The sequence below is a fragment of the Delphinapterus leucas genome, chromosome 3, assembly GCF_059928025.1.
Source record: "Delphinapterus leucas isolate spDelLeu-1000000601 "Yukka" chromosome 3, BTC_Dleu_Yukka2, whole genome shotgun sequence".
Taxonomy (NCBI): domain Eukaryota; kingdom Metazoa; phylum Chordata; class Mammalia; order Artiodactyla; family Monodontidae; genus Delphinapterus; species Delphinapterus leucas.
In genome coordinates, this window is record NC_143131.1 from 37,472,573 (window position 1) to 37,544,207 (window position 71,635).

General features: G+C 43.2%; 2 protein-coding genes across 9 annotated transcripts; one reads left to right on the forward strand and one right to left on the reverse strand.

Annotated features, from left to right (window-relative positions):
- The first annotated feature begins 8,474 nt into the window (after positions 1–8,474).
- NIM1K (NIM1 serine/threonine protein kinase) lies at positions 8,475–30,555 on the forward strand. Its single transcript, XM_022598095.2, has 3 exons — positions 8,475–10,056; positions 27,106–27,374; positions 29,697–30,555. The coding sequence occupies exons 1-3, from the start codon at positions 9,765–9,767 to the stop codon at positions 30,444–30,446; spliced, it is 1,311 nt and encodes a 436-aa protein (XP_022453803.1). The 5' UTR covers positions 8,475–9,764; the 3' UTR covers positions 30,447–30,555.
- A 2,011-nt stretch (positions 30,556–32,566) lies between these two features.
- Positions 32,567–55,857, reverse strand: HMGCS1 (3-hydroxy-3-methylglutaryl-CoA synthase 1). Of its 8 annotated transcripts, XM_089908829.1 has the most exons (13): positions 55,736–55,810; positions 54,577–54,603; positions 50,732–50,792; positions 45,639–46,096; positions 45,188–45,313; positions 44,498–44,662; positions 43,156–43,321; positions 42,178–42,348; positions 41,249–41,355; positions 40,275–40,400; positions 39,889–40,052; positions 38,795–38,920; positions 32,567–35,129 (listed from the first exon to the last, which is right to left on the reverse strand). In XM_089908829.1, exons 2-12 carry the CDS (start codon positions 54,599–54,601, stop codon positions 38,831–38,833), a joined length of 1,659 nt encoding a protein of 552 aa, XP_089764955.1. In that variant the 5' UTR covers positions 54,602–54,603; positions 55,736–55,810; the 3' UTR covers positions 32,567–35,129; positions 38,795–38,830. The 8 variants fall into 8 exon arrangements, with proteins under 8 accessions (XP_089764955.1, XP_022453743.1, XP_089764958.1 ...); XM_022598035.3 differs by lacking the exon at positions 54,577–54,603 and having other exon boundaries at positions 55,736–55,857; XM_089908832.1 differs by lacking the exon at positions 45,188–45,313 and having other exon boundaries at positions 55,736–55,816.
- Positions 55,858–71,635: the final 15,778 nt, after the last annotated feature.

The window sequence follows — 71,635 nt, forward strand, 5'->3', positions numbered from 1 at the left end:
ATTTACATTCCCACCAACAGTGCAGCAGGGTTCCCTTTTCTCCACACCCTCTCCAGCATTTATTGTTTGTAGATTTTTTGATCATGGCCATTCTGACTGGTGTGAGGTGATACCTCATTGTAGTTTTGATTAGCATTTCTCTAATGATTAGTGATGTTGAGCATCCTTTCATGTGTTTGTTGGCAATCTATATATCTTCTTTGGAGAAATGTCTATTTAGGTCTTCTGCCCATTTTTGGATTGGGTTGTTTCATTTTTTGATATTGAGCTGCATGAGCTGCTTGTATATATTGGACATTAATCCTTTGTCAGTTACTTCGTTTGCAAATATTTTCTCCCATTCTGAGGGTTGTCTTTTCGTTTTGTTTATAGTTTCATTTGCTGTGCAAAAGCTTTTAAGTTTCACTAGGTCCCATTTGTTTATTTTTGTTTTTATTTCCATTTCTCTAGGAGGTGGGTCAAAAAGGATCTTGCTGTGATTTATGTCATGGAATGTTCTGCCTATGTTTTCCTCTAAGAGTTTTATAGTATCTGGGCTTACATTTAGGTCTTTAATCCATTTTGAGTATAGTTTTGTGTATGGTGTTAGGGAGTGTTCTAATTTCATTCTTTTACATGTAGCTGTCCAATTTTCCCAGCACCACTTATTGAAGAGGCTGTCTTTTCTCCACTGTATATTCTTGCCTCCTTTATCAAAGATAAGGTGACTATATGTGTGTGAGTTTATCTCTGGGCTTTCTATCCTGTTCCATTGATCTATATTTCTGTTTTTGTGCCAGTACCATACTGTCTTGATTACTGTAGCTTTGTAGTATACTCTGAAGTCAGGGAGCCTGATTCCTCCAGCTCTGTTTTTGTTTCTCAAGATTGCTTTGGCTCTTCGGGGTCTTTTGTGTTTCCATACAAAGTGTGAAATTTTTTGTTCTAGTTCTGTGAAAAATGCCATTGGTAGTTTGATAGGGATTGCATTAAATCTGTAGATTGCTTTGGGTAGTATAGTCACTTCCACAATGTTGATTCTTCCAATCCAAGAACATGATATATCTCTCCATCTGTTTGTATCATATTTAATTTCTTTCATCAGTGTCTTATAGTTTTCTGAGTACAGGTCTTTTGTCTCCTTAGGTAGGTTTATTCCTAGGTATTTTATTCTTTTTGTTGCAATGGTAAATGGGAGTGTTTTCTTAATTTCACCTTCAGATTTTTCATCAATAGTGTATAGGAATGCTAGAGAGTTCTATGCATTAATTTTATATCCTGCTACTTTACCAGATTCATTGATTAGCTCTAGTACTTTTCTGGTAGCATCTTTAGGATTTTCTATGTATAGAATCATGTCATCTGCAAACAGTGACAGCTTTACTTCTTCTTTTCCGATTTGGATTCCTTTTATTTCTTTTTCTTCTCTGATTGCCGTGGCAGGGACTTCCAAAACTATGTTGAATAATAGTGGTGAGAGTGGGCAACCTTGTCTTATTCCTGATCTTAGGGGAAATGGTTTCAGTTTTTCACCATTGAGAATGATGTTGGCTGTGGGTTTGTCATATATGGCCTTTACTATGTTGAGGTAAATTCCCTCTGTGCCTACTTTCTGGAGGGTTTTTATCATAAATGGGTGTTGAATTTTGTCAAAAGCTTTTTCTGCATCTATTGAGATGATCATATGGTTTTTCTCTTTCAATTTGTTAATATGGTGTAACACATTGATTGATTTGCATATATTGAAGAATCCTTGCATTCCTGGGGGTAAACCCCACTTGATCACGGTGTATGATCCTTTTAGTGTGCTGTTGGATTCTGTTTGCTAGTATTTTGTTGAGTATTTTTGCCTCTATGTTCATCGGTGATATTGGCCTGTAGTTTTCTTTTTTTGTGGCATCTTTGTCTGGTTTTGGTATCAGGGTGATGGTGGCCTCATAGAATGAATTTGGAAGTGTTCCTCCCTCTGCTATATTTTGGAAGAGTTTGAGAAGGATAGGTGTTAGCACTTCTCTAAATGTTTGATAGAATTCACCTGTGGAGCCATCTGGTCCTGGACTTTTGTTTGTTGGAAGAATTTTTTTTTTTTTTTTTGCGGTACGCAGGCCTCTCACTGTTGTGGCCTCTCCAGTTGCAGAGCACAGGCTCCGGATGCGCAGGCTCAGTGGCCATAGCTCATGGGCCCAGCCGCTCTGCGGCATGTGGGATCTTCCCGGACTGGGGCACGAACCCATCTCCCCTGTATCGGCAGGCAGACTCTCAACCACTACACCACCAGGGAAGCCCTGTTGGAAGATTTTTAATCAGTGTTTCAATTTCAGTGTTTGTTATTGGTCTGTTTATATTTTCTATTTCTTCCTGGTTCAGTCTCGGAAGGTTGTACTTTTCTAAGAATTTGTCCATTTCTTCCAGGTTGTCCATTTTATTGGCATAAAGTTGCTTGTAGTAATCTTTCATGATCCTTTGTATTTCTGCAGTGTCAGTTGTTACTTCTCCTTTTTCATTTCTAATTCTATTGATTTGAGTCTCCTCCCTTTTTTTCTTGCTGAGTCTGGCTAATTTATCAATTTTGTTTATCTTTTTATAGAACCAGCTTTTAGTTTTATTGATCTTTGCTATCATTTCCTTCATTTCATTTTCATTTATTTCTGATCTGATCTTTATGATTTCTTTCCTTCTGCTAACCTTGGGGGTTTTTTGTTCTTCTTTCTCTGATTGCTTTAGGTATAAGTTTAGTTTGTTTATTTGAGCTGTTTCTTGTTTCTTGAGGTAGGGTTGTATTACTATAAACTTCCCTCTTAGAACTGCTTTTGTTGCATCCCATAGGTTTTGGGTCATCGTGTTTTCATTGTCATTTGTTTCTAGGTATTTTTTGATTTCCTCTTTGATTTCTTCAGTGATCTCTTGGTATTTAGTAGTGTATTCGTTACCCTCCATGTGTTTGTATTTTTTACAGATTTTTTCCTGTAATTGATATCTAGTCTCATAGCATAGTGGTCAGCTCAGATACTTGATGTAATTTCAGTTTTCTTAAACTTACCAAGGCTTGATTTGTGACCCAAGATATGATCTATCCTGAAGAATGTTCCCTGAGCACTTGAGAAGAAAGTGTAATCTGCTGTTGTTGGATGGTATGTCCTATAAATATCAATTAAGTCCATCTTCTTTAATGTATCATTTAAAGCTTCTGTTCCCTTATTTATTTTCATTTTGGATCATCTGTCCATTGGTGAAAGTGGGGTGTTAAAGTCCCCTACTATGAATGTGTTACTGTCGATTTCCCTTTTTATGGCTATTAGCATTTGCCTTATGTATTAAAGTGCTCCTATGTTGGGTGCATAAATATTTACAATTGTTATATCTTCCTCTTGGATCGACCCCTTGATCATTATGTAGTGTCCTTCTTTGTCTCTTCTAATAGTCTTTATTTTAAAGTCTATTTTGTCTGATATGAGAATTGCTACTCCAGCTTTCTTTTGATTTCCATTTGCATGGAATATCTTTTTCCATCCCCTCACTTTCAATCTGTATGTGTCCCTACGTCTGAAGTGGGTCTCTTGCAGACAGCATATATACAGGTCTTGTTTTTGTATCCATTCAGCCAGTCTGTGTCTTTTAGTTGGAGCATTTAATCCATTTACATTTAAGGTAGTTATCGATATGTATGTTCCTATTACCATTTTCTTAATTGTTTTGAGTTTGTTATTGTAAGTCTTTTCCTTCTCATGTGTTTCCTGCCTAGAGAAGTTCCTTTAGCATTTGTTGTAGAGCTGGTTTGGTGGTGCTGAATTCTCTTAGCTGTTGCTTGTCTGTAAAGGTTTTAATTTCTCCGTCGAATCTGAATGAGATCCTTGCTGGGTAGAGTAATCTTGGTTGTAAGTTTTTCTCCTTCATCACTTTAAATATGTCCTGCCTGTCCCTTCTTTCTTGCAGAGTTTCTGCTGAAAGATCAGCTGTTAACCTTATGGGGATTTCCTTGTATGTTAATTGTTGCTTCTCCCTTGCTATTTTTAATATTTTTTCTTTGTAGTTAATTTTTTCTTTTTTTTTTTTTTTGTGCAGTACGCGGGCCTCTCACTGTTGTGGCCTCTCCCATTTCGGAGCACAGGCTCCGGACGCACAGGCTCAGCGGCCATGGCTCACAGGCCCAGCTGTTCCACGGCATGTGGGATCTTCCTGGACTGGAGCACGAACCCATGTCCCCTGCATTGGCAGGCGGACTCTCAACCACTGCGCCACCAGGGAAGCCCTGTAGTTAATTTTTGATAGTTTTATTAATATGTGTCTTGGCATGTTTCTCCTTGGATATATGCTGTATGGGACTCTCTGTGCTTCCTGGACTTGACTAACTATTTCCTTACCCATATTAGGGAAGTTTTCAACTATAATCTCTTCAAATATTTTCTCAGTCCCTTTTTTTTCTCTTCTTTTTGGACCCCTATAATTTGAAATTTGGTGCATTTAATGTTGTCCCAGAAGTCTCTGAGATTGTCCTCAATTCTTTTCATTCTTTTGTCTTTATTCTGCTCTGCGGTGGTTGTTTCCACTACTTTATCTTCCAGGTCACTTATCCATTCTTCTGCCTCAGTTATTCTTCTATTGATTCCTTCTAGAGAATTTTAATTTCATCTATTGTGTTGTTCATCATTGTTTGTTTGCTCTTTAGTTCTTCTAGGTCCTTGTTAAACATTTCTTGTACTTTCTCCATTCTATTTCCAAGATTTTGGATCATCTTTACTATCATTACTTTGAATTCTTTTTCAGTTAGACTGCCTATTTCCTCTTCATTTGTTTGGTCTGGTGGGTTTTTACCTTGCTCCTTCATCTGCTATGTATTTCTCTGTGTTCTCATTTTGCTTAACTTACTGTGTTTGGGTTCTCCTTTTTGCAGGCCACAGATTTGTAGTTCCTGTTGTTTTTGGTGTCTGCTCCCAGTGGGTAAGGTTGGTTCAGTGGGTTGTGTAGGCTTCCTGGTGGAGGGGACTAGTTGCCTGTGTTCTGGTGGATGAGGCCTGATCTTGTCTTTCTGGTAGGCTGGACCGTGTCCGGTGGTGTGTTTGTGGGTGTCTGTGACCTTATGATTTTAGGCAGCTTCTCTGCTAATGGGTGGGGTTGTGTTCCTCTCTTGCTAGTTGTTTGGCATCAGGTGTCCAGCACTGTAGCTTGCTGGTCATCGAGTGGAGCTGGGTCTTAGCATTGAGAAGGAGATCTCTGGGAGAGCTTTTGCCGTTTGATATTACGTGGGGCTGGGAGGTCTCTGGTGGACCAATGTCCTGAACTCGACTCTCCCACCTCAGAGGCTCAGGCCTGACGCGTGGCCAGAGCACAAAGACCCTGTCAGCCACACGGAATCCCTGCCTCACCCCATGGGCGAGCGGCCGAGGCGGGTAGGTATGCTTTCTTCCTTTCATTGTGGAGCCTTTCCTCAGGTGTCTGGCACCTCTTGGCTGGACATTCATTCTAAGCAGAAGGCACTTAAATCTGATTGGAAGCTCCTTGCCTGCAAGTGAAACTGGCACCTGGAGGACTGCACAGTACATGGTCAGGTGGCTTTTGGGTTGGAGAACCTCCGAAGATGGGTTTCAGGAGGTCTTTTCTCTTTAACCAAAAGAGGAATCCCCTGCCTGGGGCATTATATACATGTTTCCCTTTATTCTGGAAACTCAAGGGTTTAGGGGTGCAGAGAGAAGAGGGAAACAGTGCTCCCATAACTGGATCTGAGCTAATGGACTGTCCTGTGCCTTCTGCTCCTGAGCTGGCCTGGGAGTGGGCAGAGGGAGTAGCAAACTAGCTCTGAGGAGAAAAGGGGCTGGGGCTCTCACTGCTCTACATTCAAACAATCCCCATTTTTGGTCTGCTTCAATCCTCCAAACTTTGAGGTAGTTGGTCTCTTATAGTTTGAAGTCTCTTGAGCGTTCGGAAAGGTATATCTCATTGGCGTGTCCAGTTTTGCAGTTTTCTTCACTGTCTTTGCAGAGTCATTAACTACTCCTCAATTTGCTTTCCATCTTCCCCAGATGTGTTGGTATCTTACATCTGCTATTACCTCTCTTACTCTGTTTGTCCTTATGGGTTTATGCCTTTTTCCCCTCCTATTTCTACTGTGGGGGTTTGGAAGGAAATAGAGATAAATGAAAGCATAAAATTCGTATTTAACTAGAAGTCCCTAATTATCTTTTGATTTTAAAAGCAGTCCATTAGTATTAGACAATCAGGTGTGGCAATCTCCCTGTATAACCAAAAGTAAAGCAAACTTTCTGTACACCAATTGTGTAAGATGGCAACATATTACATATTTTTAATTTTCTCTTTAAAGGTAAATACATGCACATGAAAAAAGGTGAATCATATAAAAAGAGTAAATAGTGAAAAATACACACCTTTCTCTCATTCTAGTTCCCAGTCCAACAACTCCCCTCCTCAAATGCAGTAAATATTGCCAGTTTCTCAGGTATACCCTCCTCTTTCTTATACTTCTGATATCACATTATGTAAACTCTACTGACCACTTAACAGTATATCTCGGATATCATAACTCATTCTTTTTCACAAGTACAATGAATTATTTCACAAATAATCCACTATTTTTGTATATGTATGTATTGTAACTTATTTAACTTGTCCCTACTGATGGGCATTTAATTAATTAATGTCTAGTTTTTTCCTACAGAACAATGCAGCAGTGAATATCTATCTAGCCATCTTTATATTAGAAATATGTATACCTTTGTGAATGTACGTGCAGGATAAATTCAAGTGGAATAGCTGAGGCAAAGGATACGTACACTTGTACTTTAATACCTATAGCCAATTGTTCTCCAAGCAATTGTACCAATTCATACCCTCTAACAATGAATGAGAGCTCCTGTTTCCCTCTCTAACCAGTGCATGATAATTTGAAGACTTTGGATTTCTAAGCAGTACTGTAGCGATTCTCAGTTGGATGGTGGAATTCAGACTAAGCTTTCACCTACACAAGAAGGCGGGGCCAGGAATACTATTGGCCAGTAGAAGGTAGCCCAGGCCTTGGAAATGTGGACTGAAATAAGCTTTCTGAGATAATTCAAGTAAATGTTGGGATAGTGGTATGTGTCTATAAATAAAATATTTACCTCTACTCAATAGATCATACCTGAATGTAACGATCAATCAGTTGGTAGGTTAATTCATTCCTTCTTCAACAAATGCTTATCATACAACTTCCAGGCACTGGGCTGAGCCCTGGGAGTTCGAAGAATAAGGTGCAGGTTCCTGCCCTCCAGGTGCTTATCTAGTTGGGGTTGGTAATGACAGCACCGTGGCAAGGCACTGGGAGAGAGGCAAGCCTGGAGTCCTGAGCAAGGCCCAGGAAGGACACAGAGCCAGGAAGTTCCGGAACCTGCAGGAACACGAGGCGATCGAGCACTGCATCCTGTCGAGAGGCCTTACTCTCTTTGCGTAGGTGAAGCTAAAGTTTCTTTCAGAATTCAAATTGTTACACCATTTCTTGTCTGTGTGGTCTCTTTCTGCCAGGGATCTGAGGAGATCTTTGTAGAGCTTCTTAATCTGAAGTGCAGGGATGGGTCTCAGAGGGCCTGTGAACCCCTTAAAACTGGATGCAGATTAGGTGTGCATGCTTTTTCCTGGGGATAGGGTCACAGGCTTCATCAGAATCTCAAAGGAGTGTGCAACTCCAGGAGGCTTAAGAACCAGTGGCTTAGATTTTCCTCAAGCGAATTCAGGCTCTTTCACCTTAAAATGTCTTTTAAAACACCCTACTCAGACTCTAGCCTAGAGGTGTGTGTGGTTACTAATACCTGGCCCCTTTTAAACCTCTGTCCTTTATCCTTCATCCAGCTTCCCCTCCCCCATGCAGAAATAGGCACAGTGATGGGCAGCCCCCCACCACTCCTCTTTCCTGTCCTTGTTTCTCTTTATTCAGCAACCCCATACTTAAACACAATTACAGTGTAAGCAATTCTGTACCTAACTGGAATAATGTGATATCATCAAACAGAATTGGGAATTCCCATTTCCAAGGCAGTCTCTCATGTTTTCGCTCGGGTTTTTTGGTTTGGAATGTTCAAGTCCAAAAATCGAGTTCAGCGCACATTTAGCAAACACTTTCTTTATTTAGGACATCATGCTCCATGCTGAGGGAGAGAGGAGGAAGAGCAGGATATAGAGATGAATTAAACCTGGTTCCCACCTTCAGGGAGAGGAGACCTGTCGGAAATTGTACAGAGTGCTGTGGGGATCCAGGGAGGAAGTGATTATTTCTTACTGGAGGCTGCATGGAAGAAAGTCATGAAGATATTCTAGCTGGGCAAGTATTTCTCATCACTGAGGAGGCCATAGACTTTTGCCCTGCAGTAACATTACCCTGTTTCTGAACCTTCAAAATGAGCTGCTGGGCCTGGAGGCTGACACCTGATTAGAAATACCTAGAAAATAAGCCTAGGAGAAAAATTAGCTGGTGTATGAGAACATACAGCGTAAAGGAAATATAACACATTGTTATTTGAATCAGTGTAAGAACTCTTGAAAACTGATAGGAAATCTTTGTCATTATGATGATAGTATTATCATTTTATTTCAAAATTTGACATCGTGGTCACTTTATTTTAGAAATGATGTGACCAGAAAAACTGACAGATTTTACTAAAGACATTTCTACTGTACCTACCAATTCCTTTTTTTTTTTTTTTTGGCCGTGCCACGTGGCTCGTGGGATCAAACCCTGGCCCCCGGCAGTGGAAGTGTGGAGTCCTAACCACTGGACCGGCAGGGAATTCCCTACTGTATTATTATTTTAAAAGTCTGGCTTCAAAGCAAGCCAGAAACAGAAGTAGAAAAATTATTTTGCTAGAAATATTTACAGGCTGTGAGGGCTTTTCTGAAATGTAGATCGAGGGGTGTGTGTGCGTACATTTTCTTCTTACTAAATCAAATGTGATCAAGCATTTACTACTGATATGAGTCATAACTGAAATTTGTAGAGTGCTTTTAGACTGGTGCTTACCAAGCAGTTTCACATTCATTATAAATCCCGTACTGTACATTAGCATGGGCTAATACATTTCCTTATTCTCTGTTCTTAGGATGAAGTAGCACCCACCAAATTTTTGAGACAGCTCACGGCTTAGAGGAAGGCTCATCTAAATAAAGGCGGCTAAAGTGGCATTGCAGGGATTTAATCCTCCTCTGGCTGCCCGTGTGACCAGAAGGCTGATTTGCAAGTTTCTTCTTTCCTGGGGTCCAGATTATCAGGTCTCCGGGGCCCTGCAACTTGACAGCAAAAGTGCAAAATGAAGAAGATCAGAGATACGCGCCAGCAGCGGGGACCTGAGGGCCTCTGCGGGGCTTTTACACACCAGAGCAAAAGATTCTCTGGCCATCAAAGGAAATAGCAAACTGGAGTCTTTGTTTTGGGACACAGCCACCTACCACAGAGCACCAGCACGGCCAGCCAGAAAGTTCTTGGAGCCTGATCAGGGAAGCGGCTCTGGTACCTGGACGTGTGCCTGATGGTCCAGTTAGAGCTGGGAAGTTCAGCGTGAAGGAAGGTCTCGAGTGAGGGCGGCTTCGGGCTTGGCTGGTAGGCGGTTCTGGCACTGGCCTCTGCGCTCCCCCGGCTGAAGCTGAGAAGGGGGGTTGCACATTCAGGAGTCTTTGCCCGGCTCCCAAGGACACAGGGCTCTGGCAGTCAACTCCCATCTCCCACCCGCCGGGCCCCTTCGGCCCCTCCCCAGCCTGCCCCCCATCGGTGCCTCTGCTGAGATGGAAACGTGGGCCTGCGGAGGACGATGACTGCCTTGTATGTGAATGGAGGCGGCCTGGAGAACACCCACTATGCCAGGTGGGACCGGCGAGAGAGCGTGGAGAGTGGCGGTCAGACGGAGTGCACCAAGAAGGACGGAGAGGGACAGCCTCGCCAGCTGACACCCTTCGAGAAGCTGACCCAGGACATGTCCCAAGACCAGAAGGTGGTTAGGGAGATCACTCTGGGGAAACGGATCGGCTTTTACCGCATCCGAGGGGAAATCGGAAGTGGGAACTTTTCCCAGGTCAAGCTCGGGATTCACTCCCTAACCAAAGGTAGGATCCAAACTCCACGGGTGATGCCCAGGGTGTTGGGACCTGGTTGGGGGTCGGGTTAAGAGTCCAGGGCCAAGGAGGCAGGTGAGGCGTCATCACTGAGCCCCTGCTAAGTGCAAGTCCTATGCCGGCCGCCGGCCATTGTTGCCGCAGTTCATTTTCACAGCGATGGTGTGAGCTCAGTATTTTTATTTCACTTTATAGATAAGGAAACTAAGATCCAAAGATGTCAAATGTGGCTTTAGCAGTTTAATCTTAGATGATTTTGACTCCAAAAACTCTCCCACTATAGCATGCAAGTGAACTCGCTAAAACATTGAGGGCAATCTGTCCTCTCCAGTTACACCTTGGAGAAGCGGAGGGGAGTGTGGCTTGATTCCAAGGCCACTCGTATTCCAGGTTCTTATTTGTAACTTCTGTTTGTGTTTGTTTGTCAATACCAGTGGCACAGGGGACCTCCCGGATGGTCGGTGGATAGCGGGGTCCAGCCTCTCCTCCTTACCAGAGGCTGCTGCTTCTGTTAGGTTTGGGGAAAAGGGACTTGACCTCAAGAACTTCTCTGCTTCAGTCTGCTCTGTACTAGTTCTCGTTGTTAGCTCCTTGCTTGCTACCAAATAGCCACGCTTGCTTGGTTGCTGGTCACTCTGGATTCTAGCCCAGCAGTGCCCACCACTCTGGCCTCAGAGAGGAGCTGTGTGGAGAGACCAGCAGCCGTTTGCTGCCCAACCCATGTGGGCACTTCTCCAAGTTACCTCTAATTTAGCTAACTAAGCCTGGAGATAGTCGTAACGGAGTCACAGGGCAGAGAAAGAATGCCTGCAACTCGGTATAATCTACAGACTTCCTAAAGCCCATGGGCTCTGCCCTCTCCCTGAGAGTCCCGTACTGACATTTATTCTCCTTGCACTCAGGCTGCCACCACGTCTCCAGGGCTGCGCTTTCTCATGTCAGAGTTTTGTTTTCTTTTCTTCTCCAACCCCCAGTCCCATTCCCCGCTCATCCCTGTTTGGCCCCTATGGAGAAAGTACCACAACCTCCTCTACCTACACACACACACACACACACACACACACGCACGCACATGCGTGCACACACGCCCAAGTCACTGGAGCTCCAAGTCCCCTTCTATCTTGCTCTGAGCCCAAGTGTCTGGGTTCATGCCTACTCACCTTACCTACCTGGGGACATTACAGCGCTCCTGTGAGCCCTCAGGTTCCTCGCTGACAAAATGCAGCCAGTAGCATTGATTACGTTACTCATAAAAGCAGCTCTAGGGCTGCGATTCACATCTAATTGGGAAAGATGTTGTTTTTCAATAGTCTAGAGCAAGAGTGAAAGACAACATAAAACACATAAGGAGATGAGGGGCCAGAAATTGAGAGGAAGACATGAACAGGAAGTGGAGAGAAGTTGCATAAAGGCAAACCAGGAGAGGAATTCAGAAAGGGGAGAGTGTCCGTTGTGGCAGAGAGGTCACAGGGGCTAAAGTCTGAGCAAAGCGTGTTGGAACTGCTTCCCGAGTGTAGGTTCAGATAGTAGATTCTAGTGGAGAGGATAGGATAGTGGAAAAAACATGTGCTTCAGAATCAGACAAATCTGTTCAAATCCTCGTTCAGTCACTTACTAGGTATCTGACTTCATGCATATTACTTAGCCTTTTTGGTCCTCAGTTGCATCAGCTGTAAAATAGAGACAATGATTCGTATCTTAGAATTGTTGGGGAAATTAGGAATAATATATATGAAGTACATGGCACAGAGTAGCCACTCAATAAATGGTAGCTATCATTGTGCAAGTCTATTTTTTACTTAAACCTATTTCAGAAGGAAATTTGATATTAAAGTCGTGAAAACCCATGAATAGAAGGTAGTGGTAAAAATAAATACAATGCACACAAATGTCAAAGTTCTGTTTATTTATTTTTCCAGCTTTATTGAGACGTGATTGACATATAATATCGTGTAAGTTTAAGGCGTACAATGTTCTGATTTTATATATGTATATATTATGAAATGATTACCGCAATAAGGTCATTGAACACACTCACCACCTCATATAGTTACAATTTCGTATGTGTGTGGTGAGAACTTTTAAAATCTATTCTCTTAGCAACTTGCAAAAAATGTTAAAGGGGGACTTCCCTGGCAGTCCAGTGGTTAGGACTCCACACTTCCACGGCAGGGGGCAGGGGTTTGATCCCTGGTGGGGGAATTAAGATCCCGCAAGCCACACAGCATGGCCAAAAAAATAAAATAAAATTTAAAGGAAACTTACGAAGTGACTGAAAGTAATTTAAAACATGCCAAAAACCCATCTGTGAGTTTCTCTTTACCTTACTTAGGAGAGTGAAGGGAGAACCGATACAGAAATAACATTTTTATGCTGTGTTTCGGTGCTATTTAAGGCTGTTTTCATGCACTAAAATCACTGCATGCCCCATGAGTGTTCAAGGTTCCACTTCGGGAAACACTGACCTCATCTAGCCCTCCTGAATTTTACAAATGGGGAGATGGAGGCTCAGAAGTGGCTGTCCCGAGGTCATGGCAGAGACAGGGTTAGAACCCAGCTTCCTTTTTGCTGCAAGCTACCTCGGGATTTTGGTGCAGGGTGGAGGGGGCAGCTCTTTCACATGCTGCCCTGAACAAGCCGACCACGTGGGCTACCACTGCCTTCTTCAGCCCCAGACCCCCACCAGACCCCACCCTGCTCACCAGCCATTCTCCTTCCTGGCGGCCGGACTGCCGAGGAGGGATCCTGCCCTCCAATGCCTGCAGCAGGGAAGCAGGGGACAATGCGCAAGTCATAGAGTGTATAACCAAGACTCAGAAGCAGCACCTACCTTCTGCCCGCCCTCCCTGTTCAGACAGTGTGTAAGAGAGAGCGGCACCTTGTCTTGAAGGTGGCAGAAGGTAGTGCAATATTGTGGAAAGATATCAGCTTTGGAGTCAGCCAGACCTGCGTGGAATTCCAATTCTTTTTTCCTCTAGCTGTGTGACCCCCGAACAAGTTATTTTACCATTCTGTGCCACAATTTCCTTATGTATACGTGAAGAAAATATATCAGCTGCCTAGGATTGCTAGGAGGAGCGAATTTTAAGAAGATATAATATACTGAATATTTACCATGTACCTAGACAGAGCATGTAGCAAGTATCCATTAAGTGCCAGTATTAGTCTACTTTCAAAAAAGTCCAGGTCCTTTAGGCCTGTGTGAGTCACACGTCATGCGTTTCATGGGACAGAAGCCGACTCAGATGAGCTCACGCTGACAGGGTGACTTGCGTGCAAGGGAATTTTGTGGCCGCTCAGCAGGGAGGTAGAGCCACGTTTCAAGGATGGAGGTTACCCTCTCCATCTCCCCTTTCTCTGGGATTGCGCGGCTTCTCATTTCTACTTCATACTTCTTTCTGCGGAGTGGCCTTCTCTGCTTAATTACCCAAAGGCATATGGCCAAGAATGATTGTTTCCAGTCCCATATCTACATAACCTCTCAGCTTTATCCCATCTCCATCCCACTAGTTTCATTCTATTTCAGCTCAGATTTTGAAAAGAATATAATCGCTCACTGACCAGCCGTCAATGGGCCACCGCTGAGTCAAGCGCCTGCCTATGTCAAGTCAGCTGCAGCCTTTCGGGTCACACGACCCACTGCACTGTCAGCAGGGCCCGAGGTCCAAAGAAGCGTCTCTGAGATGGGAGAGTGGAGAACACAGTAAATTGACGGACATACCATCACCGCGACAATAACCAGTTAAGCAGGGAAACCACCACAAGCCAGGAGCAGGAAAGCGTCTAATTCCTTAGACAGGCTGTTATGTGAGGAGGACAGAAGAAAGAGGAAGGACCACAACTGGTGTTTACATAGTGACTTTCTTCTTGAATGCCAAAGGCTTCTTGCCTGTCGTATTACAGAATTCACTTAATTCTAGTCCCTTGAGTTTCAGAGAATGCGGTGTTTTCCTGCTGTGTGGATGGAGGCCTCAGCGACCTCACTATCATGCTCTCCTCACTCCTAAACCACCACAGAGTAGCCCTATTGTCAAAGGCTCAATGTCAGCCTCTGCTTATGGGATGGGATGGGTGCACAAAAGGAGAGGAAGGCCAAAAGCACAGGCAGAGGAAAACTCAGTTCAACAAGCACATTTAAACAAGCCAGAAAATGTTAACAGCAGGTCATTGTGCACATTGTACTGATGCAACAGGAAAATGAATCCCAGATTTCACCTCCCAACTTGCAGACTCATCCCAGGATGGCCTCGTCCTGGTACCGTGCTCATCTCTCTTCTGGGTTCTATCAGAAGTGAGCCCAGGAAAGAGTAGGAAGGTGAGGACTAAAGGAACTGAGAGTGTGAAGGAGGGGAGACCCAGATGTGAATCGATGTGGGGATGAAGAAAGAGACGGGTGGTGTAGGTACTAGGAAGTGAGAACTCTGGGAGGATGACAGAGGCAAGACTGGAAGATTGTGACTTATGAAAAGAGGGAGGACGTTAGGCTCCCGGGAGCAGACTGGGTTGGAAAGACAGGGGGACATTCCTCTAAAATCTTTACCTCTACAATGGAAGGAGATTTATCAGGGAGTGGTTTAGCCTTGCTGGGAATTACAAATACCCTCTCCCATTACCAGGCCATGTCAGATGACATAGTCTGAAGAGCGATTTGTATAAATACGGTTCCCATGCAAAGCCAGCTTGCCAAGAATTGTCATTAGGTTTTCTAGGAAATATGGACATCCTGGATAAGATAAAGGAGGAGGTTCCCAGGGAAGCGGAGGGTTTCTGTGCCAGGGGCAGCTCCCAAGACAGTAGTTTAAAAAAAGACACCAGCTGCTCTGGATCCCTAAAGAGAAGGCTCCAGTATAGGCCCCTGCTGGCTGGAGTTTATTTTTATAGCTAATGGCTCAGATTCTCCTGGGCCTTGCAAGCTGATCGGGCAGGCTGAAGCCATCCTGAGTCCCCTTTTAGGCTGATTAGAAATTTCTCAAAAGAAATGACGCACTGGGCTTCTGAATATTTTATGTCCCATCTGTTGCCTCAGACAAAAGTAAAAGAGGCCATGGGTGCCTGTCCCTTTCTCTGTTGCTGTCCTTTCTGACCCCTTCATCCTTGGTCTTCTTCTCTGTTACTCTAGTCTCATGTTTCTAGAAGCCTTTCTTCTTCTCTCTCAATTTATTTATGCATCGGTTCATTCCTTCTTTTTTAAAAAATATAATAAACTCTCTTGTGCCTTACAGAGATGAATAAGATACAGCTCTTGCCTGATAGGAACTCGCAGTAGGTAATGGAGACAGACAGGAAACAACTGATAAGTGCTGTCACAGGGTGAGGTTACAAAGGGTGTGCTGAAATCAGGAAAGGGTCAATTGATCGGGAAGGGCTTGCGTTAGGTCTTGAGGTTTTCGGAGAAATAATGCAGGACACAGAGGAAAGGGAATTCCAGTCAGAGAGAGAGGATGTAAAGTGACTGGAGGTGTGAGCCAGGGTGCGGAGTGTTTGGAGACTTAAGAGTAATTCAATGAGGCTAGTGCATGGGATGCACCCACAGAGTAGTGGGAGATATGGTGGGTGATGTAGGCAGGGGCTAGATCATGGAGAATCTTCTTGCATATTTGGATTTTGTCATTTATGTATCAGGAAGCCATTGAAGAGCTTTGAGCAAGCAATTAATGAAATGATTATTAATTATTTCAGTGAGGAAAGGGAATTGAAGTTGGGACATGACAAGAGTCAGGCATGTCAGAATAAAATATTAGTCTAATGATCCAGATGAATGATGATGTCCACCTCAACTAAGGAAGTGACAGTGAGCATGGAGAGAAGGGGATGCATTTGAAAACTATTTTAGAGTATTGGAAAACCTGTGGTCAGCTGCATGGGGGAAAGCAGGAGAGGACAGGGAGGGGAAGAAGTAAAGATGACTCCCAGGTTTCCAGCCTTAATGACCTAGCAGTGAATAGTGAATATAGGAGAAGAAGTGGATTTGAGAGTGCAGATCTGGAAGCACTGACTTGGAGTACACGGAGGTCAAGTAAAGGAGCCCAGTGACCATCTTGGAACCCAAGAGACAGTATGCATGAGAAATAACGATTTGGGGCCTAACAGATCTGGGGTATAGTGAAAGTCTTGTATGTCCTGGTCGTAGGCTCCTTGGTGTCAGACATTGTATCATATTTGATCCTCAGACTTCCCCCACATTCATTATAACTAATAAATATTCAACAGATACTTGGTGAATTAAGTTAGTATAATAACTTCCCCGGAAAATCCAGTAGTGGTGGGAAGAGATATGGGAGGGAGCAATGCATGGCAGTACTCTCCGGTGGGTCCTTCGTGCTCTAATCTCCTAGAAGGACAGGGCTGGGGGACTCACACAGGCTCCAGTAGAGCTTAACCGAGAAGGCCCAGTGGTTTTGAAAAAGGGGTCCCTCCTCTTGAGTACATTCATTAAAACAGCAGTTTAAAATTATGTTTTCTGGATGCAACTAGAGATTATCGTACTAAGTGAAGTAAGGCAGAAGAAGAAAGACAAATACCATATGATATCACTTAGATGTGGAATCTAAAATATGCCACAAATGAACATATCTATGAAATAGAAACAGACTCACAGATGTAGAGAACAGACTTGCAGTTGCCAAGGGGGAGGGGGTATGGGGGAGGAATGGACTGGGAGTTTGGTGTTAGTAAATGCAAACTATTATATATAGAATGGATAAACAAGGTCCTACTGTATAGCACAGGAGACTATATTCAATATCCTGGGATAAACCATAATGGAAAAGAATATAAAAAAGACTTTGCTATACAGCAGAAATTAATGCAATATTATAAATCAACTATACTTCAATAAAAAAGTAAATTGAAAATAAATAAAATTATGTTTTCTTACTTTAAGAATGGTTAGTTATTGGCTTTGGTGAATCCATCCTAAAAATAACTTCAGTATTACTATAACAAAAAGAAGTTCCCTATTTATAATGCAAAGGACTCAAAATAATTTATATGCTCCAATGATGCAGGAAAGCTCGAGGATATTAAAGCATATGCACTTGGATGGAAGTCACACAGCCATTAAAAATCACAATTGTGGAGAATCTGTAGTAACGTGGAGGATGCGTGGACACGATAATAAATGAAAAAGCAAGGCGCAAACTTGAGTTACACTGCAGTGGGGATACTTATCCTGGGCTCTTGTGAGCGTTAAGTGAGATCATTTATTCAACAAATATTTGTTGATCACCTCCCCTGTAACAGGCACTGTTCTAGGGACTGGAGATACAGAAGTGAACAAAATAGACAACAATCTGTCCTGTGGAGCTTATGTTCTAGCAGGGAGAGACAGACAAAAGTAAGCCAGTAAAATATTCATTATGCTACGTAGTGATAAGGGACAGGAAGGAAGATAGAGCAGAGGGGAGGGGAGGGAGCACTGGGGGCTGCAGTTTTAGACAAAATGGCCAGGGACAGCCTCCCTGAGGAGGTGATCATTGAACTGAAGGGAATAAGGAAACTGGCCTTGGAGTCCATGGGGAAACGTGGTCAGGCAGAGGGGAGAGCAAGCAGAAGAGCGCCAAGGTGGGAGAGTGCCTGTAAAACTCTAGGAACGGCTGAGGCGTGTGACAGCAGAGGGTGGCAGGGACCAGACCACATAGGGTTAATACGCAGTATGGCAAAGTCAGGACTTCGGCTTTTCCTGTGAGGGAAACGTGAGCCCTCTGAGGCAGCAGAGAAGTGACAGCGCGACCTGGCTTAACGCTTAATAGGATCACCTTGGCTGCTCTGTTGAAAATAGGCTGCAAGGGGTCAAAGGCAGAAAAGGAGAGATCAGCTAGGAGCCTATCGGAATAATCCAGGCGAGACAGAATGGTGACTTGGACCAGGAAGGGAGCAGTGAAAGGCTGAGAAGTGGCTGGATTCTGGCTGTATTTAGAAGTAGAGATAACAGGATTTGCTGACAGATTGGAAGTGGAGTGTAAAAGAGAAGAGTCAAACACTCAAGGTTTTTGTCCTGGATGACTGCAAGAATAGTTTCCATTTACTGAAACTGGGAAGACTGTAGAAGGAACAGGTTTGGGGCGGGGGAGATCAGTATTGGACATGTTATGCTGGGCGTGCCTGTTACACATGCACAGCGGAGGCTGTTGGTGCCTCACCCGTGTCTCCTTGGGCCTTACCATTTCAGTGCATGCAGGCCAGACCTTCAAATGCCAGTCTCTCCATCTCTTTGCCTCTGGGCTTTCTCTAGCTGCTGGAGCTGCTGTTCCTGCATGCGTGGGAAATAGAGGGGAATTAATGTCTGCCAGGAACAGCCAACGACTAGGTACTGGCAGTAGTTGATGTACAAATACCCCAGCTCTCTCACTCGTCTCATGATAAAACTCAAACGATAACTCGCAGCAGGATCGTTGGAAGACGGAGGGAACAAAAGATGCCCATCGAGCTGAGAAGTCATCTTGAGACTGAAAAGTGAGGCAGGCAGCTCCATATACTCAATGGATCAGTTTGTTGTAGGGTACCTTACAAGGTGGGTTCAGGATCGGGCCGACAAAGATCTGGAAGCATTCGCAGCTATCCTCTGCACCGCCCGAAGGGCCACTGGGGCAATTTTATAGCTAACCTAGGGTATGGGAGTACCCTTGAAAACAGGAAGTACATTCCTAAGTCAAGATGATTGATTGGGTAACTAGTCTCGTGGGTACCAGGAAAATGTCAGGGAAGGTCTTCATCATTATTTGGGAACTAACAGAGCATAAAGGCCACCTGGACCTACCGATCATTAAACAATATCTGTTAACTACAAAGCCCTTGACAGAGAAGTGATTTGCCACATAGTGCAGTCCTGGGTAGGGTCAGTGGAAGGACAGGAGGAATTGTATGAGCCCGAGATGATGTCAGTTATGCTAACAGCCATGCAGGATTAACTGGTAACTCGCTTAGTAACACATCCTTAATTGGCTGCCTTTCCTCATTCTTCTACCAGTGTTTCCTGGGTACCACCTCCTTCATCAACTACTTGCACCTGAATCACTGCCTCATGATCTGCTTCTGTAAGAAGCCAAACTGAGACAACCAGGTGGAGGGGTCTTGTAGGCAGGTGTATTTATGCATCTGGAATTGTTGAGCAAATTGTAGGGATGTCCAAGGACTAAGCCTTCAGGTGCCGAACATTTAGAGGCTGGGCAGATGAAAAGAACACAGCAAAGGAGCCTTAGAAGAAGTGGCAAGAGGTAGGAGAAAAACCAGGAGCGTGTGTTTTCCTAGAAACCAAGTGACAATGGTGTTTCTAGGAGGAAGGATGAAATCTGAAAACTGGCCATTGGTTTTAGCAACTTGGAGGTCACCGGTGACCCTGAGAGGAGCTTTTCTGGTAGCAATATCTCTTAGGTTCAAGACATAATGAGGGGAGGACTGGAGACAGTGACGTAGAACCAGCTCTTTAAGAGAGTTTTGCTACAAAGAGAATGAGAAGAAGAGTCTGATGCTAGAGGGGGAAGTGGGGTCAAGAGAGGCTTTTTTGTGGTTTCTCAAAAACTTTTTTTAATGTTTAATATGCATAAATACAAAAAGAAGTATGAAAATCACAAATATGCAGTTAAATGACTTTTCCAAACTAAAAAGACCCATATAACCACCACCAAATTCAAAAAAGAGAACATTCCCAGTACTTTAGAGGCTCCCCTATCCCCCCCTTCTATTTACTACATCCCCAAGTATAACCACTACCCTGACTTCTAACACCACAGATTGTGTTTACCTGTAAAATTTATATAAATGGCATCATACAATTTGTCTTCTTTTGTCTTATTTCATTTGCTCAATATTAAACTTGTGAAAGCTGGGGACTTCCCTGGTGGTCCAGTGGTTAGGACTTAGCTCTCTCACTGCTGGAGCCCCGAGTTCGATCTCTCGTGCAAGCCGCAAAGCACAGCCAAAAAAAAAAAAAAAAAAAAAGTGGGAAAACCATCCGTATTATTTTATGTAGTTTAGATGCTTCATTCTTATTGCTACATAGCAGCCCATTGTACAAATATACTACAGTTTGTTTATCCATTCTACTGTTGATGAACGTGAGGATGGTTTCCAATTTGGGGCTATTATGAATAACGTTACTATGAACATTCTAGTACAAGTCTTTTGGTAACATGTATGCATTTTTGTGGGGAAGACTTTTTTTTTTTTTAGATGGGTAAATAGCACGAATGTATGCAGATGGAAAAGATTCAGTAGAAAGGTTAAAACTTATGACGCAGGAGAGAAGGAAGAAATTTTGGATGCCTGTTCTTGAGTAGAGGAGAGTAGATGGAATCTATTCAACATGTAGAGGGGTCTTAGCTAGGCCTTAGATAGGAGCAGGGACCATTTACCCAGAGAAACAGGAAGACAGAGTTTATGGGCACAGATTCAGGTAGGCTGGAAGAAGTGGCAGAAGGAACTTGAAGAAATTCTCTTCTATGGCTTTCTTTACTCAATAAAACAGAAATCTAAGTCATCAGCTATGAGTGAGGAGAGAGAGAAGGTATTAGAGATTTGATGGGAGAAGAGAAGCCATGAAAGCATCATCTAAAAGTGTAGGGGCACTATTGGACCAGGGAAATATAGTGTGTCTGCCAGGAGCAATAAAGACGCACCTGAGGTTATAGATCATGAATTCAAAGTGAGACAAGCCGTCATGGTCACTGCATGGGTGTAGGCAGAGAGTAGGTGGGAGGTTGGATTTAACCAGGGTGTGGTTCAGCTGAGAAAACACGATGAGAGAGACCAGAGATGTTGAGGGAGTACACAGAGCCATGACAACAACAATAAAGATGCTCCTCCAGGACTTCCCTGGTGGTGCAGTGGTTAAGAATCCACCTGCCAATGCAGGGGACACGGGTTCGAGCCCTGGTCCTGGAAGATCCCACATGCCATGGAGCAACTAAGCCCGTGAGCCACAACTACTGAGCCTGCACTCTAGAGCCCACGAGCCACAACTATTGAGCCTGCGTGCCACAACTACTGAAGCCCTCACACCTAGAGCCCATGCTCTGCAACAAGAGAAGCCACCACAGTGAGAAGCCCACACACTGCAATGAAGAGTAGCCCCCTGCTCGCCGCAACTAGAGAAAGCCCGTGCACAACAATGAAGACCAAACACAACCAAAAATAAATAAATAAATTTTAAAGAAAAGGAAAAAAGATGCCCCTCCAGCGCACACCACCAATCCTCCCCATTCCTCAACCCAGAAACCTTTACCTCTTCTTCAACCCTAACCCTTGGCTGAACCCCAAGTGCTATTGATGCTCCCTTCTAAATATCTCACCCTTTCCTAGTTGGATTAAATTGCTGTAATCTGTCTCCCTCATCCATATTTATGTCATCCTCTGCACTGCAGCCAGAAGCGGTCTTTTAGAAAATGCAAGGCTGGTCATATAGCTCGCTCTCTGCTTGAAACTTTCTAGTGGTTTCTCTTGGTTACCAGAGGGGAAGGGTGCAGGCAAGGGATAGTTAGCGAGTTTGGGATTGATATATACACACTGCTATATTCAAAATGGATAAGCAACAAGGACCTGCTGTATAGCACAGGGAACTCCACTCAATATTATGTAACAACCTAAACGGGAAAAGAATTTGAAAAAGAATGCATACATGTATATGTATAACTGAATCACTTTGCTGTCCACCTGAAACTAACACAACATTGTTAATCAACTATACCCCAATATAAAAGAAAAGAAAAGAAAAGAAAAACTCTCCAGTGGTTTCTCAATGCCCTTAATCTGAGGTCCAGAATATGACTCACGGACTTTGGCCCTGGCTGACTCTCCAGCCTCGTCTTGGCCTATCTTTTCCTTCATTCCCCATGTGCCAGCTCCACTCTCTTCTTTCAATCCCTCAAAGGCAGTGGTCTCCAAAGTAGGGTGCACATACCCATGGGGTTGCCTACTGGGATGAGGGAAGAAAATATTAGAACTTCTTTTCTATATTTATTTGTTATTACATGTTTTTAATTTCCATGATTACATACATTTAAAATGTGTATATTAGTAGTACATGCATATAATTTATAAACATACACAGAGAGCAATGCTCAAAAATGTTTATTAGTAAAGGAAGCTAATCAAAAAAGTGTATAGACCATTACCCTAAGGTATTAGGGTCTTTCCTGCCTCAAGATCTTCTCTCCTATACAACCTTACTATTAGAATCTCCCCTTATTGCTTCTCCCCTACTTTCCTCTAGTTAACATTTAGAGTCCAGGGAAAGTGTTAAAAATCTTCCCTGACCCTCTGACTCGGGGTACATCCCCTTGTTTTTGCTCCACTGCATCCCGCTCTCTTACCCTCCTAGCCCACTGTGCTGGACATCTTCCACCTGCTTCCCCAGATCCATTTTGCTCTCTGTCCCAGACTTCATCACGTCTCTTTAGTCCTATGGGTTCCAGTTGGCTTTGGCTTGTAGGGAGCCCTTGAACTGGATCAAAGGAAGGAGAGGGAGAGCCTGAGATCTGTTCCCCCAGCCTGACTATGAGGTTGATTCAGGCCAGCTGTACTTCTGGAAGGACGTCTCAGCTCCCCTCAAGGTAGCTTTCTCTACACAACACTCTCTAGGTTCTAATATCTGCTCCCTCCCCCTGTCCCTTTGGTCCCAAAGACAGATTTTGCTTGGTCCACTCTAGGTTTGAAAGTTTGAATTAGTTGCTGACACTTAATGATTAGAATGACTGCATTACAATACAGATGTCTCTTGAAAAAAATTAGATTTGATAACACTGAGTCTACATCCCAAACAGTAACAATTGTCTGGAGTTGAGTAGCAGCTGCCCCTTTGCTCTGGGGCATGTACTTCTCAGGACTCCACAGTCCCCACTACTCCCTGTTGCCTTACAATAAGCTTTCCACCCTATTTCCACCCTGGCCTCTAGAGACATTTGAGTTTGCAAGTCCTGGTTTAAGGAAATGTGTCAGTCTCTTCCACAAATTTGGAGAAAGGGGAGGTTTACCTCTCGAATTTCTCTACTTCTCTCTCTCTCCTCTCCGTCACTACCGAGAGAGTCCTCTCCCTGCGGTTGCTATCATCACCTCCAAAACCACCACCCTGCCCTCAGGTGTGCTCTGCTCCTATCCCTTTCCCACACTGCAGCCAGAGTACCCATTCTAAAGTGGATATCTGGTTATGACAATCCCTTAAAACCTTGTAGTGTCTTCCTACTGCCCTAAAAATAAAGGCTACTTAAAAAAAAAATTGAAGTATGATTAACTTACAATACTATATCACTTTCAGGTGTGCAACATAGTGATCCAATCTTCTTATACATTACAAAATGATCGCCATGGTAAGCCATCTGTCACCATACAGAGTTATTACAATATTACTGACTATATTCCCTGAACTATACATTACATCCCTGTGACTTATTTTATAACTGGAAGTTTGTACCTCAATCTCCATCACCATGTCAACTGAAAAAAAAATACACAACCTAAAAGTTGAGAATTATCTTTTATTCAGCAGACAAACTGAGGACTTAAGCTGGGGACACAGTCTCTCAGATGGCTCTAAAGAGGTGAGGGGGGAGCCAGGGTATATAGGAGCTTTTGCAACAAAGACCAGGTAGTCAGAACTTCAAAAGATTACTGTTAATTAAAGAAAACCGGATATTGCAAGTTAAGGAATTCAGCACTTCTCTGTGTATGGGAAGATGCAAAAGTCGGGGCTCATTGAAATCATTCCTTTGATGTGCACCTCAGCTATCTGGGGCCAGTATCCTGTGCTTTCTCATTCTGAGTCTCCCCAGGGTGCAGGGGGGGTCGGGTGGCTGCAGGGCTGACTGCTCGATGGCTGGCATCCCGTTTCTATCCTGAGTTCCCTCAGGCCTCACCTTCAGCGGCTGTAATGTGAAGGCTTAATGGCTGCAACATCCTTTTGTTTACTGATATGTCCGGCAAAGTTTTTTTTTCTCTGAGAGTGTATTTCTTCGTCTTCCCACCCCCAAGACTACATTTCTTGAAATAATTTCCAGGTCTCTGGGTAATGTGACGCCTGCCTACGCTGCAGGCTGGTTTGGGACCCCTTTCCCCCAGCCTGCCAATTCTCCATGCCCAGCGGAGTGGGCTCCTCTTAGATCCTCAAACACAAACGTGACATCTCGCCCAGACCTGGCACACTGTCCCCTTCCCACGGCCAAGTATTGGGCCTCCCTCCTCACCTCCTGTTCACAAGGCAAGTGTCATTTCTCGGGGGTCTCTCTGTTCTCCTATGTGCGCCCCTTCCTAACACGTGCCACGCTTGTAATGAGGGTTTTTTCAAAGTCTCACTGGGCTGTAGGAACATGTCTGTCTTTTTCAGTCTGGGGCAGAGTAGGTTTTGCCTGAACATTGTTGAAAGGGTGGGACTTAGAGACCTAGTTCTTCACGAGCCGGCAGCTTCTACCACGTAGTGACAATTCAGAACACCGGGGCTTTTTCAGACGTTTCAGATGGTTGTACATGTGCGTTATGCGGCATGACTATAATCTGATTTAACACAAAGCGAAGGAAACAGGCTGGGACTAGAGTGAGCCGTCGGACGCCTAAGGGCGCAGAATGTCAGAACGCATTTCCTCTCGCAAACATTCTCCTGCCTCACTCTGGTCCCGGCCGTGGGAGGGCAGCCTTTCCTAAGAACCGCTCAAATATAAAACTGAACATCTAGAACTAGGATTGTCCTAAAGGGAGGTTTGAGACAGCGGCCTGGACGCACACCCCAACCGGATTCTTGGGCGGTCGCAGGGTGAGCAGCGCGCGTGCAGCTGCGGCGGCCGAGGGGGCGGCAGAGAGGGACCCGCACCTAAGCAGAAGCCTGGCCTGCGCTGGGGAGGACCGGCCGCAGTAGCGGCCCCTTCCGCAGGCAGGCTGCCAGGCTGAAGGACGGAATTCATTATTCTAGCCCTTGGGATAACAGCTCGCCTACCAGGCTACACAAAACCAGAGTTTCTGTTTCAGGTAAAGAGCGGCGGGGAATCTTAATCCTAAAGCCTCAACAGCACAAAGGACGCGAGCAGCGGGGCGAGAACGCCCCGGGGACCGGCCGTGGCGGTCCATCCGTCTGCCGGGAGGATTGCCTGCGGAGGTCGCGGGAGCCCTGAGGGTCCTGCCCCGTGTAGCTTCCCTCCTTCCCCACCCGAGCAAGCGCGGCCACCTCAGGCACCAGCGAGCCCTGCCTCTTCGTCTTCCAGGAGTCCTAATGGACCTACTTTAACAAACCGATAACACTCCTGTTTTAAACTAGCAGCTTCTATTTTCATGACCATAACCACTGTGCCAAAAGTTCCTCAAACCAGTTGTTTTGCAAGTAGGTCAAACAGGCGCCCTGCCATCCCGTTCTCCCCGTTTATTCGCCTGGAAAATTCTTTCTTATCTAATAGAAAGTCTGGTCCAGTTTGAACCAAATAATGAATGAAGTGTTACTTCGGAGTAGCGATTCATTCATTTTCAAACATTAACCATTTTTATTACACAATCTATGTTAATTGTATAATTAATTGTAGGAAAATTAGAAAACACAGATAAGTAAAAAAAAAAAGAAAAATTAAAGGGAAACCATCCATTAGCGGGGGATAAACTGGGAGATTGGGACTGACATATATACATGACTATAAAATAGATTAATAATAACCTGCTGTACAGCACAGGGAACTCTACTCAATACTCTGTAATGGTCTACATGGGAAAAGAATCTTAAAAAAAAAAAGAGTGGATATATATACGTATAACTGATTCACTTTGCTGTACACCTGAAACTAACACAACATTGTAGATCAACTATACTACTCCAATAAAAGTTTTAAAAAGAGAAAACCATCCATGATCCCCCCTATTAATAAAATAACTATTCTAAACATTTTGGTGTATATCTTGCCAGATTTTTTCCTATGCGAATGCACATTTGTGTTTTTCCTCACTTGTTCTATACTGAGCAACTTTCCATGTTCATAAATAAAGATCAACGTGATTATTTTGATAGCTGCATGTTGTACCATTAGAGAGATAGATGAACCACACTTTAACCATCTTTCTTGCTGGACACTTAAGCTGTTCCCAGTGTTAGAGAAGTCTTCTTACACAAGCAATCTTGTACATGTGTCAGATTATTTCTTTAAGATTAATTGCCACAAGTAAAAAGGGTGGGTCAAAGGGTGTGACCATTTTAAAGACTCTTAAGACGTAATACCAAACTACAGTCCAGAACCATGTTACCAACTAGTCCTCCCACCAGTAGCACCTTGCAGTGCCCGACTCTTCATGGCTTTCCAACAATCCAGACACACCGAGCACTGGTGTTTCCTGTACTGGTACATGGTGTGCCAGGCACTGACAAAGTCAAATCAGATCAAACAGCCCACGCAAGGAAGGGGGTAGGAGGAAGAAAAAGATGAGGAGTCAATATTTACAGGTAAATGTGCTGAGATTATAGTACAGAGAATACACAGAAACTGGATGTCATCATCCTGGGACAGGTGTCATAGAAGGCTTCCTGGAAGAGGTTGGTTCTGAGGCTGGCCTTGAAGACCCATCCGGCATTAACTGAGTAAAGAACAGGAAGGAGTGATGAGTCAGAGAGAGGAAATAATCCAGGTAGATCCAGGAAGACGAAAGATCCCAGGCATGAATGTCCTGTACCTTTTCAGTGAACACGTTAGACTACAGGGTGCATGGGGAGGTGGTTAGGAGCGGTGGGCCATGAGGCTGAAGAGGTAGCTTGGGCCTGATCAAGAGGGGCTCTGTCGGCTAAATAAAGGTGCTTTAACTTTATCCAGAAAACTGGATAAAGCTCACCAAACTGAAACCTCCTTGGGAGGCAGGAGTTGGCATTAAAACCTGTACATGGTAGAGTCACACTGATCTAAGGGACCAGCATAGATGTTGAACTCAAAAACTTTTGTTTGTCATTACTGCTGAGGAGCTTTCTGAGCTGGAAATAGCCACTTAACCTCTGTGTCTAGTGAAATAGAGGGACTAGGTTCCTTCCAGTTCTAAATAGCTATGAACTCAGGCACATCCTTTGACTTTTTCTTTTTTTTTTTTTTGTTCCAGAAAAGGTGGCCATTAAGATCCTGGACAAGACCAAGTTGGACCAGAAAACCCAAAGGCTCCTATCCCGCGAAATCTCCAGCATGGAAAAACTGCACCATCCCAACATCATCCGCCTGTATGAAGTCGTGGAGACTCTATCCAAGCTCCACCTGGTGATGGAGTATGCAGCGGGTGGGGAGCTCTTTGGGAAAATCAGCACTGAAGGGAAGTTCTCAGAACCAGAGAGCAAGCTCATCTTCTCCCAGATTGTGTCTGCCGTGAAGCACATGGTGAGCGGGGCGAGGAGGGAGAGTCCTGATCCCATTCTACCCACAGTGGGAGCATGGGGCTTTAGTTTACCATCATCTAAGCATCCCCGAAGGCTTTAGTCCTACAAGCGCAGACAGCAGTCCCTTCTGTGAGAGTCAGATGTCTGGCTGGGATTGTGCTCCCTGCCTCCGAAGCAATGCCCAGGGATCTCCAGTTCCACGGCAGCCTCCTGGCCTCTGTGGAAGTTGGCAGGACTCGCTCTGAGCAGCCGGATGACCATCACCCCCTCCTTGGCCACATGCATTCCTCCAGCCCCGTCTTCCACTACTCGGAGAGCTGGCTTCTCACTGCTTCTTGGCCTTGCCTCCCTAATTCTGTGTCTAGGATGCCCTCTCCCCTCTTTTCACATCTCACATCCTCAATCCCATCCACACTTCGTGACCCAGCTCAGTTCTGTGTCTCTCTGTGAAACTTTCTTCAATCTTGGGTCAGCCCGCGCTGATCTTCACGCCTTTGGTGAACCCCACTAGCTCTTTTTTTGTTTGTTTGTTTGCTTGCGGTACGCGGGCCTCTCACTGTTGTGGCCTCTCCCGTTGCGGAGCACAGGCTCAGGACGCGCAGGCTCAGCGGCCATGGCTCACGGGCCCAGCCGTTCCATGGCATGTGGGATCTTCCCGGACCGGGGCACGAACCCGTGTCCCCTGCATCGGCAGGCGGACTCTCAACCACTGCGCCACCAGGGAAGCCCCCCACTAGTTCTTGCTGCCTCTGTGCTCAACACATTAACACTTGCTTGTGTCATTCTTATTTTAGTTCTCTGATTATGTCTTTAGATAAACCTGGACTCCATAAGCATACTCCCCAGTTCCTCCATGAACTGGTTCTCCTGTGCCCTCCCTATTGTTGGTTGTCCCGCTGGGCACACAGGAGGAATCTGACTTGCAGACCTGATGACCACTTGTACCACTCTGTTAGTGCAAAGGTTTTCTGCCCTCTTTGCCAAGCTCTCAGTCCAATTGGCAGGAAGAGACACTTGTCTGGTGTCTATATTAGTTGAGAGGCTGTTTCTAGTTTGCTCCTCTGTTCGGATGTCATGAGACAAGAACTCGGATCAGTGAGCTCCTGGCCAAATTATTAACAGGTTACTAGTGACCTAAGGGGCCCAAGATGGCAGCTGGGAGGGAGAGGGGGAGGAAAAAGAAGTGAGCAGGGAGAACCTGAGTGTGATGGTAGTGGCTGTTTCAGACCTGTGGTTGTCATCTAAGTGGCCCTGTGCTGGGGTGAACTTTCCCTGGGCCAGGGAATAAGCCAGACCCTTACCAAGCAATGGAGCAGATGGGCAGTGTCTTGCACATTCTACTTGGAAAAGAGATCTGGTGAGAGAGCAGAAGAGGATCCAGCAGTAGAGGATGCAGACTGAGTCCTCTGAGGCTCTACACCCTGACCTTTCTCCTAGCTCTCTGGTCTCCAAAAAGAGGAAGGGTGAATGATAGACATAGATTCAAATTTTATCAGGTTTGTTTGCTATGTGCCAGGACCATGCTGAATGCTATAGATACAGCATCACATACAGTTCTCACAACAGCCTCATGAGGCGGTTCTCAGTGTCCCATTTTACAAAGAAGGAAGGCGACACTCACATACACAGCTGGTATAGTTGAATCTAGAATTAACCAAGATGTCAGGCTCCAAAGCCTGGATTCTTGACACAGGAGATCCAGCCGGAAAAGTGACATTAAACCATTTCCCAAGAGCCCTTGGCATTAAACTGGTCAAGGGTCTTCAAGGTTGTCTGGATCCAGAATTCAAGGGTAGGGATTGGATCTGCTGCCAGAACCTTGCCCAACATAGTATCTTCCCTTCTATTGAATTCCATAGCGATAAAGGAGCCCACCCAAAGGAGCAGGGGTGTGGGCTTGGGAGAGGACTCCTCACCTTCTTGGGGTTGGCCCTACTCAAGAGATTGCTCAGCCGGAAAAACACATACAGGGTCTCAGAAACGAAAGATTACTGTTTCACTGTTTCACAAGATCTGGGTCTTACTTCTGGCCCTAATTCCTAAGTCCACGTGTGTGGGACAGACTCCAACACTCACCCCACAGAACAGAACCTTTGGTCTGCTTGGAGGGTGTGGGCTTTACCCTAGGCTAACGGTTATGACAGGGCAGCTCTCAAGATCTGAGGTCTGACATGACTTAAGTTGATCTCCATTGAATTTCTGTTGTTATACCATTAGCAAATTCTGTTGTTACACCATTGTTTCAGAGCAACTGATGCATCTTTAATGTTGGTATATTACTTTGAAAATGATGACTTTTTCCCCCTTTGTCTTCTTTCCACAGCATGAAAACCAGATTATTCACAGAGATCTGAAAGCAGAAAATGTGTTCTATACCAATAATACTTGTGTGAAGGTGGGGGACTTTGGGTTCAGCACAGTAAGTAAGAAAGGTGAAATGCTGAACACTTTCTGTGGGTCTCCTCCCTACGCGGCGCCCGAACTTTTTCGAGACGAGCACTACGTTGGCGTTTATGTGGATATCTGGGCCTTGGGGGTGCTTCTGTACTTCATGGTGACGGGCACCATGCCGTTTCGGGCAGAGACCGTGGCCAAACTGAAGAAGAGCATCCTGGAGGGAACGTACAGTGAGCCTCCGCACGTGTCAGAGCCCTGCCTCCGGCTCATCCGGGGAGTCCTCCAGCAGGTACCCGCCGAGAGGTACGGAATCGACTCCATCATGAACAATGAGTGGATGCAAGGAGTGCCGTACCCCACCCCTCTGGAGCCTTTCCAACTGGATCCGAAACATTTGTCAGAAACCAGCACCCTCAAAGAAGAAGAAAATGAGGTTAAAAGCACTTTAGAACACTTGGGCATTACGGAAGAGCATATTCGAAATAACCAAGGGAGAGATGCCCGAAGCTCCATCACAGGCGTCTATCGAATCATTTTGCATAGAGTCCAAAAGAAAAAGGCTTTGGAAAGTGTCCCAATAATGATACTACCAGACCCTAAAGAGAGGGACCTAAAGAAGGGGTCCCGTGTCTACAGAGGCATAAGACACACATCCAAATTTTGTTCAATTTTATAAATTGCATTAGACTGCTGGTAATTAAGCAAGATCATTGTTGCTGCTTTCACATTTTTTCACCAACTTGAGTGGAGACTTTTTTGTAATTTTTAAATAAATTTAAATTTAAGATATGCATTTCCCCTCCGCCCACCCCCACCCCCCAAAAAAAGTCTATTAGCTCAGATTCTGGCTTGGTCTGCAACCTCATCTTGTTTTCAAACTCTAGCATTCACTCAGTTAATCGAGAAATACTTACGCAGTGCCTACCATGTGCCAGGCGCTGTTTAAGGTGCTGCAAAATAAAATATAGGCCAGGTCCTTCCTCTCCTGTGCGGGATAGTCTAGTCATTACTGCAGTTTGTCCTGAGGCTGTAACCGGACTCATACCTTCCTTCCTCCATCAACCATTGTAAATTTCCCTCACCTTTGGCCGGCATTCCGGCTGGCCTAGATTGGGTGGTATGACCCAGACCTTTATCATCAGAGGATCTGAACCCTTAGATGCCTTGCTCTTGTTGGCTCATGGTTGCTGCAATTGCCTCTTCACCATTATTATGAGGCTCTAAAGTAACACTCTTGGGTTCAGACATACTCCTCTTTAGCTCCTTATGAAAATCAGGGTCCGTAATTCCCACCACTATAATACCTCCTTTCTTTGCCGGCTTGTCACCTGGCATGGGGATCCCAAAGTGACCATGTGGTAGCCATAGATCTCAATTCACTGGACCCCTACCGGGTCTCCCGGTAGAAGCATCCCCCTGCCCCCAGGATCGAAAACCTCTACTCTAGCCAAGCCGAGACTGTAGGAAAAAGAAGTACAAATTCTTCAAGTGGGTCCCTGATTGTGATGGTAAGAAAGTCAATCATGCTTCTACCCAGTGGTTCCCAGACCTGTGTATTTTAACAGCAGGAGATACATATCTATGAGCCATTGTTAAATCATGTATACTGAATCCTGAGGGATAGCACCCCAGCCCTGCAGGGTGCTGCCCTATAACTGGTGCCTTAGCTGAGCCACTCCATCCATCTATGCTGGCTGCTTCTGGTGTTGAGGTATATAGTAAGAGGGGTACATCCCATGGTCATGTGCCCATTGCCCACACGGCTCTTACCAAAACTGTGGTCCTTGAGGCAATGTTATGTAATATATATGATAATGGACCAGCTATTCTCTAGGACCTAGCATGATTGTATTGGAGGATTCACTGAAGGCAGGAAAGGTGAAACCATATCCTGAGTAGATATCAATTCCATAAGGATGAATCACTGCTGTGTTCATCTGAATTTATGACTCTGTGGATCTGATAATGCCCAGCTCAGGAGGAGACAGCTCCATTTGCTTGGTCCCTCAGTGACCCATAATCAGGTGCTCAGTCTCTCCTAGAGCCTAGAAACACACCAAGATCCTGAGTATTTCTCTGCTGCAGAAAGCATGGCCTCACTCCAGGACCCTGCAGGGCTGTGCTGTAACCTTATACAGCGGTTGCCAAAAAGACTCCACACCATATTCTTAAGCACCACGTAGACAGTCAGAGTAGCAATGCAGTTTGCACCGAAGCCTGAAACTGCTGTCGATTTTTTTTCTGTGGCATCCACTTGAAACCAGCAGTCCCGACAAATGGGTTAGAGGAATATGCCAAGTATATAATACATGTGCTTCCAAAACCCAGATAGGCCTACTAAACCCTGTGCCTCTATCTCAGCGCTAAGGGGTACAAGGTGCAACATATGTGGGCATGCCTCAGGTCATTGGTCCTCTAAACACTTCATCAGTGTGACCAGACACCTGAATCTTCATGGGTCTGCCCACCAGCTTGCCTCTTTTCTTTCTTTCTTTTGGCTATACAAGTAACAGTCTAGCGAACTGTCCCTCAGGACTCTGTGATCTCTTAGCCACTGTCACAAAGCCCTGCAAATCAAGGCACCCTGACTCCCGCTCCAGCCTTACCGTCCATTATATTATGTCCACCTCGCCTCTGACAATTAAGTAACGACACATGGCCTCTGCCACTCTGGAACCCCATTATCCCTGCATGCCCAGTTCCATGACTGGCATTTCCTACTGTCACCCCTTGCCTGCAGAGGGCAGGAGTCACTGATCTTGTTGGAGATGCTGGCGCCCCCTCCCCAGTGCAGTCTTTTTTTTTTTTTTTTTTAATATAAATTTATTTATTTATTTTTGGCTGCATTGGGTCTTCATTGCTGCACGCGGGCTTTATCTAGTTGTGGCGAGCGGGGGCTACTCTTTGTTGTGCTGCACAGGCTTCTCATTGCGGTGGCTTCTCTTGTTGCGGAGCATGGGCTCTAGGTGCACGGGCTTCAGTAGTTGTGGCACGTGGGTTCAGTAGTTGTGGCTCACGGGCTGTAGAGCACAGGCTCAGTAGCTGTGGTGCACGGGCTTAGTTGCTCCGCGGCATGTGGGATCTTCCCAGACCAGGGCTCGAACCCGTGTCCCATGCATTGGCAGGCAGATTCCTAACCACTGCGCCACCAGGGAAGCCCCACCAGTGCAGTCTTTATTACCTGTGTGAAGGCAGTGTCCTCCTGGGAACTTAGGTGGTTCTTTAGACTCACATAATGAATCCATTCTAACATTCACACCTCCTGGAATTTTCTGACCCTTTCCTTAATCCTGGCACAGCAGTTCCCCATCTCCACCTCATTTGTATGTCAGACTCATGTCCAAACCTCAGTAGCTATCTCAGCAGTAATATTAGGACCAGCTTCAGGTGTCCTTCACTCCACCTCATTTGTATGTCAGACCTCATTTGTATGTCAGACTCATGTCCAAACCTCAGTAGCTATCTCAGCAGTAATATTAGGACCAGCTTCAGGTGTCCTTCACTCCAAGTCACGGGTAAATGCTCCCATGATAATAAACTCTCCGTTATCCTGCCTTATAGCCTTTCCTCAACCTCCATCCCTGGCTCACTACCCTCAAGAGCCACTCACACGTTTCCCCCAGTTCCTGACGGTAGCATATTAGACAGGTTCTGCAATTACTTCAGTGTCTGAGTATTTCCTCCCTGACAGCAGTTGTAGTTCTCTGCTCAGGCTGTGCTGAGGCGTGACTGGTTCCTGGCTTGGAGAATAAGGGTGTTAGAAGCGCATCTTGAGGAGCTCAAGCATCCTCCTCCTCGGGCATCTGCCTCACCAGAGGCCTTGGCAGGCTCTTCAGGAAAGGAAGTACGAGCTGCCCCTGCCAGCCCCACACTCGCGGAATCCTGGTGTTCAGCATTTGCAGGCTCCTCCACCCTGTTTACGCTGCCGTGTCCCACTCTCTTGCTGTTGAGGCCCTGACTTTAATAAAGGAGAATTGTCAAGACTGAATATTTTATCTCCTTTGCAGCTCAGCCAGCCTTACAATGAGATCCTGCGCCTGTTTTAGGTAGTTTTCTCTCTGCTGCAGGAGAGCGGCCTTTCCTTAACTGTTACTACAAAGGCCCTTGGGCTTTCGGTGTGCCTTGAGCTGATAGTTGGCCGACTTAAACCTGTCATTTTTCCCCCTCAGGCTTCCAAAACACTTAACAAAAGCTAGCCAAATCCAGAGGCTTTATCTTTTTTTTTTTTGCGGGTACGCAGGCCTCTCACTGTTGTGGCCTCTCCCGTTGCGGAGCACAGGCTCCGGATGCACAGGCTCAGCGGCCATGGCTCACGGGCTTGGTTGCTCCACAGCATGTGGGATCTTCCCGGACCGGGGCACGAATCCGTGTCCCCTGCGTCGGCAGGTGTACTCTCAACCACTGCGCCACCAGGGAAGCAGTGGTGCCGCGTGGTCCAGTATTTCTCCCGTTCAGGTGCCGCAGGTGCTGCATGGTCCAGTATCTCATCTTCCCCCCCACCCCCATACCTCTAGATGACAGCCTCGGTAGTAACTGTGCTGCTCCTGCAAGCCAGGGGCTGTCTGCACCCTCTTACCAACAGCACATTAGTGTTCTACTGATGTCTTAACAAATTACCACAAATGTAGTGCCTTAAAACAACACAGATTTATTATCTGACAGTTCTGTGAGACAGAGGTCCGTCGTGGGTCTCACTGGGCCAAAATCTAGGTGTTATCAGGGCTGGGTTCCTTTCTGGAGACTAGGGGAGAACCCATTTCCTTGCTTGTACCTGCTTCTAGAGGTGGCCCAGATTCCTTGGCTCGTGGCCCCCTTCCTCCATCTTCAAAGCCAGCAATGGGCCATCTCTTTGCTCACCCTTGTATAGTGACATCTCCCTCTGACCACAGCTCAGAAAGGCTCTCTGCTTTTAAGAGCTCCTGTGATTAGGTTGGGCCTATCCAATCTCCCCATCTCAAGGTCCTCAAGCTTAATCACATCTGTTTTTGCCATGTAACATAACATATTCACAGGTCCCAGAGTTGGAGATCAGAGGTGGGAATCATTCTGCCTACTACCAACAGCAATGGGGTTTTTGCCGTGACTGGTCAGTAAACCCGCTCCAACCACCTATCCTGAGGGTCTGCTTTATAGGGGTGTTCTGGGTACCAATCGTATTAGCCTGGATTCTCCAAAAGAACAGAGCCTGAGACAAGAGCTTGCATGTAAGTCATTTATTTAGGAAATGATCCCACGACGCAGGAGTGAAAAATAAGAGGCAAGCCAATATAAGGATGTGTTGCCCAACTGGCTGTAGGCAACTGGTAGCTGATTCAGCAGGATCTTCTGAGGCACCTTCTGGAATGCTTCTCAGAACTATCTGCCCAGGGGAATGAAAGGAGGAAGCATTTATCTAACCAGCAAGTAAGGGTCCACTATTGTTAAGGGTGGCCCCATGGGAACTTAACTTTCTCTGCACTCCTGGGCCATATTATGAGTTCCGAATGACTTCTATGAGCACCCCGCAACACAGAGACCGAAATGGGAGGCGTGTAGCAGGAATCTGGAGGGAGGTACTATCATATTCTCTGAGATCCTGGTCAAAGACTGCATGGAAGCAATTGCCCCAAATGTGGCTAGAGGAGAAGGCAGGGCAAAGAAGGCCTCAAGTGGGCCCAAGGTTTCTGATGCATAGCTCAAAGGCTCTAAGGCTGGAATAAACTTGGCATGTTTGAGGAACGGAGAAGGCAGGGTGGATGAAAACATAGTAGGCCTTGGTGGGTGTGGTACTGAGTTGAAGTAGGCAGGGGCCAGATCCCTCAGGACTTTGCAAGCTTGAATAAGGAATTTGATACATAGGGTGAGAAGTGCTTACTACGAAGGTAGTCCAGGCAGCCTTCCGGGAGGAAGCAGATCTTGAGCTGAGACCCCCCCAAAGATCAACAAGGTTTTGCTAAGATGGGTCGGAGGTGCTAGTTTAATAGCATGTAAAAAAACCTGGAGGCAAAGGGAAGCTTTTGCAAAATTAGATCAAAACTTTCATTATTTTTACTGTAGATGCCTGCACAGTGATGATATAAGACAAAAAAAAAGGTGAATTCCTTGTTTTTCACTTCTAAACATTTAAAATGAAAATGCATTTTTTATAATTATAAGCTAGAACCCCGACATATAAACTTCCTGAGGATTGGTATTCATAATCTTCATCTCCACAGTACCACGCTTGTAATAGTTTGAGGAGAAAAAAAAAAAAAAAAAAAAATCACAGGTCAACTATTTCCCTCCACCACCAATTAGGAAAAAAATAGGAACCTATGATTTAATTAAGAACAGTTGCTAGAAATTTTAAAGAAAGTGTTCACTTTTATGTCAAGATTACATAGCTGTGAATTGTTTAAAGACCCTGTTACGTTCCTTGCTCTCTTCACTTCCACTTTAGTGTGCCAGGACATTTCGAACAGCAGACAAGAGATAAAGTGTTTCAACTAAGCCACAGGAGGGCCAAAAGGAGCTGTTGCATCTGTTTGAGTTGTCAGCCTTAATCTGAAACATACTCGTCACTGTTCATGAAGTAAACAAAACCCAGAAGCTGAAAAATAAAAGTGCACAAATTCCAAAAAGGAGGAGGGGAAGGATAGAATTCTTAAGGCCATATTAATCAGGATCCTAGAATTTGTAGAATTAGAGAACATTGGCCAAATCTTCTAAATGACCCAGAGATATTGGAGACTGGCCCAGAAAATAAAAGAAATTATTACTAAATATTGAATCTAGACATGACAGCATTATAAAATAGCTGATCAGTACTAGAAAATAATCTGGTTTAATTCCCAATTCATACAGTCCTAAGAGTTCACAGGGATTGAGATTATCTAGTCCAATATTACTGCCAATGCAGAAATTCTCTCTGTAAAACCTCTGGGAGCACCAGCAACCTAAGACCCTCAGGCTGGAGGCTCTAGATGGCAGCTCTATACTGGCTGTAAAATGTGCTTTTAGTGTTTAATTGCCAACCCTTAATCTTACGTTGCTTTTAGGAAAACACAATAACTCTCTTCATAAATATTTATAGCAAAATTCACACATGCTTAGCACCCAATTTGGGAGTTAATTTCTTTGTTTGAAGTATGAGAATGATAAACCATCAGTATAAATTCCTCCATACTAGACAAATAGCTCCTTGAAGGCAAGACCATATATCTTGTAAATCTTTATTTCTGATGGAAGCAGAGTACCTTGCTTATATCAGGTCTGCACATTTTTTGAATAATGAATTAATGAGTTAGTGAATTAATGGACTGAAATGAAATGAATGACTGTATTTTAAAATAGCATATTAGCTGATTTCTTGCCTCAACTGTTAGTTCAGGAGGGAAAAAAGAATACTCAAATATCTGAAATATTTCTCTAAAACTTTATTCAAAGTTACTCACCTCACTGTTAATAAGGTGTACAGTTTATGCTCTGTGCCAGTATTAGTAGACCTGCCCATTGCCGGCAATGGACTTTGAGAAAACCCATTTCCTGACACCCCAAAAGTTAAATTACTCTTTTCAAAACATACCGAACTCCCAATACTTGCAGAAGTATTACATGCACCATTTTCCCACCAATCTTTAAATCTGAACTTAAGTTATTAATCTACATCCGTGGATGTTAAAATGAAGTCATTTTAACAAATTATGACTGTACAAATCAAAACACCGCTAGTTAATATTAGACAAAGAGTATTTTACAAACACTACATTACATATTACCTTGCAATCTGAAACTTACATTTTATATTTGTGTAAGTTTATTTTAGATAACTGAAACGTCACAGAATTCAATGGCAAATTTTAAAAAATTTAGTTCTGTACATTAGTTCCAACTATCTCTATTTTACAATCTATAAGGCTCATGTCATAGTTCAGCACCAAAAAGATCTACAAAACTGTCTAACCAGTCTTCTTATTTATTCCATATGATGGTTTTTGTTGGTTTTTTTCTTTTTTCTTTTTTAAGGTGAAAGTCTGAAAAAATGCTTTATATATCCTACTTCCAGACCTTGAGAAGTGGGATACTTTTTGGCTGGTCATACTATGTAAAAACTTCGGTTGTACCTTTTAATTTTCATTGAACAGATACAAAAACCAAAAAGGATACTTACAACATGAGTTTCGGTTGTCAGTCTTTAAGTTGAATTTATAACACTGAAGCATCAGAAATAACCTAATAATAATGCCCTGCCCCTATCCTTCCTTTTTGTTTTAAATTTTTAAAAGGCAGACATAAAAATGTTTTATTTATTCTTCAAAATAAGGTGCAAAGAAGGATTGCAACCACCAACTTCCTCATACACAACTCCAATAACATCTCAATGTTGTTCCGCAAAATACACCTTGAACTGAGTCAGGAGCAGACCGAGAGTTACATCCATGTTTTCTATGCCAGACGTCTGCTCAATGCCAGCATCTCTCTGTTCACAGAGGTCATTACAGTAACGCATCACTGCTGGCCTGGATTTAAAGCAACGGTTTTTAGAACTAGTGTAGCTGTCCCAACTCTTCTCCTTCTTTAGGATTCATAAATTCTAGAAAAAGAGTATGTCTGTCTTGCCATTTTTAAACAGGGTTTGTGCATATCTCATTAAGACCACATTCCCTAAACCAGAAACTTTTTTCAAAAACCACAGGAACTTTCAGTAATCTTGTTTGTCCAAAGTATAAAATTCTTACGTGTTTAAAAAAATTAAAATTGGAGACTAGTACCGTGGCTTTCTTTGCCAGAAGTGCACAATTCATCACACTACATTTAAAAACTAAGCTTCATGCATACAAATGGCCAGAGGGGTATGAAGTTTTACAGAGCCCTTAACATCATTCGAGTACATTAAGCATTGGCTAAACCACAACAGGAAGCATGTTAGGAAACTGAGCAAAGAGACTTTCCCAAGAACACGATAATTTTCCAGGCTCCATGTCAGTCACATAAAAATTTAAGCAACATGTAATCCTTTAAAATTGTCCCCAGACAACCCATTCCCCCAACCGTTCCCATACATACCCCCCGCCCCGAAGTCCTCCACCTCACAGAAGTATCTTAGTGCTCCCCGTTACTGATGACAGCTGCTTCAGGTTCTGCTGCTGTTGCAGGGAGTCTTGGCACTTTCTTAGCAGGGCTCGGAATATGCTAAAATCAAAAGAAAAAAGTTGTTGCCTCTTAGCGTTTTTTTTAAGGAAGAGTCAAGTTGCTAATTAAAGTTCTAATAGGAAAACTGACAGAGGGCAACTTTGGAGAGGCTTATGCTCAATACATATTCTATATAACTTTTCACGGAGGGAGCTAAATATCTCTTCTTTACTTTATGGTGAATTTATTATACAATTATCCGTGTAGCAAGTGAGAGGAAGGACACGGAGATCCACCATACCCAGTATTTCACTTGTCACATCTTGTGTTTGCAACTCAAACACTTGTGGCTTGACTTGCTACCTCAAGGAGCAAGACTATGCATTTAGCAAATTTGTGATGAGTGGATAAGATTAATAACTTCAAAGTTTTTAAAGTCCTCAGTTTGAAGGCTGGCTCTGATCCTGGTTAAGTCATTTAACTTTTTTCAGCCTCATCTCTAAAATGGGCACAGTATCATTTAAGTCAAGGGGGTTCTTTTAAGGATTAAATTTAAAAATTAAATTAAATTAATTAGAAAATGAAAAAAGTGGCTAGCATGTAATAGGAATTCAAATCATAGCTATTTCTGTTCCTTCTTGACAACTGGAGACAGATTAGACAGTAGGCTGAGAGAAGGGATGTGAGGGGCTCAACACCCTGCCCCTACTTCATCTCTCACCAAGACACACACCACAGGTGAGCCTTCTCTCTAGATCAGTTTTCCTTTAAATTCTGGTATTGTTAACAAAACCTCGTATTTAGTGTGCACTTAAAAATGCTAATAATTTAACTGCAAAGCACTTTATACAACTGGAAAATGGCACAGCTAGAATCCAATACCAGAGCCCTGGCTCTGAATCACGCTGCTTTATTGACATTCCTTTAAGTTGCTAAATCTCAGTTAGATCCCCTAAGCCCTAAGATCTGGGGATAGAAATTTCTTACCCTGTCAAAGCCCAGAAGCAAACACAATGAGCTTTCTTTACCTCAGTTGCTGTGCTTGAATGCACAAGCCCTACGCCTTCATCCAAAGTGTCATCATTTGGAGAGGGGCGCCGAGCGTAAGTTCTTCTGTGCTTCTCATCTACTCGAACTAGATACCATGTTCCTTCAAAGAGTGAGTCTATTGAACTCTGGGGAATATAGCTGACTAAAGGAAAGGCGGAGAATGTGAAAAATTAGTTATGACATACAGCTCATCTGGTAATAAAACTAAAGATAAAATTTGCTATTTCCCCATAATTTTCACCAACATCAGGTATGTACCAAATACCGCCTAGATATCTGGACTAATCTGATACATCACATGTTGAATGCTATTAGAGCCCTCCAATAGGCTTCTGGGTATGTATTAACAATTTAATATTTTTACCCAAGTGATGAGTGTCCTCTCGGAGCTTCATGTTTTCAGCAAAGACATCTGGTGCCACGCAAGTTCTTGAGTCAAGCCTTGATTTAAGATCACACAAGCTTGCTATTATTTTATCAAGAGCAGACCCTAAAATAGCAAATAATTCCAACATTGAAAGACTAAAAATAGCATGCCCCAAAGCCTGAACAAAATGTTGCCAAACGAAAAAAACAACTTTGCATTTTTTCAGAACTACTGGCTATTGTTTAGTTAAAAGATAAGCTTTTATTTGGCACAGCTTCCGTTGACCTCTCACTAAACGTTTGTTCCGTATCAGCCAGTAGACAAGCTAGGAAATAGGTGGGATTGAAACTATAAATAACTTGTCTACAGTCAACCTACGGTACAGTTTTAGAGTAACGCCAAGTCTTCCATCAGTTTTTCTCCATATTTTTGCTCCTCCCTGCTCAGGGAAGGCACAAAAGTGTCCTTAAATACAGCTAAGACCATACCCTTATAAACATTAGACAACTCAGTAAACCAACCAAGAAGAAATGACCTGGTATTATGCACTCATATGATCAGACTCAATCATTGGTGTGAAGACTCAAAAGCCACCTGCCTTAAATAGGTATGCTTCCCTTTCTCTACCTACGTCTTCTGGCTACATATCCTTTAAAAATGAGATAAAAGAGAAAATAAAGTTACTTGCCAAAGAAGGAAAAGTCACACTACGCCATTAGAATAAAAAAGTTTCAGCTGATTATACATTTTTTTCTGACTCGGAAGGAAGGAAAGATATTCTGACTCAGACATAATCCTGCCCTTTACCCAGTTAAGGCAGATTTTCGGAGAGTATGTTGAAAGAAGTAATGAAGATTAAAGTGTCATAATGATCTATGGGACAGATTCAAGCACTCACTTGAGAAGCCTGCTAAGTCAACCTTACCACAGTAGGTTCTCAAGACATTCTTGTTGAAAGACTCAGCATTTACCTGGTGTGGCATCTTGTGTAACTTTGAGGGAGTACAGAGTGGCAGCTAAACCAGAACCATAAGAGAACACACCAATCCTCTTTCCTGCCAGCTGCTGAGGTGAGTACCTGTGTAGGAGGGAAAAAAACATTAAAAAGTTTAATTGATCCAACTACAATGGGTGGAAAACCACGAGTTGGAATAAAATTCATCCTAAGCCCAGGGATCTAACCTAAAGCTTTACTATTACAGTAAGCAGACCGAAAACAAGAATTCTCATCTCTCTGGGAATGATGGGGTTTTTGAAAGTTATCATGTCCTAATATAAGTTATTTGCCAACTGGGGTTCAACTGTAGGTCAAGAATAATAAAACCAGGACTCCCCTGGTGGTGCAGTGGTTAAGAATTCACCTGCCAATGCAGGGGACACGGGTTCAAGCCCTGGTCTGGGAAGATCCCACATGCTGCAGAGCAACTAAGCTCATGCGCCACCACTACTGAGACTGTGCTCTAGAGCCCGCGAGCCACAACTACTGAGCCCACGTGCCACAACTACTAAAGCCTCTGCAACAAGAGAAGCCACCGCAATGAGAAGCCTGCGCACTGCAACAAAAAGTAGCCCCCACTCACCGCAACTAGAGAAAGCCTGCATGCAGCAACAAAGGCCCAACACAGCCAAAAAATAATAATAAATAAATAAATTTATTAAAAACAAAAAGAATAATAAGGCCATGAGAACAATAGTCAGGAAAGCAAGTATGAAATTAAATACTCTGGAATAATTGTACCCTCATCCCATATCTCCTTCAAGTCAATGGACAATAGGCTAGAGAGCCTGGAAATAAAATACCATTCTGCGACCTGCCACCAACATGCCTGACACCAGATCTGGTCTTAGAAATCTAACATCTCCGAACGAGGGGAGTGAATCAGCGGAAATTTATACTTACTGTGCAAGAACGGAAGCAAGGGAGCCATACACTGAGGATGTGTACATATTTCCATTTTGATTTGACACAAGCAAAGATGCCTTTGTTTTCTGATTGAAGAGTTCTGAACTAGCCTTCATAAATGCCTTTTCCACATCTCTATCGAAGTAGGTATCTTCTAACTTAACATCCCTGAAAGATTTAGAAAAAAGAAAATCTTACGTTATTCAAAGACTGTATTTTTATTATATTACTTAGTGGACCTAACTATAAGTGTGTATGATTCTGATTTCCCATTTATTAAAAACCAAGTAGCAGTATGCTAATTGCTAGGTAAGATATAACAGTTGTACATATATGGTCCTTTTTCTGAAAGGTTTTTTAATCAAATTAAAACAACATGATTCTAATGGGTTAATAACCCACTAAAGCTGTCATCACCAAACAGAATATACTACTATTTCAAGTCCATAATAATGTCCATTTAGTTAGAAAAGTCACATTATAGGAGCCAAGTCTTAAAAAGTTGAATAGAATTTTATCAGAAGGAGAAGAGACACAGGAAAGGAGAAACAGAATGAGTTTAACAGGTATAGCATACTAGGAGGCCCTAGAAGTGGGGAAAACGTGGAAGGAGTATGAAAGCAGACGTCAGCAGTGGCTATGTGCAGGATGGATATGGGCACAGGGGCTCGGGAGAGGCAGGGAGAAGAGTTAAGAGGCTGCTGTATAAATACAGACACTTGTGGGGCTACATTATTATGGTGACAATGGCAACAGATCTAAAAAGAGGAAATCAGAAAATCTGAGTAGAAATGACTAAAGAATTCATGTAGGTAAGCGACCACCTCTCTGGGACTCAGCTTCTTCGGTGATTACATAAATAGGTTAGACAAGATGACTTCTTTTGACTAAAATTTTCATGTCTGTACAAATACTGGTTTCACAGATATAAAAAATACTCTCACATAGAAGGGAAAAAATCATAATTCCTCTTACCCAAAGGCTTCCAGGCCACTATAGATACTATTTTTATCTCTGTTCTGGTCATTAAGGAAGTCATTCAGCAACATCCGAGCTACAGATTTCTGAACCAGTTTACAATAGGGTGAGTGGAAGATCATGAAACCAAAATCATTCAAGGTGAAATCTCTATCATTTCCCTCTGAAAGAGAAATCCAAAGAAATTATGAAATTCATTTAAGCCACTAACTTTTGAAGTTTGATTTTAGAACAGGGCTGGGATGTTTTTATATCTTTAAGCAGCAACCAAAAATACACTGTATAATGAAATATCTCTATAGTTTAAAATGTTTATCAAAAAGACATCTAGAAATAGAACACTATACACTACTGTATTACTGGTTTTCAAACTGAACTATCACAACCCATTAGTGGGTTGTGTAATCAATTTAGTGGGTCAGGGCCAGTATATATTTTTTTAACCTTAATAATTAAGAGGTTTTTGTTTGTTTGTTTGTTTGTGTTTTGTTTTTAATGAAACAGACTAGAGTAGAAAATAGCAAACTGTATAACCCGCAGCATGGGCAGGAAATTTCATGACACTTTAGTTTCCATTTAACTGCACATACAATGTAAAGGATACGTTTTACTGTGGGTCCTAGTAAAAAGTTAGAAAATCACTGTATCGTTAAATACTGGCAAACAGTATGATATTTTACATACTTCAAGAATGCTTCTTATGCAAAGCCACTATGTTACCTAATATCTGTTATTGAATATTATTTTTACCCCTCTCTCACAAACCCTATAAAGCAAAGTTGGACTATGGAAAAAGCATACTTTATATGCTATGGTGTGTTTTAATAGCACTAATTCGAATACTGTCCTTCTCAGTACCTCAAGAACTTTCTCAGGGTTAAAGATGGAGATTGATGATGACACTAAAAAAGCAAGTATGACTTCACAGGTCAAGTGCAAAAAGACTATGTGGGCAGGGGGATCACTTCGGTATAATATATTTTCATTAGAGTTTTCTTCGGATCACAGTTGCAAACTAAAACCTTGCGAGAATACCTCTCTCAGAATGTGTACAAGATTCAAGTTACTTTCTTTTACCCTACTTTTGATTTTCTTACTGGGGGTAAGTCATCCTAAGTATTTTTATAGAAATACACTACATTTGGAAAGTTTACCTGTTCTCTTAAATTACACATTCCCAGAAACTATGGGAAAACTATGTTATTTGGTGGGTGAGAAAAAAATGGTTTAAGGAGACACTAATGAAGGATGCCCAAGATGTAGTTTCTCACTAAAGACAGTCGGCACATTATACTGCCCTCAACAGATACCAAAACAGAGGAAAATAGATAAAGCCCACCTTTCTGCCACTGGGCATAGATCTTCTTGCGGTAGACAGAATAGCAGCGGTCTAATGCACTGAGGTAGCACTGAATGGACAGTTTTCCATCTACTATAGGATATTCAGAAAGCATATCAGGCTTGTAAAAGTCATAGGCATGTTGCATATGTGTCCCACGGAGTCCTATTAGAACGAAAAAGAAAGAGGTCCATGTATCTCTGCTTTCTGATGTATGTTAGTAAGCATATTGCATCACCTGGCAACTTCCCTTTAATCTAGTCAACTCACTACTCACAGAATAGAAGTCACAAGGTGAAACCAACATGTAATTCAAATGAAGCATAACAATATCCATGGACAGGCCTAAGACTCTTTTGATATACAACATTTTATGCAAGTTTCATATACCTAACCAGGAGATCATAACTGCTCTACTGAACTGAAAACAAATTATTGTATGACTATGGCTAAGTTATGTCTCCCAGTTATTACTTAAACCCAACTTAAACCCATTTTACTCCTCTGTAAAGTGGGGATGACATCACTTACCTCATACAATTGCTATGAAGACTAAATATGATAATACACATAAAACACTTAGCAGGTAGTGCCTGCATTTAATGAACACCAAGTACTAGCTTCTATTTTTATTTTCGAATTTCTCAGCATATTGTACAAACTAAACAAAATGCTTTCCCAGACACTCACCTCGTTCAAAAATTAAAGGAGCATTAGGCCCAATTAGCATAGCAACGGCTCCAACTCCACCTGTAGGTCGAGCATTTCCTGTGGCGTATACAGCAATATCCCCTGCAACTACCATGGCATACCGTCCTGAAAAATATTTTGTATTATATACAAGAATGTGATCAACACTCTAAATATCATACATATAAACTGAATCTGTTATATTTTCCCAGAATATCCTTTCCCCATCTTTGGTAAAGAAAAAAAAAATTCTGACTAAATTTTGGTAGATAATTTTGTCCTACATGATAAAGATAACCAATTCATAATTCAGATAAGCTGAAAGTCATAGCTATCTTTCTGAACACGTTCAAACAAGCATAACTGGTAAGTGTGCATATGGCATTAATTAAAGGTCATTTGGGCGTTTTCACCTTCAAGGAGAGTTTCTTTGGAATAATATGTAACATACCATCCCAAGAGCTGGACTCAATCCAGTTAACAGCATTGAAGACAGCAGCTGTGCCTCCATAGCACGCATTAGTTGTGTCTATCCCTTCTATATCTGTATTCCCAGACTCTTCAAAGAGCTGCATCAAATTCGTCTTCACTGACTTTGATTTGTCGATGATTGTCTCTGTTCCAACTTCTAGCCGCCCAATGCAATCATAAGAAAGGCTATTTCTCTCCATAAGATTCTGGACCACAGTCATGCAAAGAGAGTTGATATCTTCCCTATCTGTGCAGAAGCCCATCTTGGCCTGGCCCAGGCCAATAGTATACTTTCCAGCATCTACACCATCATATTTTTCCAACTCTGCTTGATCAACATATTGAGAAGGAAAATAGATCTCAAGGGCAACAATCCCCACATCTTTTGGCCAGCAGGCTTCTGTGTTCAAAGGAAGTGACCCAGGCATGGTGAAAGGACTTTAGAAAGAAAAACAGAAAAAACATTGTTGTAGATTACAGGTTGCAGACTGTCAAGTTCAAACTTAAGAAATCAACATTGAGACTTTCATTATCACCTAAAATATTAATTTCTAAGTTTAATTTACTTAGGGGGTCAATTTTAATATGTGAAAGTAGTAATTATAGTATGACTGGAGTTATTATTAACTCCATTATTATTTAAAATTATCATCTTTTAGGGACTTCCCTGGTGGTCCAGTGGTTAAGACTCCGCGCTTCCACCGCAGGGGGCACAGGTTCAATCCCTGGTCGGGGAACTAAGATCCTGCATGCCCCAGGGCAAGGCCAAACAAAACAAAAAAATTATCATCTTTTAGAAAGGCTTGCACTTTATTCAGAGCTGGATATATTTAGATTTAAAATATGATTATTAGAGGTAAAGAAAACTCAAATAAGATTCTTCTATGTTGTAAAGAACTGTAAGATAAAATACAATGACAATTTAGTAATAAGGCCCACAAATCAGAAGTCAAGTATCTGATCTATTCCTGGCCCCTCAAAAAGTTTTTAAAAAGTCATTCATTCATTTATCATAGGTATATTGATTATTCATAGCTATTGACTTTATGGGACTTTAAAACTGTTAGATCAAACAATATTGCAGTCTTTATTGATCTAAACAATACCAGTAAGTAGAAAAGCCACACTGTCAAGTCTACCATAGCAATCTACTCAAGGCCCCTGCTATTTTAATCCCAGCTTTCCAAAGAAGCCTCCACCCAGAACCCAAATGATTAAAATTTAAAGCAAAGACAAGTTTCTGGACCCATAACAGTCAAAAGTCAATATTCTATACTTTCTACAGCTGGTGTATAGGCAATAAATGATGATAAAATCACAAGGTTATCACTTAGCTTCTAAATCAGGCAAAAAAAACCCAAAACAGATTCAAATTTGAAAACTGAAAATCCACACATTATTTGTGTGGCATCTTAGATAACACCTCTTAAAACAACCCTTTCTGTTTTAAAAAGGGCCTTAAAAAGTTGGACTGTTGCCACACTGTAAACTAGTGTCTAGATTTATTTACCAACAGTAAAAAGAAAATGTGCTAGCCACTCAAGAGTGTTGCTATGGCCTATGGGTAAGTCACATAACCTATCAGAGCCTCAATTTCTTTAGAGGTTGTATCAATCAGAAAAAGAGAAATTATTCTAGATATTTCTAACAGAGGAGGATTTAATACAGGGAAATGGTTACCAACTTGTTGGCTGGGCCAGAGGAGCAAAGGGGAGGAAGGTGGTTACTATTCAGACCCCATGAGCTCACATTCCTACTGAGGCTGCCAGAGCTCCTGGTCCCAGCACCTCTGCTGCTGAGTTACAGCCAAAGCCCCACACTCTTGCTGCTGCTGCCACTGACAAAAGGCAAATCCTGTATCTATGTCATTTGTCCTCTGCCACTCTGCCAACTCAGGTGTAGCATTAGGGATAATGAAATTACAGACTATTGCCATAGTGCGTTGCTAATTATTGAAATCTTGAGAAAATATCTAAAGCAGAGAAGCTGTCCTTAAATCATGAGATCTACCCTTAGCCCATAGGTTATCAAGGTATGAGTATATTAAAACCTGAAAAATAAGCACCTGGAAATATAATCACAAGATCTAAGTCAAAGGTCTTAAGAAAATCTTCCTTCTAAATACAAGAATTTTTCATGAAAATTTTGTCTCAATTATTCACACATATCCTGGGTTGCAATTGTGGATTCCTTACTGAGGGTCACCGTCAGAAAAGTTTGAGAGTCACCATTTTACACAGTCACTGGTGCTCTGTGGAGAATGGATCTGAGTTAGGAAGCTGATACAGAAGCCCCATGAGATGTAGGTCATTAACTAGATCAATTACTACATGAAGAGTAAAGGAACAGCTTCAAAAAAATATGGAAGCAGAAAATTGGCAGAAATTGTGACTGACTAGATAGTAGGAAAAGGATGAAGTACTGAGGATGACTTCAGATTTCTAGCCTCCACTGTTTTATTTCTTGACAGAATCACTCACTGTCAGATACACAAGTGAACAGAGAAGCACCTCTCCACTTTGTCCTATCTTTCCCCTGTTCCATGCAAACCCATCAATTTTATGATAATCTAAACTCTGCTACACTGAAGTTGAAATGAAGACATAAAGGGACTATCTAATATGTCATAAGGCAGATTCTAAGTTTATAGTAAAATAGGTTAAAGTCCTCTGCATAGTCCACAGAAAAAAACTCAACTAGTGTTAAAAACAAAAACAGTCCACATACTTATAGAAGAACCCCTCCTATATGCTACCCTTTAAGTCACCAAAGCAGAGGCAGTAGGATTAACTACCTTCCCAGCCTTTCCCACAAGGTTAACCTTTAGATTCTTTTCAACTCTTCAAACCGCTCTAAACATGCTGAGGACAGTATAATTTTCCCTGCCTGGCCCAACAGCTTGCAGCGCTGTTGGAAATAAAATGGACAAATATATATATAATCTTCTGAAGATATAAACCAGTTTATGAAAAGCCAGAAAGAAGGCTTTAATTCCAGAATTACTCCATATTTACCATAATCTAACTAGCTCTGATCAGTCACTGGTACTTACTAAATAAGGTGTAACTCTATTTTTAAGCCTCCTAGAGTTAAATAAGTGACTTGTTTCATTTGAGGGGAAAAAAAGGTAGCTAAACTACCCATCAAAGCGACTCATGAAAGCGAATCATGCCTCTGATCTTGATGTGGAAAAAATTTTTACATTGTCTAACTCAGTCAATATTGCTCGTTCTCTGAGGATTTTTGACAGCCAAGGTGTTTGCATTACATTCCTGGTAAAACACCATCTAATTTGAAATATTTACCTTTTGGTTGAAATTGAGGGAGAGTGAGAAAAGTAGAAAAAAAGCGAGAAATTAATACAGGGAGTAACTGCCTTCATGGCATTTTTTTTTTTTCTTCATGGCATTTTGAACAACAAAAAGATTGATATAGTTTAGGGTCTATAATCTTTACTTTTAACTATCCTGTTGTGTGCTCTTATGTTGTGCTCTCAAATGCTCTCTGAAGTAGGCCAGAAAAATTAGAAAAAGAGAAAAAAAAAGAAAAAAAGGCCAGCTAAAGACCTGGTATGTTCACATTATAGCATTAACTTTAGTCAAAGAATGGGATATTCTGGTTAATTCACTATTCTAAATATCACAAAAGTTTTCTAAATAGAATACAGTTTAAACATCTGACAGTTTAAAAAATTACCTGCATGTATTCTTAATCTTTTGCTGATAAAAAAGGTACTTCATGATTTTTCAGAGCATTGTGTTCACAATTTAAAAAAAAAATCTAAGCAGGATAATGGGGATTCTGTATTTCCAATAAAAAGATGTAAATATTCTTTTTAAATTTCATCTTTAAAAAGGAGAAGAAAGGTACACTTTTACCACAGAACTCTGTAAACCTTCCAAAGCTATCTTCCAACAAGTACCAACAGAAGACTCCCAAGTCTGTTCTCCTAAAGTGAAGGCTCACCCCCATTGGTGGACAAAAGAAGCTCCAGGTCCTACTTCCAGAGTTGGCAAAGCAAGATAATATAGAAGCCTTGCCTTGTTAACAATTTCTGAATGCTTCCTGCATAGGAGGACACAAAAGGGACCAATATGATCCCCTGAGAATCTTTTGAATCTGTGAATGAAAGACAACTGGAAAAGGAAAAGGATAAAGAGAAAAAAAAAGGCAAAAAAGCAGAGAAATCAGCTGAGGATGCCGATGCAAGGGCAGCCCTTACCTAGCTCCGCAGGGCTCGTCAGGGAGGGACTTCGGCATCAGTCCCCAGAGCCGCCTAACTGAGCTCTCTGCCTCCATCTCTCCCCTGTCCTACGCTAACCTTTCTAAAATGCACATCCGAGCTTTGATAAGATGCTATTTAAAACTATTCCAAGTTTATCCGCTATTATTTAAAGTCAGCCTCCTCGCACTAGAAAGGCGCTTCTAGAAAACAAGAAATGTACCCATTCGTCTTTGTGTCCCTAGTACCCAGCCCAATGCTTGGCATATGATGGAAGCTGGATGTTGAATAAATGAGACCCTACTAGCCTTCTAATCTAAAATTACTAACAACCATAGGAAATCATAAAACTGAAACATGAAAAAAGCAGACTCATAAGAGGAGCTCCACGGTAATACAAGAAAGCAATAGCTGCAAATAATTAGGTTATTGATTCAAACACATTTGTAACCACTGTCCAATCTTACATAAACATTCAATCTACAGCCCTGATGGATATCTTTCGAGGCTGTAATTCAGAAAAAACTATTGGCACACATGCTTACCTGTGATTGTTTCTGACTAAGCAGTTTATACGGTTACATTTTATTATCTAGATTTTTTTCTCTTATGAGTGAACGCTTATTTTCAAGATTAGTTTCTAGATTTTAAACATTAGTCTCATAAACACAAAATCAGTCTCCTGAAGCATTATGGCATTAACTAATGTTTAAAGACAAGGTGTAATCCTAGCATGGGTTTTAAGAATGTGTGGTGTACACAAATGGTTATTTGTCTTAGGATAAAAATTAAATTTCCCCCTTCCATTAGAAAGGAGCACTTTCCATTAGCAGCATGACAGGATGCCATACCTGTGTGAGGGATAAAGAACAGCAGTCTCCAGGTCTGTCACTCTGTTTCCTCCTTCAGGCACTAGGAATTTCAAATAAGAACCTCTTTTAAAGTCATAAATCACCACACAAATTCAAATAATGACTCCAATTCAAAGTGAGTTCAAAGAAACATTTCCTTGTCCAATTACATTATGTAGAACAGAGTTTGACTTTGCTTAGAAAAAATGGTACTTAAGGCTTATAAAACATTTTTCTCATCTTATTAGCTCTTACAGTGGTAGGTTTGGTCCTGGTAATGAACTGACTGAGTAGTTCTATCACTGATTCAGGCTTTAAACCAAATATGATGCTGGGAGAGTTGTAGTCTTCTTTACTAAATCAGGGTTTTCAAGAATTGGGGGAAAGGAATATAAATGAGTTGTACTAGGCTAATAAATTTCTGGAGTAAAGAGGCTTACACATCCAAGAGCTTGCTCTGCACTTGGGAATTTGTGACTTGAACAATTTGTGCCTCTCTGAGCTTCAATTTCCTCATCTGTAAAATGGAGCTAATACCTGCCCTCCCAGTTCATTGTGAAGGATGGTTGAGAAGATAAAATATGTGAATAATATAAAGCATTTACTATTATCCTAGCTCTCAGTATTTTTCAAACAAAATATGTATCTTTCTAGCAAGACCTAATTATCTTTATTTATTTAATCTTACGCTCCTAGTTTTCAACATGGTCACTTTCACCTGCCCCAACCATTTAGAAAGTGATTTTCCCCTTAGTGCTTGGTTAAAAAGGTAGTTTTTTGATATCAAGACCAAGGAGCATTAAGCTTTATCATCATTTAAATTATGTGGAAACAAAATGCTTTGGAGCATTTTCCTCAGTCCACCTGTTTTGAAGGGTTGTTACTTGAGACAACAGTTCCTGTTTAACGCAAACAATTAATTACCTTTGCTCTCTATTTAATTGTTGGTGAATATAGCATCCGCCCTTGCCTGATTAACTGGAGACTACCCTCAGCTGCTGTTTAGTAAAGCTTTACTTCTTTTACACGATTAGATCATTTAAGAGCTTAGAGACTTAGTTCCTTTCCCTTCATTAAGTTCACCACCCCCATCCCATAAATCGATCCTGAGGTTTGTGGGAAAAGACTTCTATATTCCAAAAAACCTCTGATTCCAGGATGATATATACATTTTGAGAAAATAACTTTTTGTTCCTTATTCTCTCAAATTATCCCTTTGTAATCTGCAAATTAAGCATTCCATGGGGACTAGTTCTCAATGGTGGAGGGGGGCGGGGACATGATTCCTTCTTAAGTGTTGAGACTATTTAATAACTTAATAATATTTCTTCTTGAAACCACATTTGCATATGCATTTGACACTATTTTCATCAAGGACATTTCTCTTGAACTGCCAATATTCCCTCTTTCAATTTTGATTATTTAAACTGGGGAGGGAGGTTAGGTGGGAAGGCAGAGAGAGCAGGAGGGAGAAGGGAGAAAGAGAACTCCAGCGCACAAAAGAAAGCAAAGAAAGGCAGAAGAAGAAAGAAGATTCACAGAGGACTGCCATGCTACTTAAGCTCTCAGGAGAAAGAGAGGCCTGGAGTCCAGGAAAGGAAATGGAGCAATCAATGCCACTTTGGGGAAGAGTCAATCAGAAAGGGATTAGGCTTTCCATTCTCTTCTGCAATTGCTAGGAGCGTTCTCTATCCTGACTAAAACAGCAGTGCCAAAGTCTCAAGCAGGTCATCAGCTTATTTCTAACAGAAGGTCTTTTCAGAGCAAGTGATAGAGGGAAGCAGTGTGGCTCAGAGAGCAGTTTATGAATCACAAGCGACTGGGCAGGTTATCACAAAGCATGTTTGGAGGAGACTCCTGAGCTGAAATATAGGCATTTCGAGTTTGGCAAAGATTAAAACTGAAGAATGATAAGACCGCCTAGGGCCAACCAACTTTCTCCTGGGGTTTATTCAGTGTTCTGAATTCCTCCTTCTGGCTCCCTCGTTAGCCTTGATTCAAACAAATGGTCGGAGAAGTTCACCCAGTACACATTTTGGTACACGATAAACCACAAGCAGTTACCTGCTGATCTTTTTCACTGTTACAGGAGAGAAATCCAGGAATCCTTTTTAACTGAGAATGAGCCTTTCCTCCTTAGGAGCAAGCAAGCAAAACTACTGTTAGGAAAGCCTTGCCCACACCTGTACAACTCTGGTCTAGTTCCCTAAGTAAAAATCACAGACACCCTGCCTCCCCCCAGAGGGACTGGTCTGCTTATCAGAGATTCTACTCATATTTCAAGGTCCTGTTTTAAGCTCCCTCTTCCAGGAAGGTTTCCTAGAGCTTTCTAATCAGGGCCCTGCACTCCTACAGCAGGTATGTCATTCACACCTACACTGAAGCCTTCATATTCTACTCTCAATGGAAAACTAGTTATTGGCAGTCTTCTTAAGAATACTGGATACTTAGACTCCTATTGGGAGAAGGGCTATATTTTGATTCTTTTGAAATCCCTTTTAGACCTTGGAGTAAAGGGCACACAGAATTGCTATTTTTTGAGGGGCTGAATTTGGAGTTATAATTAGAGGAAAAATCTTTTAGATTCAAGTACTCAATAGCAGCAGCCCTCATTAGTGAGTTCTTTTCACTATCACTTTTAAGATGAGCTGCAGCACCAAACAGTGTCCAGGAGTTTAAGAAAATTGGCTTTCTACTGCTGCTGTTCAAAGCAAATGGTAGGTTTCAATTATTCCTTGAAAAATGTAAGGAGTTCAAATGGAATCAGAAGAGAACATTTGTCGGTCTTACAATCATTCCCAAATGCACACACCCCCAACCACGAACCCTGCAAAGATGAAGCCTGTGAGCTTTGGAAGATTAGCTTCTCCTCTACTGCTCTTACTACACTCAGTTAACAGCAAGTGGACATCACCACAAGCTAAGGGTTGACTAAATTATTAGGAATTGAGTCCTACCACCCTCCCATTAGATTGGGTAACATGTTTTTAATCTAACATTTTTTTATCTATATGTCTTGAGAAACAAAAATATCACACCCTTCTATGATATTTGGTTTTTTTTAATAACCCAGCATAAAATTATGGCTCTATATTCCTTTCCAAATGAAACTAAATAGAGATTCTGAAATATAGCCCATCAAGCTCCTCCATCCACAACCCCAGTGCATCTCCCTGCACTCAGTTCCACTGACTTACTACTGTTTTAAATAATGCTAGGGTACCCAGGAAACATACATTACACCAATGTCAGGGTTTTGCATTTCCTGTGAGAAAAGCTATCTAAAATCTCAATAAAAAAAAATCTCAAAATCAATCCCACAGTTAAGAGAAACAGATGTAAAAGCACCCTGGAGGAATATTTAAGAAAAAAACAAAATGAAAAACAAGGCCCAGGATTAGTCTAACAGATGACGTGGCCTTCTATGGCCCTAAACATAATACCATTTAGCTCTCCCCGTCGGAAACACCTTCTGAGAACTAGGGTTACTGACTAAACTAGAATTGAACTGAACTAAACTCGAACTGATTTACGGGCAAACTTACAAACTTAGGAGAGAGACCTACAAAGTTGAGACACACAGAAAAGAAAGTCTTTCTCCTTTCCCATAAGATATGCTATCCCTGCCCTCCGTATCCACAGAAAAATAACTGAAATTTTAAACATAAAGAACACAAAGTGCTTAGATGTCTCGAGCTGCAAAGAACCATTTGGCAAAGATACAGGTTAAGGACTTTCAATTAGCCTTCTAACAAATCTGTGCAATAAAAGTCCAAACTCCACCTCAGAAGGAAATATCTGCTAACTATACAGGCACTTCCATTTGTCTCAATCTTGTCATTTACCTTGCCATTGTTTTTCATGATTCATCCCTGAAACAGAGCAAATGTTACTCAGCAGCAGCCAGAACACATCATCCACTGCAGCAGTTTGGCAAGAGCATCAGCAGGAGGGCAGAGTTGCAGCAGAGGTGAGCAAAGAAGCCTGTGATGCCCTAAACCAAGGCCACGGGGCGAGCATGACCAGCCGGGCCAGCCTCACTTTACCTGTTGTCCAAATCTCTCTCTCCTCCAGGGTGGGTCAGAGTGATTCTTTCTCTACCACTGGTCAGGGCAGGACACACGTTTTTCAAAGACTCCATATACCAAGCTTTGAAATGTCCTTGGTTCAACCCAAACCTATTGTGGTTGAAGACCTGTGCTTGCCTGCCCATTACATCATCATAGCAAGTCTGGTTGGTCCTGAGGCTACCGGCAGGAGGGAGATACGGAATTTCAAAACACCGAGGAAACCTATATATATATATCTTAATGGGCATTAAAAATATGGAGGCGGGAAGGTGGGAAGCAGGAATCTGTGATACCTGAAGCAAGCACAGACCGAAGCAGTCAAGAATTCAAAGTACTCAACCAGGTTAAACCACGGTTGTGATGCTTTCTCGCACCTGAGCTAGGGACGAAGAGTAATGCTGCCCACTTCCCTTTCTCCCAGCAACTCTCTATCTGTGGCAGGAGGACACACCCCCTGCCAACCTACAAGCCTCCAGCTAAGCGTGATCTTCCCCATCCTTCGGCGTCCACCCCTAAGCCAAGGCTCCGGGAACACCCTGACAGTCCAATTCCTTTCTCGTCCCCCTCATGTGGGCCCCCCCATCCCCTCAAGGCGGTCACAGCCACTCCCCTGGCACCTCCATCTCCTATGTCATTAGAAGCCTAGCCCTCAATGCCCTCTCCCCTTCTCCCCTCTGCGACTCGCCTGCCCACATCAGTGGCCCCGGCCCCTCCTAGGACCCACCGCGGTCGGCCCCAGGTCCCTGACAGGGGACGCCCTGCACGGCCCCCGCTCACGGTGCCCCATCCTCCCGGGCTAGGTCCACGCCTCAGCCCAGACCCTGACGGAGCCGGAGCTCCTTCAGGCCTAGTCAAGGACACGGATCCGCTGGGCCCTCACCCTGCTCGCAGGGCCTCAGCAGCCCAGGTTTCTTCCTCCACTCGGGACACTCACCGAAATGTGAGCGGGCAGTGGCCGTGGAAAAGGAACGACCAACGAAGATGCAATCCGCGGCGCCTCCCCTCCACCACCAGCTTTATAGCCGCCGACCCACCAGACTCCGGCACGGCCCGGAGTCGGTGGGAGGCGGGACCATGGACCTAGCAGCCAATCGTGGCCGGCATAGTAGGCCGGTAGCGCCCGCCTCCCTGTCCGGTTTCAACCAATCCGAAGGAAACTAGAGGCGGGCACTCGCTGGGGTGTTCCCTCGTGGCTGGAAGGGCGGGGGAAGGGGCGGGGTCAAAGCCGGAGGGCCGAGGAAATGGGGTGAGAGAATGACGTGTGGTGGCCCGAGAGCCGGCCTACCAATGACAGAGCAGCAAGAGACGGCGAGAGCCAACGGGAGCGGAGTGAGAGGTTCTCCGGCCAATTGGAACCCAGTGAGAGGAGATGTGAGCCAATGAGGCCTCCACGTCCCACCACTGGGGAGAGATGGTCAAGTGTGGAAGGCAAGTTGGTCCCTGCTGAAGAGGCTGTCAGGTTGCCTAGCAACCAGAGCTAGGCTTCACCTGTAAAATTTCTGAAATACTTGATTTGAATTCAATCTTAACGTTTTCTAGTTTCCCAGAGCATCCAAGTGTGCCTGCATGACAAATTGGAGCAGAATACGTCACCAAGAATTTGTAATTTTGTAAATATTCTAAATACCAGATTTGCAGATACTCAATATTGTCACCTCTGTACAAACTAACTAAACCTAAAACAGGATGGTTTGGGATTAGACACCAATGAGGAGGGTAAAGGGCCTTGCCTAAGCAGGGAGTTGGTCCTGATTCTAGGATTTTTGCTAGCCCATATATTCTGAAGGAAGGGGCTCCATTTGGCCCATTCCCCACTGTATTTTCTGAGCTTAATATGCGGTAGTTGTCTAATTAAAGGTTGTTGAAAGAAGGAAGGGGTCGCATAATTCTCAGTATAGCAAATCCACAGTATAAGCACTGCCTAGTTCCCCCAGAAGATAGAGAGGAGCAATTCAAGCTGGAGGAAATCACTGACACACTGTTTGGGAGAATCCAAAGGAGGATAATTATGGCCTTAAATTAGACTCTGCGTCATCTTCTCAAATAGAGAAACTGTAGCACTTAGCTTTGGTAGGAGATCATGACAGGTTCAGAGTTGTTTGTATCTCTCTCCCCCTCGGTTTCGTTATGACCCAGGAACACTATTGATAAGAGGTCACTGATGATTCTATGCATCACAGAATTACTTTTATGTGAAATTCATTATCCACTATAGATACTAACCTAGTTAGAGACATTCTCAGCTGCGAAGTGGCCAATCCTATTGGCAATGGAACCACTGTGAAGTGGTGGCATAAGTTACTTGGGAGAGAGGACTACTCAATAATGGTTATACTCCACAATGTAGCTGATGACATTCATTCTGTTCCAGAATCAATGTCATTTATACCTTCATAAAGTAACTAGGTGACAAAGAGAAAGAGACACTGCTTGATTGTGACCAACAGCAATTTTGAGGGGGTTTTAAACATTCTTGGCATACTAGATTGCATTGAAAGGCAGTAAGGATAAACACAAGAAAGAAGATATAGCTTTGTCCTTAGAAAAAGATAGCAAATAGTTCCAACTCCACACAATAGGAAATATTTAGCTAGATAGTCTTGAGGAAGTTCATTTTGCACAACAGGAAATTCCCACAAGGTGCAGACTGTCTTTTTGATCAAATTAATCTCCAATTAAGCAAAGTGAGCATGGTTATTGGGAAGTCAAGCAACAGACAATGAAGTGGGTTAGTAATAAATATAGAACATCTCAACTGAATTTTAAAAAACAAGCCTCTGTGATTCTGTGAAATATAATGGTAGATTATACCAGGCTACACATATATGAGCTCTCCATGCAATTGAGGACAAAATACATATATTTATTTTGGTAGAGGCTGCAAGCATTTTTGAGCTACAACGTGACATAAGCATGTTATACTTGAATGTATATATATTTTTTTCTTTTTTTGCAGTACGCGGGCCTCTCACTGTTGTGGCCTCTCCCGTTGCGGAGCACAGGCTCCGGACGCACAGGCTCAGTGGCCATGGCTCACGGGCCCAGCCGCTCCGCGGCATGTGGGATCTTCCCGGACCGGGGCACGAACCCGTGTCCCCCGCATCGGCAGGCGGACTCTCAACCACTGCACCACCAGGGAAGCCCCTAATGTGCATTTTTAAGACATGTTAATATATATGTTTTATTACATTGTTTCTAAATGTAATTCCAATAGTATTAGTAAAGTACTGTAGATGCTGTACATCAAAGGGAAAGTATAATTTATTGTTATGCCCTACTTGGAAAGGAGCAAAAGTTTCTTAAGAAGCAGGAAGATGTAATGATAACATTTGGTATTATAAATTCATCCATTGAACAACCGTCTTCTTTTTACTCTGTGACAGGGATTGTGCTAGACCTACGCTGTCCAATAAGGCAAGTGCTAGGCAAGGCAATGGCTCTTGAGCACCTGAAGGGTAACTAGTCCAAAGTGAGCTATACCGTAAGTGTAAAATACACACCAAGTTTTAAAGACAGTATAAAAAAGGAACTATCTCGTTAATAATTTTTTATTGATTACTTGTTGTAACAATAATATTTTAGTTATATTGGGTTAAATAAAATATATTATTAAATTAACTTCACCTGTTCCTTTGTAGTTCTTAGTGTGGCTGCTAGAAAATGTAAAGCTACATATGCAGCTCCCATTTGTGGCTCCCACTTGAGCTAGACAGTAGGAAGACACAGTTGAAAGACAGACTCTGTCCTTAAAGAGTTCATAGTCTAAAGAGTGGAGGAGAGAAAAATGAATATAGCAAAGGGCTGGCTTTCCAGCCACTATCTCACTAGAAAAAGGGTAGGAGAGGGTGAGGTAGGAGGAACCTTCAAATTTGTCAGTTAAAGGTATTTCTATCTCTTCAGGTTTAAACAGCTTTATTTTGCTTAAATATTCTGTCCGTTCAAAGTTTAGTTCCGTATCAGAGCTATTTCTCCTGAAGCCCTTTTTCATGGCAAGATGGCAATGGGCAGAGCATACTGGGTTGTGGTTACGTCTGAAGAGGGGCCTCAGCCCTAGTTGTGGGGTCTTGTACTGGCCTCCCTTTGCTGACTAGGATTTGGCCTTGGCCTTGGTGCTCTCTTGTGCTGCAGAATCCCAAAGCTTACTTTCATTTGATGTCCTATCCAGTAGTCTCCACTCAGCAGCCCAACAGCAGCCCACTATTAGGCTCACTCAGCCCCTTTTGCAGCAAAACCCTTCCATGCGGCCATCCAGAGTTTCAGCTGTCTTCCTTCCTCTGCATGACATAAGGAACTCCTGTATGACTTCCCTGGTGGTGCAGTGGTGAAGAATCTGCCTGCCAGTGCAGGCGACACGTGTTCAATCCCTGGTCCGGGAAGATCCCACGTCGACGGAGCAACTAAGCCCGTGTGCCACAGCTACTGAGCCCGTGTGCTGCAACTACTGAAGCCCGTGTGCTTAGAGCCTGTGCTTTGCAACAAGAGAAGCCACTGCACTGAGAAGCCCGTGCACTGTAGCCCCTGCTTGCCACAACTAGAGAAAGCCCACGCACAACAACGAAGACCCAACACAGCCAAAAAATAAAAATAAATACATAAATTCTCTACATAGAATCTAAAAAAAAAAAAAAAGGAAATTGAGGGAGGCTCAGGGCCCAGTCCCTACCTGACTGCAGACTGATGCTAGTAAAACTGTACTGCTACACCCTAAAGTAGGTCTGTGGTTTCCAGGGAGAGACTCTCCTCTCTCCAGAACCACTTTACCACCGCTAATGAGAACTTGATTGAAAACCCTACTGATTTAGTTCTCCCACCCCAACAAGCCACCATTGTTTCCAACACTACTTCCCTCTAGGGTTTTACCTCTTACCCTTCTCACCCCTGAAAGGGTCACTACCATTTGAGGATACGTGAAAGGTATTTTAAAAAATAGCACAATTAACGATTACAATACAGTTCAAGGGCTACATAAAGAAGCATGCCCAAAAGACGATGGAAGTTCGAAGGAGGAGTATCTAGTCCATCCTGATGGTTAAAGCAGGCTTTCCAGAGCAGGTGATATTCATTCATTTATCACATTCAGGAGTCTTTACTGAGCACTACTGTGTGCCAGACACTGTTCTAGGCTCAGGGGGGTTCTGTGTGGTAAACAAGACAGACACAATTTCTGATCCAGTCAAACTAGTTGGTGAAGACTAAACATTATGTAAGAAAATAAGTTGAGGTATCTTCAGGTAGTGATAATACTACAAAGAAGATAATGCAGAGTAATGAGACAGACACTTACTGTGGGATGGGTAAGTACTCGAGGTGGTTAGGAAAGGTCTCTCTGAAACAGTGACACTTGAAGGATGAGAAGGATCCAGTCTATGAGGCTCTGGGGGCAGAGTGATGCAGGGGGAGGAACAGGCCTCAAAACAGGAAACAAGGGCTTCCCTGGTGGCGCAGTGGTTGAGAGTCCGCCTGCTGATGCAGGGGACACGGGTTCGTGCCCCGGTCCGGGGAGATCTCACATGCCGCGGAGCGGCTAGGCTCGTGAGCCATGGCCGCTGAGCCTGCGCGTCCGGAGCCTGTGCTCCGCAACGGGAGAGGCCACAGCGGTGAGAGGCCCGCGTACCGCAAAAAAAAAAAAAAATCAGGAAACAAAAGGCCCATATGTCCAAGCTGAGTTTTGAAGGACTAAGAAGTTATCTGGGTTGTGGACCAGAGGGCAGGAAGAAGAGGAGGGGGACGGGGAGTCATTTCAGGAAAAGGGATCCATCAACTGTATATGTGGGAACTGCAGCCTTAATCAAGAATGATAAAATAAGTTCAGATTACGGTAACAGTGAAATCTCCTTTGTGCTAGGTTTTTCAGGTAAAAGGAATGTTAATGGAGCAGGGTGCAAGATTTTCTCTGTAATATTGAGGGGAAAAGGAATGGGTTCAATGGAATGTCCTTCCCAAAATGTGATCCAGAGAGCAATCTATGGCTCACCTGTCAACATTTGTAAAGAGTTTACTGAGCACCTACTATCAGTATTTTCAGGAATTCTAATAAGTGTCTTATACACATTATCCCTCCAGTTAACCCCACTGGATAAACCCCAATTTACAAATTTGGAAACTGAGGCACTGAGAGGTTAAGTAACTTGTTCCAAGTTAATTACAAAGTAGCAAAGCTGGGATAAAACCTCAGGTCTAGGGCTTCCCTGGTGGCACAGTGGTTGAGAGTTCGCCTGCCAATGCAGGGGACACGGGTTCGTGCCCCGGTCCGGGAACATCCCACGTGCCGCGGAGCGGCTGGGCCCATGAGCCATGGCCACTGAGCCTGCGCGTCCGGAGCCTGTGCTGCGCAACGGGAGAGGCCACAACAGTGAGAGGCCCGCATACCGAAAAAAAAAAAAACAACAACTCAGGTCTACCGATGTCAAAACTCATATTCCTTCCACTATTCTATATAGAGAAACATAGTTGTGCTCAAAGATAGGGTGGACTGGAGTGAGGTGGTAGATGTCAAATAAGGGAAGGTAGGTAGCTTCTCCCAAGCAGCCTCAGAGGATAGCACTTATTACCCTTGGGGGATCTAACCATAGAACAGGTTTTGTGCTTGGCTCATGGGCTCAGCAGACCTCTTTTATCAACTTGCTCATAGCAAGTCCATCTCTGAGGGGTGCAATACATTAATCAAGTTTATGATGCATAAAATCAGAATGCCAGCTTACTATTTATAAAACCAAAGGGACCACAACCCTCAAAGTCTACACGACTCAACCTCTAGATTAACTACACAGGAAATCAAGTCATCCTCAGAACATTGATTGGTAAACATGGAATTGGGAAGACATTGGAAAGACAGCTCTTTCATGCTATTGCGTTAAGGTAACATGATGTATCCATTTCTCAATAGGATGGTCTTCCCAATAGGAGTGGAGATATGCCAAGGCCATAAGCCATCGATTGCCTTCACCCAGGCCCCTTTAAGACCGGCTTCGCTAATGAGACTAGAATACTTGAAATTTACTCCTAAGCTCTCTTATTCTGTGGACTGTGCTTAATTGGACACTGTTTGCATTTGTATCTAGGAATCCCCTTTTCATGAGTCCATGGCTCACCATCTCCACTTCCAGTGCTCAATTCTCTAAACAAATCAGCATAATCAGTCAGGTTAATGTCTAGTCTTGATTGCCTGAGTGACATTTGGTTTCTTTCAAGTAACTTTTTCTATCTCTGCTCCAGCATGTGTCAGTTTCTTAGGGCTTATTCCTCAGCAGATGATCTTGTTTCCATATCCTTAGAGGGCACCGCACAGTAGACTCCACCTACTGAGAGCCCACACTGCCCTCACTCTCCCTCACAGTGGGGTATGGAAGGAATGTATTAAGACAGTGTCCAGACCACAAACAGCCTGAATTATGCAATGTGGTTACAAGTGAGTCACCCTAGATTGGAGCACACAGGCAAGCATGAACATAGAGGCCCAAAGCCGAGATACAAGATATGAGGTATTAAATACCTTACAGTCTGAAAAGAATGGTGCTGGGGCCAGATACATTCCTACAAAATAAATTTATTTATTTATTTATTTTTGGCTGCATTGGGTCTTCATTGCTGCTCACGGGCTTTCTCTAGTTGCGGCGAGTGGGGGCTACTCTTCGTTGCCGTGCGTGGGCTTCTCACTGCGGTGGCTTCTCTTGTGGAGCACAGGCTCCACGCATGTGGGCTTCAGTAGTCCTACAAAGGGCTTTTGAATTGGTGAAAGAAAAATCTTTCTAAAATCAACCACCACTTGCTCTACCTTCACAACCTAAAAGAAGGTGCGATGGTGAGGGTAGGAAGAGAGGGAGGTCAAGAGTCATCAGCCCTGGGAGGAGTCCAGTATTTTGGGGAGAGGGTAATTTCTTCCCGCCCTGTGGAAGAAGGGAGGGTAGTTCTTCCTCTATTCCTCTCCCCCAGGTTAAATCCAGGTTTGGGGCTGTTGACAAGAATCAAGCATTATGGGGGAATATAATTATCATAATTAGTTTTAGCCTTCCCTGAAAAATATTTGGATTCTGTTCCTAAGGGGGATGGAGCAAAGGGCTGAAGATAGGCAGGAACTGTATCTGCCATGCTGGGGAGTCTCCAGCTGGGAGCTGTTCCACTTGAGCAGCCCACTTCCTATGTGTGGGTGTGGGTGTCTAAGGGCTGCGTGGAGGCCAAGCAATCACAGGACTCTGCCAGCCAGGCTTGCGGTTTTATGACGGTTCACTCCTTTTAAGCCCTAATTGGATGCTGGTTGATCTAATTTGGAGATTCCATTTGTTGGTGTGTTAGTCACTGTTCTGGTTGCAAAGAACAGAAACTAACACATACTAACCTAATCAATTGGATCACATAACAAAAAATGCAGGCGGTTGGTTTTGTCTCGAGGATAATTGGATCCAAGAAGTCAGTTGATGTCTTTTACTATTGTTGTGGTCTCCATCTTTCAAGAATGATTTCCTTGGTATTGGCATTTTTCTCTGAAAGTCTCCTTCCTTGCCCAAGATCTCCATCCTATAAGGTTAGCAGTTGGAAACAAGACAGGACAAAGTCTAGTTCCTGGAGGGCTTACTTTCTAGTGGAGTAGTCTAAGGAAAACACACACTGTGCATCTCCTCCACTCTCAATGCTCTGCTACAACATGGCTTCACTTCTGAAAGCAGACCTGGATTTTGTACACATCAAGCAAGTCTTCGACACCAGCTGGGTGTCCTACAATTTAACTCAATTCTACAGGTTAAGGGCCCAGTCCCATAAGGCTGCTCCCCAACCCAACCCAGTTCAGACACCAATCACATGTTTAGGGTGTTACCTGCACTTCTGACCACCAGCTATAAATCAGAAATTCCCATACCCCCCTCCTCGGATTCAGTTAATTTGCTAGAGCGGCTCACAGAGCTCAGGAGAACAATTTACTTACTAGATTACTAGCTTATTACCAAGGTTAGTAAAGGATACGAACCAATAGCCAGGTGAAGAAATGCATAGGGCGAGGTCCAGAAGGGTCTCAAATACAGAAGCATCTGTCTCCATGGAGTTTGGAGTGTGCCACCCTCCCAGCACGTGGACGTGTTCTTGTTCAGCAGTCTAGAAGCCCTCCAAACCCTGTCCTTTTGGGTCTTTGTGGAGACTTCATTTTTTAGGCATGGTTGATTAAATCACTGGCCACTAGTAATTGAATTCAATATCCAGCCCCTCTCCCCTCCCCAGAGGTGTTAAGGGTGAGTACTGAAAGTTCCAACCTTCTAATCACCTGGTTGGTTCCCTTGGCAACCAGCCCCTATCCTTAGGTGCTTTTTAAAATTCACCTTATTAACATAAACTCAGGTATGGTTGAAACTCAGTTTGTTACTGAATAACGAGATACCTCTATCACTTTTATGACTTAGGACATTCCAAGGGTTTTAGGAACTCTGTACCAGAAGCAGAATGAAGATCAAAAATATATTTCTAATTATAAATCACAATATCGAAGGTGGGGAGGGGCCAGAGAAATATATAAACAAATATATAAATAAATCCATAAATAAGATGAAAATTTCCATATTGAATATTATTAAGAAAATAAATAAGATAGAATATGACTGGCTGGGATGAAGATGGTGATACATGAGGTGGTTAGAAAAAAATTAATTTCTGTGACAGTTGAGTCAAGAAATCAGTGATGAGAAGAAGCCAGCTATATGAGGCTCTGGGTGTTGCAAGAAGAACAGCAGGTACAAAGGTTCTGAGATAGAAATAAACTCTGCCTGTTTGAAGAATGGACAAAAGGCAAGTGTGACTGAGTTGAGTTTTGAAGAACTAAAAGGAGTTAGTCAGACTTGGAGATGGAACCATACCTTCAACCAAAAGAGAAAAATTTATCTTAAAAGTAACAATGGACCATGAGAATAAGGGGAAATATGGAAGTTATAGTCAGTAGCATAAAAATCCTTCCGTGTGCTGGGTTTTTCTTCTGTTCCAGTCTGGGCAAAAATAGTGAGTTCAGTGGCATACTCCTTCCTCACTGTGATTCTAGGAGTTACCTGCTAATCGCTTGAAAATGTTTTAATACTAGATACCATTTATTGAGCAACTACTATTTTCTAGGCATTGTAATAGGCAGCTTAGGTACATTATCCTACCCACCAAGCTATAAGTAGATATTATTCCCAATGTACAAGTGAAGAATTGAGCTGCAGACCATTTAAGTAGTTTGCCCACAGTAAATGAAAAAGTTGGGATTCAAATCCAGGTCTTCTGTGCCAAAACTCATGTTCTTTCCACTATTCTGTGTACCCCTCAAAATCACAGTTGTGTCCAAGGACAGAGGTGGTAGACATTGGAAAGAAGGAAGGTGGGTCTCTTCTCCAGATAGGCCACTCAGGCCAGTTCTCATTTCTTTGAGGAACTGAACATGCTCAAGGATTTGGCACTTGGCCCTGTGGGCTCAGAAGTCAGCTTTTAGTAAAAGGCACAAAAGTAAACTCATATCAACCAAATTTATGGTGTATATTATAATTAGAATGCCAGTTTCAGAGATAGTTGCCTGGAAAAGCACAGACAAAATATGTAATCAAGAATATGAAATGTCAGTTAACAAATGTTTAAAAAAACACTTTTTTGAAAGTATCTTTTTTTTTTTTTTTTTTTTGCGGTACGCAGGCCTCTCACCGCTGTGGCCTCTCCCGTTGCGGAGCACAGGCCCCAGACGTGCAGGCTCAGCGGCCATGGCCCATGGGCCCAGCTGTTCCGCAGCATGCGGGATCCTCCCGGACCGGGGCATGAACCCATGTCCCCTGCATCGGCAGGCGGACTCTCAACCACTGCGCCACCAGGGAACCCTGAAAGTATCTTTGATGCATGCAGGTGTGTCCTGTCCAGGATGGATGTGTTTCCTTTCTGTGGGAAAAGTTCGGGGAGCTCTAAACTCTCATGGCTTCCAACCTAGCAAATGAAATGTTACTCTGCAAAAGTTATTTTCAAATACTATTTATATTCCCTTATAACCTTACTCTGAAAATGAGAATCCCAAATTGTAGCAACTGTTAGGATAATTGGGATAATTAAGGAATATGCCCAGAACAGTTATCAACATAATTACCAAATCTGAATACTTAAGAAAAAGACAGGAAGGGGAAAAAATGAGAGTTTGGTTGCCAGTTTTGAATACTGGCTTGAGGCTCACTTTCTGAAATGAGAAAAGGATGTTAAAGCACTGTCCCCACATACTGAATGCTTGCAGTTTAAAAACTAATAAAAACATATGATATAATAAACATAGAACTATTAATATTTCTTGGTTTACATATTTTCTTGATTCCTAGTTGGAATGAAGATAAACATTTATTGCTGTATTACTTTTTTGTCTTATGGACTTTAATTCTTTAAAAGTCACACTTTGTGGGAGTTCCCTGGCAGTCCAGTGGTTAGGACTCGGTGCGTTCACTGCTGTGGCCCTGAGTTCAGTCCCTGGTTGGGGAACTAAGATCCCGCAAGCCTCAGGCCAAAAATAAATATAAATAAATAAATAAACAAACAAACAAATAAATAAAATAAAATTCACTGTGTATTTCTTTTTTTTTTAAGTCACACTTTGTATTTCATCTCTCTGGTGATCATAAAGGTACTACAGAATACAAAGTTGTGGGTTTAAGCATGACCTATTTTAATTCATGCAAACATTTGGTTATTTGCACTGATGCCAAAAATGACAATGCCCATTTGTCATTCTTTTCTCTTTGCTTCTTAGCATGTGGACCTTGTTCCTATATTTGGGGGAATTCCCCATGAATGTCCCTTTATGTCTTCCTAAAGATGAGAGCAGCAGATAATCACTTTCCCAGAACACCTAAGAGCTAGGGAGAAAGCAATCTGTCAGATGTATCCACCTGGGACTTTGAAGCTAGTGTGGCAAAGAAGCAAGGAAGTGGAGAAATCATTTTGATAGTGGCTGCACCATCCATTTTCCAAGGGCAAAATCCAAAAGTGTGTTCACAATCACTTCCTGACTGGCGTGACTCCGGCTGCTGTGCCGACTGGCTGGCCTCCCTTCGTTTTTGCCCATCTTCCAATCCTGGTTTTAAGGAATTTCTCTGAAATTCCCCAAGATGCCCAATACCATTTCAGTAAATCCCTTTTCTGTTTAAATCAGCCGGAATTGGTGTGTGATACAATGGCTAACTTTCTATGTTTGCACCTTGCTGAAGTTATTATACTGAATTTTATGATTTAAAAAAAGAACCCTGAATTTACTTCATTCTCCATATTGGTATTGGGAGATTATGAACATGGGATTTTAGCTGATATGTGTTATAATCCAATGGTGCCTGTGTCTTTCTTAAATTGGTCCTTGTGAAACCCAGAAAAATAACATAAAAATGGCATAGACCTTGTTGGGGTGGTGAGGGGGAAGCATGTGGAGGGTATGACTGTATAATCCTACTGGCCTCTCCATACCACTGACTCCCCCCTGCCCTGGGAAGAAGGAGCAATTTACCTAATTAGAGGCTTTGGAAGAAGACACCAGGTGTTGGGAGTGGTTGGTTGACCTGCAGAGAGGGGATGCCCTCAGTTGCTGTCTACCTTGCCATATCAGCCTGGCCCTTCCGAAGGAGGCCTGCCCTCATCCACCACTACCTATGCCTGGGAAGGTGAGTCTATGATTCTGGGGCACAGTATTGGGAAGCCCATAGACACCACACACCTAGACCACATCCCTTACCTTGGCTTTCATCAGTAATAAAGGCAATACTTAAATCTCAACCACAGTTGTTTCAGAACTTGACAATTCTGAAAGAGAGTCCAGAAGAGGACTGCTTTTATTTAAACCCCCTGAGATTCTAAGAGGTCTATACAAATTGTTCTATGTATACTTTCAGAGTAAACATTTTTTTGGGGGGGGGGCCTCGCCACTCAGCATGGGGCTTCCTAGTTTCCTGACCGGGGATCGAACACATGCCCCCTGCATTGGAAGTGCAGAGTCTTAACCACTGGACAGACAGGGAAGTCCCTGAGTAAACTTTTAAAAGTTTAATATTTGTCTATTTTTCCCTCTGACATCAGTCTGGATCCAGTCAGGAAAGAGAAAATGCACAATAGTTTAAACAGGAACATTTTAATACAAAGAATTATTACTAAATGATATGATTGGTCTAAGAGGGATCGGCTAGTCCAGAAGTAAAGGGAACTCTAAAGCATACAGGAATAGCAGAGAGGAGGAGAAGCCAGCAGCCCCAGGGCTGAGAGAGAGCACAGAAGGGAAGCGCTGCGCCACCAGGCTGAGATCCACGCTTTGTTGGCGAGAGCTTAGCTGTGGTTCGTGGAACGGCAGAAAAGTCACTTTATAATTTGCTGGAAATTTGCCCTCTGGGGTGCTGGGGAAGTAGCTGGGGCTCACCAGAGGCACTGGGCTACAAAACTGCTGAGGATCAGGGAGCAAGTATAGGGGAGGGGGACAGCTGCTGGCCTCTGGGTGCCACCCACCCCTACCACCCCAGGCACCGAGTCCTGCAGGAGCCTTTTTCCTCCTACAGTGTCTTTGTAGCAGCCCCTCTACCGCCAAAGCTCAACACCATGCCAGCCGGCAAAGGAAAAATATTTAAAGGTACCAGAACTGTTTTCACAGAGCAGGCAAAAATGGTGAATTTGGAGCTAAGAAGCAGCAAATCCATAACCAGTACACCTAGATATGGATTTGATTGTATTTTGTAGTGGCATCAAGTCAATTGTATTTTCTGACACTCTTAACTGCTTTTTAAAACTCGGGGTAACCCAATACTAAAGTAATAAATAATCTGTGTTTATCCGAAGGCATCTGAGAATTTGGAGTTAAGCATTTGCATTCTCTGGTGTTCCTTGTAAAGGAACACTGAGAATTTTTCTTCTCTTCCAATAGCTGGTTATGTGTTCAGATGATACTGATAGCTTTTGTTGTTTTTTGTTTGTTCGTTGTAACCCCTGCTTTACTTCCTTCCCAACTAAAGTTTGTTCCTGTTGCTTCTTTTTCTAAGCTTCCTACCTTTTTAGATGTATGGCTTTATAGTAAATCCGTGTATGATCACTTTAGTCAGTTTTCACTGGAAGCTAATGTCAATGTGTGTTTAATTCATGTCTTCACTTGGAAGTCTCCGTCCTGGTTTTAGTAGCTCCTTGGCTGAAGGACTGAGCCCACCAACTCTGATCCTCAGCGTGCTGTCCCACGCTTCAGGGAACACATGTCAAACTCTCAGTGGTCCCCTCGAAGCCCCACCTAACTTGAGGAGATCAAAGCACACCTCCCTCCAAAGAAATTCTCCTCACTGTATTGTCTCTTAAGCTATCCTCTGTCAACTCTTCAATACCCTTTGTATCAGTCAGCATTCAACCAGAGATACAGAGCTAATAGGAGATGTATATTAAGAGATTTATTGCAAGGAATTAACTTATGTGATTGTGGAAGCAAATCCATAAGGCAGGCCTTCCCAGAGGACAGGCTGGAACTCCCTGGCAAGAGTTGAAGCTGCATCTACAGGTGGGTTGTTTTTCTTCAGTGAAGCCTCAGCTGTGCTCTTAAAGCCTTTCAGCTAATTGAATGAGGCCCACCCAGATTATTAAAATAATCTCCCTTAAAGTCAACTGACTTTGGATTTTAATTGCATCTACAAAGTACCTGCTCAGTAACACCTAATTAGTGTTTGATTGAATAACTGGGGGCTGTGGCCTAGCTAAGTAGACACATAAAACTGGTCATCACACCCTTATTATGGTCGAATGTCTTTATAATTGTTAAACTAGTGCTTTACTCTTTCCTTTGAAAAGCTGCATCTTATTCTAGCACTCACTTTGGAATTTTCTATTACATCAATTTAATTTCCTTATATACCCCCTTGATGCCCAGCATAAGAGGACAGTCCAGACTCATGAGCCTTTTACTTTTTTCTTTTTTTTGCTGCACGCGGGCCCCTCACTGCTGTGGCCTCTCCCGTTGTGGAGCACAGGCTCCGGAAGCCCAGGCCCAGCGGCCATGGCGCACGGGCCCAGCCGCTCCGCGGCATGTGGGATTTTCCCAGACCGGGGCACGAACCCGCGTCCCCTGCATCGGCAGGCGGACTCCCAACCACTGCGCCACCAGGGAAGCCCCTGATGAGCCTTTTATTTGTAGTTTCCTGAACCTCCTAGCCTCACCTCCATCTTACTCCATAGCTCACTACTCAGGACATCTCTTGGTCTCCCTGGTTCTTAAACTGGCCGCAAGTTTTATCTGTCCTTACTCTGATGCATGTCCCATTCCTCCTGGCTCACACATTTTCCTGGCTATGCTTGAGTTGCCCTACTTAAGCCCCATATCCTCACAGGACACTCTGGTTCCCCGGGCTGTTCCCGCCTCATTCAAGCCGCATGCCTTCCCCCAGTCCATCTTATGCTCTGCTTTCAGACTGGGGATAAGTGTGCCTCTGACCTTCTTACCACTCTGCAGTGAAAACACCAAGCCAAGCCAGGTAAGATGCCCCATCTTCCCTACCAGCGGCACAAATCAGGCGTTCCTCATTACGTACAGAGTTAAATACCAAGCCACAATCATTCAAAGCCCTCTGTAATATTATACTGGCCTATTGCTGAATTTTCTCCCCAAACCAGGTAATTTGCTCTTCCTCCAGTGCAGTCTGTACTTTCCCACATTTCTGACTCGGCTTGTGCTCTTCTTCTGCCTAGAATTTCTCTCCCACCACCATGTCTACCCATCAAAATCTCACCCATCCTCCAAAGTCCACCAGGAATGATACCCCCTCCATGAATCCTTTCTTGATATCCTTAACGGGATGTCAGGCCTCTTTCCTACCTTATCCCTCTTACGGCACATATACTCTTGCTTACATTACAGTTATTCCGCAGGTTGCTGTTGTTTCCCATCCATCCCTAGATTGGAAGCGCCTTGAGGACAGATACTGTTCTACCTCATGTTTCTATTACCTCTAACATCAAGCACAATGCTTTGCCCAAAGTAGATCCTTAATAACTATTTTCTGATATAAATACAGTTGATCTGGGTCATTGTTTCCCTAAAAGTTTTGTGTAGTGAGCTGCACATACGATCTCTGAATCTGGGAACCCAGCTTTGTGCTTTACCCTTGTCAACCTTATCTTTTCTGGCACTCATTCTCTTTATCTTTAAAATGAGAGGTTTCGGCCAGATGATCTTCAGAGTCCCTGCCGTGTTCTTAAATTCTAAGATTTTTTAAATGCCTAAAATGAGAATGCTGGCTTGTTTTCACAGTTCCTCAAAGAAATAGCCTTTGCTGTGAGAAGAAAAATATGCTATTTAAGGTGACAAAGTTTGAGTTGTTGACATGACAGTAAGTCAGCAAGTCCTGACCTGCCCTGTCTTATCCAGCCTGGGACATCGTCCTATCCACACCCACCAATCCGGGAGCTGGAAAACTGGTCAGATGTACTAGCATGACAGCAGGCAACATGGGAACAAATGAAGGGTAATAAGAGAAATTGAGGGCACCATCTCAAAGACAGGTGGGTGAACTAGGACTTGAGGAATGAGAGGGAAGAGATATGAATGAGTGAAACCAAGCTAAAAAGCCTTTTGGGAAAAGTGAGGATTTAGTTAAGAAAACCTACTCTTCTGATTTTTAAAATACACTTTTATTTTAGATTAATTTTACATTTATAGAAAAGTTGCAAATTTCATACTAAAGAGCTCCCCTATACACCACAGCCAGATTGCTCTATTGTTAATTCCTACATATGATATATTTGTCACAACTAATGGACCAATATTGACACATTATCATTAAATAATTTAGATTCTCAGCCTTTACCTAATGTTCTTTGCTTGTTTGTGATCCCATCCAGGTGACCACAT

Bases quoted from the DNA above. Each gene is read 5' to 3' on its own strand.
- NIM1K (XM_022598095.2), top strand. From the start codon at position 9,765: ATGACTGCCTTGTATGTGAATGGAGGCGGCCTGGAGAACACCCACTAT. The intron at 10,057-27,105 runs GTAGGATCCAAA...TTTTTGTTCCAG, and splicing joins GATTCACTCCCTAACCAAAG to AAAAGGTGGCCATTAAGATC. The intron at 27,375-29,696 runs GTGAGCGGGGCG...TTCTTTCCACAG, and splicing joins TGTCTGCCGTGAAGCACATG to CATGAAAACCAGATTATTCA.
- HMGCS1 (XM_089908829.1), bottom strand. From the start codon at position 54,601: ATGAATCATGAAAAACAATGGCAAG. The intron at 40,401-41,248 runs GTAAATGCTGAG...TTGCTATTTTAG, and splicing joins TACACAAGATGCCACACCAG to GGTCTGCTCTTGATAAAATA. The intron at 38,921-39,888 runs GTAAAGAAAGCT...TTTTGATTTTAG, and splicing joins ATTCAAGCACAGCAACTGAG to CATATTCCGAGCCCTGCTAA.